This window comes from Hesperophylax consimilis, chromosome 3 (genome assembly GCF_061612785.1).
Source record: "Hesperophylax consimilis isolate HC1 chromosome 3, BYU_Hcon_1.0, whole genome shotgun sequence".
Lineage (NCBI taxonomy): Eukaryota > Metazoa > Arthropoda > Insecta > Trichoptera > Limnephilidae > Hesperophylax > Hesperophylax consimilis.
The window spans coordinates 27,061,177-27,127,097 of NC_142838.1; the positions used below are offsets into that span (position 1 = coordinate 27,061,177).

General features: G+C 36.1%; 3 protein-coding genes across 3 annotated transcripts; 1 reads left to right on the forward strand and 2 right to left on the reverse strand.

Annotated features, from left to right (window-relative positions):
* Positions 1–2,003: 2,003 nt before the first annotated feature.
* LOC149425193 (lipid scramblase CLPTM1L) lies at positions 2,004–23,098 on the reverse strand. The gene is made up of 8 exons (XM_089649956.1): positions 22,551–23,098; positions 21,299–21,488; positions 18,905–19,041; positions 16,667–16,952; positions 14,499–14,687; positions 13,918–14,126; positions 11,357–11,608; positions 2,004–7,802 (listed from the first exon to the last, which is right to left on the reverse strand). Exons 1-8 carry the CDS (start codon positions 22,802–22,804, stop codon positions 7,718–7,720), a joined length of 1,602 nt encoding a protein of 533 aa, XP_089506082.1. The 5' UTR covers positions 22,805–23,098; the 3' UTR covers positions 2,004–7,717.
* Positions 23,099–25,517: 2,419 nt separating this feature from the next.
* Positions 25,518–38,235, forward strand: LOC149425194 (uncharacterized). Its single transcript, XM_089649962.1, has 2 exons — positions 25,518–25,628; positions 25,809–38,235. Exon 2 carries the CDS (start codon positions 25,926–25,928, stop codon positions 36,441–36,443), a length of 10,518 nt encoding a protein of 3,505 aa, XP_089506088.1. The 5' UTR covers positions 25,518–25,628; positions 25,809–25,925; the 3' UTR covers positions 36,444–38,235.
* An 854-nt stretch (positions 38,236–39,089) lies between these two features.
* On the reverse strand, positions 39,090–58,952 carry Rcd5 (microspherule protein Rcd5). The gene is made up of 8 exons (XM_089649963.1): positions 58,736–58,952; positions 58,303–58,648; positions 57,325–57,543; positions 46,649–46,805; positions 46,369–46,474; positions 44,321–44,477; positions 40,046–40,261; positions 39,090–39,300 (listed from the first exon to the last, which is right to left on the reverse strand). Exons 1-8 carry the CDS (start codon positions 58,846–58,848, stop codon positions 39,208–39,210), a joined length of 1,407 nt encoding a protein of 468 aa, XP_089506089.1. The 5' UTR covers positions 58,849–58,952; the 3' UTR covers positions 39,090–39,207.
* Between the last annotated feature and the right edge of the window lie 6,969 nt (positions 58,953–65,921).

Genomic DNA, 65,921 nt, shown 5'->3' on the forward strand with positions numbered 1-65,921 from the left:
TGAATAGCCCGCTATTTCGGTAGATGTTACTTTTGAAGCTGTCATTTTTTGACATTTGACAAGTAGAAACTACGCCATTAATAAAAATGGAACGATACACGCTTCAACAACGCATTGAAATTATTAAAATTCACTTGAGTGAATCTAATGCAAATCATCTTGAGTGATGAGGCTAATTTCCACCTCGGTGGCTTGGTCAACAAGCAAAATTGTCGCATCTGGGGCTCGGAAAACCCAAGAGTTATTGTTGAAAAGCCTTTCTATCCTCAACGTGTGACTGTTTGGTGCGGTTTATGGTCCGGAGTTCGGCGGAGTCATTGGACCTTACTTTTTAGAAAATAAGGCTGTAGCAACAGTTACGGTGAATGAATTGCGCTATCGAGAGATGATTAATGATTTTTTACGGCCGGAATTGGATGGTATTGATTTGGACAATGTTTACTTTCAACAAGACGGCGCTACGTACCACACAAGCAACGAAACCATTGATCTTTTACGATTGAATATCAAAATAACATCTCTTATTGGAAAATCCTCTATAATCAGCGCCTTGGTCATTCGGCGCCCAGAGTGGACTGCTCCCAGCCGGCCCTGCCAGGCCCGCACCTGGTTATATAATACGCAAGATAGGCACCTAGTGAAACAATTTATAGATAAGGCACGTAGTTAATTAGGTAGGTACTTTCTCATAATCTCAAGATATGAGAAATATTATACCTGTAAGTGGTAAATGATAATTTTTTTGTGCCTATTTCATTTATTTGTTATCTAGAATATTTATTATACTTATCTACTCTCTCGACCCATTGCCTTGAACTGCAGTGGGAGGATTGGGTTCATACGCCCGTTACTCCTGGATACATCAACCCCAAAGATTCATAATCACTCATTTTTAAATAAATATATTTGAATTTCACTTTTGGTTTCGCTAATTAATGAATGCAAATCTTGGAGCGGAAATTAACCCACTTCCCGACATCCGAACGAACTGAAACTCAGTAAATAGACTCGTTGTCGATGACAATGCGTTATATCAACTTTTGGTGATACTGTACACACGCGGAAATATGAGCATTTATCTGAAATCGGATTACATTACAGCAGTCAATATACGAAATAAATGTAAAAAATGGTGTTACCCGATTGCATTTGGCGAGGTTAGTAGAGTTGTCGGCTCCAGTTCCTGGAGAGGAAAGTTCGATCTTAAACATTAAAATAGATGTATTATAGGAAAGAAACTTTGTTTTTTAAAGGTCTCCTATGTTGAGTTCATGTAAAAAATTGCAAGCCATTGAAATAGCGGTAGAACAGACTCAGCATAGTCTGCGTCTGTACATTGGAGATGGCAAACGGTCCGTTAACAACAGATTGCCGATCAGAGGGACCGCCGTCAGTTGCACAGAATCGAGTAGGTTTTTCAGGTATTTAGGAGCCCAGAGGCGAATCCAAAATTCAAATATTGGAAGTGTTTGTACTTATTAACTTACCGATGGTATTTTTAAAGAAATTGATCGTGACAATTTACGATTGCAATGAATTGGGGTGCAATAAGTAGGTGCATTATCATATTTACCAAAAATTTCACAAAAAAAAAAAAAAACTTTCTATCCAATTTACTCAAAAATGAAAGCACAAATTAAAAAAATTTGAACAACATAATCAACTCCAAATTTTATGTAGACTTTTCAGCTTTTCGTTTGTGCTGTGAGTTTTCAGACACCGTGTATACATAATACATAAAATAAAATGTAAATCAAAAAAAATATCCATATTTTTGAACCAGGAACTTCTACATATGGAGCCAAGGATTTTAACTGCTCAATCAAGTAGGTCATAATGGGATAAATAATTTGCCTTAATTCAAGTCCATCCTTTTTGCTATAAGAATACATATATACATAGTAAAGTACTATATTAATATATATCAAAAATGCTATAAGATTTACGTAGCATTTTTGATAATAGTGTGCTGTGTTTAAAAGTATACTAAAATAAGACAAGAATACGAAAATAGTCATTTTATTTTTTCATTAAGGTACAGAACATTATAACATGAATAACAATAGTCTTGCCATAATATATTATAAACCAGGAATGTGTTCAACAAAAATTAGACTCAACCAATTTGTTAAAATATTTAAAACATCGCCATTTAACCCTCAGCTTGCGAGAAGCATCTGAAGTATAAATTTATTACAACAAGCTTTGGATAAGTCATTTCTAGGTTCGAGTCCTTGCTGTATTGCGTACAAGCGCGTTACAGAACCGAAAATCATTGTAAAAATTCTCCATTCATATCTCTAGCGACATCTGTAAAAATATATTTAATAAATTTATTTGTTTATCTTGGAAAAGGATTTAAAGTTACCGAGACAGGCTATCTATATATAGTATATATTTTTTAAATATGTCTGTTCAAAGGAAAACAAAGACAGCTCGGCCCGTGTTGGCATTCAGTAATATTTTATTTTGTTTACATAAACATGGCTTCAAAACAACTATTTATGAATAGTTAAGATATGGATGCGTTATTTTAGCAAGGTTTACTAAATGTTGTAATGTTATTGGTAGTGCAGACGAGATGAAAAAGTTTGGTGCGTGGCGGTGAAGAAAACCACACATAGGAACGCAGCCCAAAGGTTAATTGATAAAGATGTTTAGAGGATTTAAAAAACATGTTGAATAACAGTTATATTAAAAAGTCTCTTTTCTAAAACAAAGAAACAAGGCAACATGCAGTTATATATAATTATTCTATACTACATTTATGCAGTTATATATAATTATTTTATACAACATTTATGCAGTTATATACAGGGTGTCCGGAAACTCGTAGTACAAGCGGGAAACTGGTGAATCTACATCACATTTGGAGTCGATTTTGTAGTATATTTTTTTTTAATTTGAGCTTTCGTTATCGAGTAAATCGACTTTGAAGTTGATTTTTTTTTTTTTTTTTTTAATCAAATTCTTATAAATTATTACTGAAGATCAAAGTACCCAACTAATTAAAACTATTTGAAAGTAAAACAAATGAAGAAACTCGGATTTGAAGCATTATTTTGAAATCACCCTTCATTTAACCCAGTGTAATCATAAAATATTTCTGCTCTGCAGGGTTAAAACATCTGTTATTCAACCCTAAACACCAGAAAAAACTTTAACTCTAAAATAGCCGAAAAATATATTTTTTTTGGTTTTTTTTTTTTTTTTTTGAAAATGCTCAAATCAAAAAACTTTATGTTTTTTTGGGTTCCCCATGTGGTGTAGATTCTCCAGTTTCCCGCTTGTACTACGAGTTTCCGGACACCGTGTATAATCACATTATAAAATAACTAAAGTGAATAAATTAAAGGTTTTAGTATTTGCTTTTATATTATAAAACATCATTTAGTTTCAGTCCTTCGAAGAAGTATAAAATCATAATGTAAAATGACAAAATAGGCCTACTTAAGTAATGGATAACAACTATGTATTGGGTTTGAGTGTGGTACATGTGGAACAAGAGTATGCTGTTCGACCAATCGTCACATTTGAAAATTGATATACGTATTGGCCCTGCTGTTGAAAAGATTGAGCATCACTGCTATATAGTAATATTATCAGTCGTATTAGTTTTCTCCATTCGATTGTTAACCTATTGAAACCACAAGGAAATTCATGCCATACTTAATAGCAGTGGAATCACGTGAACTTATTACAATGTTTATTGTTGGAAATCATTCATCTAATTGGCATTAATCCTTCAGTAACCATATGGGGTAACTGGGAACCCCGCCATGTAATAAATTTTCCTAACAGCTAAAATATGAATAGCTAAAGATTCCGTATCATTTTGGAATAATGTAATATTAGCCATCTAGGCTTGTTGAAGGTTAAAATGGAATGCAAACTTAAGTAAGTTAGTGGTTGCTCGCATGAAAATTTCTTACTAATAAAACTATTTAAATTTCTTTTAACTAATAAAACTATTAAACTATATACATAACGTACTGACATTATGCTATTTTAAGGTACCAGTCCTATGCGACAACTGAAATGACTATGGAAGAGCTGATGTATACGCTGCGTGAATGGGTCTTCTCTTTAGGTAAGGTAGGGCTTGAAATGGATGATTCTAAACTGAACGAGTTAGAAAAACAAACTTCCTATTACATTTGCTTTGTATTTTAGAAAATATCAATAATTCTTATTATTACGATTAAATTACTTACTTAAGCGTTAGTCACAGTTTTTCAGCGGGGCTTGTAGGCTGTTTCGCTTTATCATAAGACTACCTTATTAGATTTGTTTCAATGAGTAATTTTAAACATAATTAAGCTGGTCAATATTCAAACAGAAATATTTTTCTAAACACCGATTCATTATACAAGCCCTGTGCAAGAATATTTTGATATCCCTCTCTGTCCCTCGCCAAGTACATCGGATGACGAGGTTCATTCGCTTTAACCCGTAATATTATCCTAAGGCAAAATGAACGTACGAGGTTGACATTGTAATTGCAATGCTTTGTATCATGCGTGGGCGTGATTCTTCACCACTGAAATTGCAGGGCTTAACTGCTTAAGCCCCCGCATACCTAATTTCTACCGATTTATATCAAGTTTCTCTAAGTTTTAAAGTCCAAAAATAATTTACGTTATTTTTGAAGATAGAAACGTTAATCACATGAAATTCACTCAATAGAAAAAAATCGCAAAGTTAGCTCCGAAAATTATTAAAAACACATTTTATTCAGTTAATTATTATGTTATAGGCATGAAAAAATTCACAGTGTATCTTTAAATGCAACTAAAGCATTTTCCGAGAGATTTATACCTTATTTCAAACGATTCGTGTTTTATTATATTTTCACCATTTTCACTTAATTATTATCGTTTTTTTAATATTAGCGAGCTTCCTCTAACATTCGTATTTACATATCTCCATTTCAAACCATCTTTGAACGCTTACTACGGAGCCTTAAGCACATTTAATAACTCTTCTTCTTTCTCTTTCTCAAGAAGTTACAATACGAACAGCGATGTATCCTCCATGGCGTTCAGTAGCGACTGAAAATTATAGGAAGTTGTCTTAAGTTAACTTGTCCGTCTCGGATCATGTGGCTCTGACCAGGCTGGTACAGCAGCACGGCTATAGTAATTTCAGTTGTCACTTAGGAATGGTACCTTTACTGAATGTTTACTGAAACAACAAATTTTTATCTGATTTGTGGTATGAAATCAATTTCGAATGGGCTACTAAAAACTATTTTCATATAAAACTATTCAACAAATTAATAATATACATAAAATTTTGAGCTGCTGTTCAAGTATTTAAATTCATTTAACCCTTTCATAACATACATACATATTAGAATTTTTTATTATATAATTTTTAAGTAATTAAAAAAAATAATATCATGTAACATTTTTTGTTTACACTACATATATAATTTGTCATTTTGAGTAAAACACATCCTCTAAGGTCTAATCTTCTTTCTCAACCAGTGAGACCGATGTACTCGAATAATGTGAAAAAATAATAATAATGCACCAAAATTGAGATTCTGGTATACATTTCAACATTATGTAATTGTTCAGTAAACTTATTCTGACATAAATGAATGATATAGATATTTGAAATATGTAACAATCATTTCAATAGAAAACTTTACATATAATACTACGTATTTATTTATAACAGTTTGACCTCTAGAATTAATTTAATACAATACTAAAAATAGTTTTTAGAAGTTAAAAAAAAACATAAAATATCAATTTTAAAATAAATAATAAACTTTGCATACCAAAATTAACAGAATCTCAATTAAAAAGCCAAAGATAGCTACCCACACAAACCTATAGTATTTTGTATTAACATTATAAAGATTTAAATATTAATATTGTGGACGTTTTCTCTTTTCACCTTCACACTAAATAAGAAATAATCACAACGCTGTTACAGAAAGAATGTCAGAAGACTACATATGCAGCGGCGTAGCTACCTAGGGGCTACGCGGGGCAGTGCCCCGGGGCCCTCAAGCTCAGGGGGCCCTCGAATCCTTACCAGAAATCTTGATCGAACTGAACTTTTGGAAATTTCTCCCATTTTCAAAATAAATACGACAGGTTGCAACTTACAACCCCACTTTAATCATGACAACTCAGTTGAGAGAAATTCAAAAGTTATGCCTAGGGAATTCCCCTAAATTCAGGAAACAGCATCAAACGTTGGTATCTACTGTCAAAATTCACTGGCGAATCGGACACCACTCTAAAACAACTAAATCCGACTAGATGGTCCAGTAGGGTCAATACGATATCTGCAATAAAACTTCGTTATTTTGATATTATCAAAGCGTTATCAGAAATAGTTCTAAAGAGTCCTAATAAAGATGAGCGTAGTGAAGCAGAGAGTATTAAAACAAAAATGCTAAATTGCGAGTTCGTGTTGCTTTGCGAATTCATGCACAGTGTATTGAACGACATCAATTATGCATCCAAAACTTTACAAATATGCATTCAATCAATTTGGGCGAGGCGAGTAAAGTTTTAGCAGAGACCAAAGCAAAGTTGCAAATTTAGAGAAATGATTTCGAATTATTCAAGTGCAAAGCCAGTAAGAAAATATGGTATTGATACCCATTTTCAAGAAAAAAAGGCAAGGAAAAGTTTAAAAATTTTTGATGAATTAGCTGCTGATCACCGATTTCCAAACCGTGAAAAAATATTTAAAATTGAGATTTTCAATAATGTACTAGACACAGTAATGTCTCAATTAAATGCACGTTTTATTGGTATGAGTGCAGTCTGTCATATATTCGATTTTCTAACACCAACATTTTTATTATGAAGCAACTTTATTACAAAAGTGTGACGAATTCCAAAGAAAATATTCAGATATAATAGGCCCTAGTTTTTCACTTCAATTTATTCATATTTACCATCTAGTTTTACCTCAACTAACTCAAGCATGGACTGTTCACCAATTATGTAAGGAAATAATGAGCAAATATGGAGTGCTAGAATGCGACCTAACGGAAGTATTTACAGCAATGTTATTATTCTTTACAATTCCTGTCACTTCTGCAGCAGCTGAAAGGTCATTTAGCAAATTAAAAATAATAAAAAATAATTTAAGAAATAAGATGGGCCAAACACATTTATCGCTAATAGCAATCGAAAACAAACCCGCATCAAGCCTGGATTTAAACGAAGTCATTGATACTTTTGCGAAAACTAAAGCTCGGAAAAAATTGTAAATATAATTGTTATTTAGTCAGTTGGTAGGCCCGACCTTTATATAATAAACCCTTGAATCTTCTCTATTTCGTTTTATTAGCCAAACCTACACCAAGTTTTAATTGTAATTTATGTTGTTACTGTTTAATATTTTTATTACCTGCCCTGCAGTCTGCAGTGCCCAAAAAATAGCTTAAGTAGCTCAGCATTTTTAAAGTGTTTGTATATTTCATATTTTTAACCTAATCAGTTCACATAGCAGTGGGGCCCCATTTTTTAATTTGCCCCAGGGCCCTTGGTTACCTAGCTACGCCACTGTACATATGTGGTTGACCCAGAAGCGGACCGAGCAAGAAGTGGACCTGAGACGGTCCCGAGGACTGGAGGACTGACGAGGTAATGTAGCCAGAGGAGAGCATTTGTGTAGGACACTAAATCCCACCCTGGGAAGTAGAGCTACGATGATGATAAAGATGCCGTAGTAATAATAATTATTATTCCTGTTTGCCATGTGTTTCAGTAATCGTTTCTTCAATGCTAACGGTATCGTCAATTCTGGATTTGTCCACAGGATATAACCTAAAAAAAAGATTAATAAATTAGCATTATAAGAATATTGCATCCGTCGAAGCTCAGCCAAAAAAGTTTAGGCCTCCCAATACTCCTTCATGCTGCAGGCTATATTTAGAAAAGTCTCTTTGGTGGTTGTCTATTTTTTCACAAAATCACACTATTCTAATTTCCTGAGCCCAGAGGGGCGATTCCGATTCTGCTGAAGGAAAAGGAATTGGTTTTAAACTTTAAATTAATGACTTTTTTTTAACTTTCGGCAATTCCGTTTCTACTTAAAGATAATGAATTGATCTAAACCTTAAAATTAACAATTTCTTTGTTAAATGCGCTTCCAGTTCTCTCGGATGACAGCGAAAAAGTCGTTAATTTTAAAGTTAACCCTTTAAGCTAATTTGTTCGCTTTTGGACATTCATAAATAATCCATTTATTTATAATTTTATATATATAATTTATTTATTTATTTATATATAATTTGTACATTTATTTATAACAATTACAGGTAATAAAGCCTAAGACGTTATAATTGTACCATTTATGCAGTGTATATGCAATGCCAAAAATCTCGCAAATGCGCTATAGGACACAAAAAAAAAATCTAATTTTTTATCTACCGCATTCAAAAAGTACGTAGCTCTCCCTACAGGTGAGTTCATTAATAAATTAGTGCGGCTTGCTCTACTATATAGAAGATTGTGATGACGTCCTCGAGAGTGAGACTCTGGTACAAAAAAATTTAATTGGGCCAGTATCTCATTATTAGATAAGTGACCGTTTATTAGTTGGAAAAAATATTTAAGCAAAGCAATACCTCTACGTGTCTCTAGGGAGTGGTAATTGGTCATGCCTAATATATAAATCGATGGGTAAAGCCAAGGGTAACGTCCATAGAGCCGCGAGAATAAAAACCTTAAAAATTTTTTATGGACTCTTTCAATGCGTAAAGTGTATGTTAATTCATGTGGAGCCCAGATGATCGAGTTTGATTCAAGTACACTTAGGACTAGTGTGTTATATAATAACGTCAGTGTTTTTGTGTTACGAAACGGATATGAGTTTCTAATTACGAAGCCGAGAAGCCTGTATGCTCTGCTTATTAAATCATCGATGTGTTGGTGAAAAGTTAGTTTGCTGTCGTAAATAACTCCTAGGTCTTTGATTTGGTTTAGGTGTTGGAGAATAATTTCATTGATTGTATATTCAAATACATGCGGTTTCTTTGATCTTGTATACGAGACGATATTGCACTTGGGTGTACTGAAGTTCAAGCCATTTATTTTGGCCCAGTTTGAGACGCAGTCAATATCACATTGAAGGAGAATACAGTCAAGATGATTTTTTATTGAGCGATATAGTTTCAAGTCATCTGCAAATAGTAAATACAGCGAATGTGTGATGACTGAACCAATATCGTTAATAAAAATCAGAAACAGAAGTGGTCCAAGGATGGACCCCTGAGGAACTCCAGAAAAAACTATGAATTCCAAAGAACTGGAACCATTATAATAAACAAACTGTCTACGATTTCGAAAATATGAAGCAAAAAAACAGAGTAGTCTTTTGGAAAAACCAAATGAAGCTAGCTTATTTAGAAGAATGTCGATGTCAACCTTGTCGAATGCTTTTTCCAGGTCAAAATAAGCAACATCCACCTGTCCCCGATTGTCGAGAGTTTGTGATAAGAAATCTGAGATGCATAAGAGGTTTGATGTTACTGACATCTGGGGTCTAAAACCATATTGACGGTCATCAAGAATTGGATTAACGTGATTAAGTATATATTTATGTAGAATTTTCTCGAATATTTTCATGATGGAACATAGAACGGCAACTGGTCGATAATTCCGGATATCGCGTTTGTCTCCCTTCTTGTAGATAGGGGTTATTTTAGTTAATCTCCAGATGTCTGGGAGAATCCCGTTTTTTAGGCATACATTGAAGAGATGACATAATGGTGGTATTAAAAGGTCGGAACAACCCTTTAGTATAAATGTTGGAATATTGTCAGGACCGATGGAGTGAGGTTTCTTTAAATTTGAGAGTGCCTCCTTAACATCTTTTTCTGAAATACTGACCAGGTCGAATGAGGGCCCAATCTGTACAGTGTGAAGGGTAGAGTCAATATTGAGAGTTGGTTGGACATTTTTGTAAACAGATGAAAAAAAGGTTGCAAAACTATTAGCGATTTTATCATCAGTAGTCAATTCCTCTCCGTCAAGAATCATAGACTTAAATGAGTTGTTGGATTTTTTTAGATCCTTAATGTACTTCCAAAACTGTTTGGGATCGATAGATAATTTTTCTTCCATTGAAGTTAAATGATTTTTAAAAGCTTCACTGATTTCATGTTTTACGATGGAGCGATAGGCTGAAAAATTAGCATAGTCCAAGTTGTGACGTGTTTTTTTCCATTGCTTATGAAAAATATGTTTAATTTTAATATTTGAAATGATACTATTTGTGTACCACTTAGGATATACTCTGTGTGTCGTAGTGCGAGGTGTGGAAATGGGTATACACTTGTCGAATATATTGTAAATTGAATTGTAAAAATTTGTACATAATGCATTTATGTCTGTTGAACTTTGGCAGACCGGTTGCCATGAGCATTTAGAAAGCAATTCATATAATAAGTGGAAATTTCCTTTGTTGAATCTCCATGCGTTTATGGTTCTAGCTCCGTGATAGGAGGGAACTTCTATTGGACTTGGGTTTAGACATGAACTTGAAACACCTGAGTGAGCCTCACTAATACTTATAGACAAAGCAGGGTGGTGCTTATCCTCGTTTGTAATAGGGTCATGACATTTCTCAACACACTTTACAAGATCCTTGGCATTACATAAAACTATATCCAGAGTGTTATTATAATCATTACATATCAAGTTATATTCTTGCAAACCGTAGAAACATTTAAAATAATTAAACATGTTCACAATATTGGAGTTACAGGAAGGGAGGTTCAAATCACCTAATATTAAGATATTTTTGTCACTGAGAAGATTATAATTACTTTCTATTTTTTCAAACATGTTGTAGTATAACGAAGTTGAAGAACGAGGTGGCACATATATCACACATACGAAAACAGTTGAAGATTTCAAGGATAGCTTCACCCACAGGGATTCAGTGTCGGGGAGGTCCATTGAAGAAATCCTCTCAGCATGGGTTACAGAATCAGCACGAACAGCCAGGACGACACCCCCCGCTCGTGTGAGGCGGTCACGACGAAAGACAACATAATTCTCTGGAAATAGCTCTGAATTATGCACACTTGGTTTCAGCCACGATTCAGTGATTGCTATTAAATCTAAGCTATCTCGAGCAAATAGGTTGTTTTTAAATACTGTTAAATTTAATAAATTTGGATTTTATTACAAAGCGAAAATACTTCGACCTTCTTTCAAAATATAGCAGAGGCCCGAGGAGTCAAGGATAACTCCTTATCTTTAAGTAGAACCCGGTTGTTTCATTCTAATTCTGTGAACTAATATTTGAAACGATCTGGCTTTAGTAATATGTACATATTACATAAGAATAAATAAAAAAAATTAGTACAAACCATCTCTGATACAAGTATATAAGGAAGACTATATCATCTCTGAAGCAGGCAACCCTATGTGCCGCCGGCATGACGATGATGAAGGCAAACACATCGTCGATGAAGGTGTTGAAGGCCTTGTACATGAAGGCCCTCCAGGGCAGGGCCGCCACCGACTTCAACTTGTAGTTAATGAACAGCTGTGGCAGCATGAAGAGAAAGCCAAAGGCGTACACGCCATTCACCATGCTGTTGAGCGTCCAGGAATACCAACTGAAGAAAAATAAAAGTTAACTTTCGAAATGTCAAGATGCAAAACAAAATTTGTGTTACGAAAGGGGTCACTAGATAATCCACTATGCTAACATTACATAATATAAGGCTTTGCTTATAGGTTTTGTAGGAATGCAAAAAAATACTAATTAAAAAATATGATTTAAGATTTTCACGGCCAAAAGTATTTTTGTTATTTGTTTTTGGGGTGTTATGCCGTGTTGCGCTAACTCCTTCTTTAGCCAACGTTTCGGACAGCATTGCAGTGTCCATCATCAACTTAATTAAAAAACTTCACTATTTAAGCTTATACATCGGGATACTAAGAGATGTATGAAATGTATGTATGAAACATATTTCAGAGATGGTTGGCGATGGGATAGTTAACCCATTTCATCCAAACAGCACCAATACACCTCCGTTACCTTACATTGCCTTGCGTCCGAGCGGCATCAATTTATCGCCTCTCGACAGCGTATTGAAAAAAATTATTTTTATTTTATTTGTAATTTACTGTATTTTATAATAATAAAAGAAATCCATAAAAATATATCTATTATAAGCTCTACTTATAATGAATCAACAAAATGTGCAAAATTTGTATTAAATGCAATAAAAAGTTACGGAATTTTTACTTTTTTTTTTATTTTTATAGTGAATACCTCACAACAGTCCCAACTGCTCCCGTCTGGAGCCAGTGAGACTATGGCATCCCCAATTGGGGGATGTTGTGAGGCTGAAGGTAAGTGGGGAAGGGAAAGAGGAAGGTGGGGAAGTACCTGGCTATTCAGATCTAGTCACTAAACACGGCTAAAGCCATTTGGAGCAACGTTTCAATTCTGAATGGTGGTCTTACACCAGGGCGATACTGGTAGTATCTTCCACTCTGGAACGTGCCGCAAATATACTATATATTATTTTAATTAATTAATTGTGAAATAACACAAATTAATCAAATAAAATTTATTTGCGCACGCCGGGTTCGAACCCGCGACCTTCGGAATGGCAGTCCAATGCGTTACCACTGGACTATGCCGGCCGTTACTACATCAATAAATTCAGAACAAGTTTGCGCAAAAATTAATTCAGTTGCTGTGGTTAGTTTCAGTCAAAATAACTTTGGATGGGATGGGTTATCCACTCAAACGATGGCATATTTATAACTTTGGATGGGATGGGTTATCCACTCAAACGATGGCATATTTATAACTTTGGATGGGATGGGTTATCCACTCAAACGATGGCATATTTATAACTTTGGATGGGATGGGTTATCTACTCAAACGATGGCATATTTATAACTTTGGATGGGATGGGTTATCCACTCAAACGATGGCATATTTATAACTTTGGATGGGATGGGTTATCCACTCAAACGATGGCATATTTATAAAAAAAAAATGCCTTGAGCAATGGGAGGTATTCGGGGGTTCGATTTTGTCTTCATCCGCGCTCATACAAAAAATCATACCTCCGAATATTAATTCGGAAACATATAAACTGCTTACTTTCATTTAAAGAAAATGAATCCACCTGTAGTTTATCCCATGTTTGTAGGTTTTAAAAATTTAAAAATGAAAAAAACACATTAAATTCATAAAATGTGAAATTTGAAAGTTTGTTTGCAATAATCGTCCAAAATTGTATTTATCCCAGGATATGTAAGAATAAAATTCGTATACCATTTTTTTCACATCGACATTTCATTTTTAAATCGGAAATATCTAACTAAAAATTTACATCTCTTTCTGTGTTATGAATCACCCTAACTGAATTAATAGAACTGCACAGATTAGGATATTATACCTAAGATTGTTAAAATAAAACACACAGAACCAAAAGTGCATGGAAAACAAATTCATTAGAAAGTGGTAGACAAAAATACATGTTGGCAATCTATTTTCAATTCCAGGATTAAAATAAGTTTAATTAAACAAGGAATTTAATAATGAACACATTGTTATGTAAAATTTCACAGAAATTGTGTAAAATGAAAACCTACAGCACTTTTCAACAAAATAATAAATGACTTTTGTTCTAAAAAATATTTCTTGAATATTCCATGAAATGACTGCTAGTGACATCTTTAGGAACTAGATAGAAGCTTAATCAAACTAGCAATTTTACGTGTTAGCTTATAGTTGGATTGATTGTGCATAATTAACACACTAAATCTGTAATAATTGGAATAAAATAACTTCATTTTTAAAACATATAGGTTTTATACATTACAAATATATAAAATAAAGTGGTATTAAAAACAAAGTTATTTTATTCTAATTATGTTAAATTATATTTAAAGATCCAACCTTTTGTGAGGCTGGTACATCAGAGAGTAGCCGGCCCCAACTATGCACAGTGGATAAAGCAGGTAGGTGAGATATCTCATTGCCTCTGCGTCCACCGCTCTTGTTCTCATCTCCGCCTTGTTAACTTGGTCGGACGCAAACACGAGACGGGGCAACCTGCCGGACCTCCAGTCAAATGTGACGTGGAGCATCTTCTTCACTTTCCACACCTGAAATCAGAGTACCAAATGGAATAAAATATCAATTGACAAGGTTCGTGGCAGAGCGGAGGTTCATAGTGAGTAAGGTACTCCCACAGTCCACAGGTTTGCAAACTGGAATGTTCTCTATTGACCCCTCTCTATAAAAAGAAGAAAAAACATCTGAGAAAAAGAAAAAGATCCTGAGTGAAATTTTGACCCAATTCTGTTTATAAACCACCAATCATACGTGGAAGATTACTTGACATGGTTTAGAGCAGTCATTCCCAAGGTGGTCTAAATAAAACCCCAGGGGTCGATTTCGACCTGCTGAGGGTCCATGTCAATAAAAAAAAAATTGGGGGTGCGTTAGTCTAACGCTGTATTTAATAAGATACTTACCTCAATCAGTGTTGCGATCGAAGTAGGAATAAGAATGATCATAGATGTGTCTTCATCAAAGAGGTACAGCAGAACTATGGACTGCGAGAAGGCTCTCCACAGGACCGTGCGGACGGACAAGCCCACCATCAGTTTCTTGGCGCGCCAGAATGATATGTCATTCTTGAATGCCAGGAAGTCAAATAGTAACTGAAAAAATATATAGATATTGTAATTCGAATGTATCAATAATAATTTTAAAGCGTGCAGTCTGACAAAGTAATGGAGCATTGCAATTGTTTAAATTGCTTTAACCTTTTGTTTGTCAGCATATCCTTAAAAGATATTATTAAAAAATCATTTCTTTAAATATAAATAGCTATTCTGGGAAAACTACTTAAGGTATATTTAAGGCTATTTTTATAAATATATGAACACATTATCTGGTAAGACGGAACAATTTACAAAAACACCATTTTGCAAAAACACAAGTACGTTATTACTAAAATAGAATCAGCCGGCGAATGGTGAAAATTTAGCATCAGCGATCAAGAAGTTAAATAACAGGATCAAGATGTTTTAACGATAAAAGTGTGTAACCTTTTTTATTATGTTTCTCAAAGAAGCTGTCAGAAAATCGGAGAATGTGTGCGTATTACCGCTTTGCAATAAAAAATCAAATAAAAGTAAATATTCTGAAAGTATCTGAGAATTAAAACCAGTTTTTGAAAGGTTTATGGAACATGCCTTCAAATTTTATTATAATTTTTGAAATATTAACATTTTTAAAAATGGCACACTATGTATATGTTTTTTCATCTAAACGCTAAACTAAAATTACTATTAATGAGAAAAAAACACATATTTTACTAGACAAATGTAATAAAAACATTACTGCCACCTCACTTTTTTGTTGTTTCATTTAAAAAATATTTAATAAAAACTTCACAAAATTTCACAATTTTTTCTCAAATTAGATATTTTAATTCTTGTGTGGTTAACTTCTGGATATAATTGTTTGGCACTACTATCATGGTGAGAAATGCCTAAAAATCTTTACGGGAAATACAACGATTTCTGTGAGACCACATAAGCTGTTCCCAAAAGCTGTTGACTCTACGGGTAATAGCTGTTTGTTCGCAATACCGAAAAAATTAGCCCAAGTAGTTAAAAAAGTTTGAATTATGGCCTTATTCCTGTCAAATTTGAGAGACAAGTATAACCTCACATCTGTATGAACTATGTATAATTTGTTCCAATATCGGTATTGCCATAGGAATGAAAATTTTTAATTAATTTATTTCAATTCCACTATACTAATTTTCAAGGTTTTATAATGAAAAATAGAATACTGAATGGATAATTAATACAGCGTAGCAATCTTGACAAATAGATTGTTCAACTTATAGAAATTTTACAATTAAGAGTACAAAATATACAGGGTGTATCGGCACGTACCTGACAAACTTTAAGCAGCTATTCCTTGGCATATTTGGAGTAAAAATTCTTATGTGCACTTTGCTGTCCGGTAACGTTTTTTTTTAATAAAAAATTTATTATTCATATTTTCACCACATGTCACCACTGTTTTATCCTTTGTCAAAGTTTGAAAACCCATCTGGAAAAATATTTTATTCGAATTCCGTTGAATAATGCACATGTGTACCTATATTGGCGGACTTTTACAATCACAACGAAATGGCACGGCACCATTCGTCTCATTTTTAACTATTATTATTTAGTGTGTGCGAAAGAGCGAAGACGCTTTTTGACATACTTGCTTATAACAGCTGTTGAACACGAAACGCAATGCCAATGACAGTGATGTAGTGTGGAAATTTTAAATTTTTTTGTTTTTAATTGAAAAAAAATGTTACCGGACAGCAAAGTGCCCATAACATTTTTTACTCCAAATGTGCTAAGGAATAGCTGATTAAATTTTGTCGGGTTAGTGCCGATACACCCTGTATACATATTATAATATAATATTATAAGTTATGAAAACTTGATGAGACTTATATAGAAGGTAGAAATGACAATGGTTGCACACAATAAATAAAGATTGGTGAAAAGACTACCTTCCATGTAAGTCTCAAAGTGTTATGAACACTTGATGAGACTTACATGAAAGGTAGAAATGACAATGGTTGCACACAAGATATAATTTATGAACACTTGATGAGACTTACATGGAAGGTAGAAATGACAATAGTTGCACACAAGAAATAAAGATTGGTGTCTGCGAAAATTCCCTTCACATCGTCAATGTTTTTCTCATTAAAACCCATTACGTTGAGCGAATGGAACGCCATAGAAATCTGAACCAGTAGTTTCATTTTGCCAACGGATGCAGGGGCGTATTCTAGAGACACATTCACAGCAGAAGTGCTTTTCTTTATTTCTACCATATTCTCCATTCTACTCTTTAAAAAGTTATATTGCACTATGGGTAAGTATTCATTGGTATGCGACAATCTGCAAAAAAATATAATTATGTATTTGTGAGTTGGCAAGCAGGAAAATTATAAGCTCATGAAGTTATGCATATAATACAAACTCTACAACGTAAATAGTATTAAAACATGGAGCTTCCAATTCAAATAGCATCCACTGCCCCTGTGTAAAACATTAACATATCATGCATTCTGCTATAAATAAGCTTTAAAAATCTAAGTACAAAGTGAATGTAAAAAAACAAATTTAATATGGTTCAGGAAAATGCAATGAATGCATTCTTTTTAAACCTTATTGAGCTCTTCTCTAATGCAGTTAGTACATTTTAAAACGCGATGATTATGTACAAACATAATACTAAAGCTAAATTTACAGAGACATGTATTATGTACAAATAAATAAAAATAAAAAAATTTAAAAGAAATACAAACATTCCCGGGTTAAGAAATATTTGAAAATCTTCTACTACCACCACAGTAAGCTGAAAACGTTGCTTGTGTTGTGATGGGGGACTTATTCAGCCGAGGAATTGAACTCACCACGCCAGGGTGGGACTTAAACGCGATGCCAACTCAGCCACTGACCGGTCATGAAATGCAAAAACTATAAAAATATTGCAGATTGGACATTAACCCCTAAGGGGCGGAACCCTGCATTTGCAGTATTGAATAATTGTGCCCACGCATGGTATAAAGCACTGCATTTGCAGTATAGAATAATTGTGCCCACGCATGGTATAAAGCACTGCATTTGCAGTATAGAATACTTGTGCCCACGCATGGTATAAAGCACTGCATTTGCAGTATTGAATAATTGTGCCCACGCATGGTATAAAGCACTGCATTTGCAGTATTGAATAATTGTGCCCACGCATGGTATAAAGCACTGCATTTGCAGTATTGAATAATTGTGCCCACGCATGGTATAAAGCACTGCATTTGCAGTATTGAATAATTGTGCCCACGCATGGTATAAAGCACTGCATTTGCAGTATTGAATAATTGTGCCCACGCATGGTATAAAGCACTGCATTTGCAGTATTGAATAATTGTGCCCACGCATGGTATAAAGCACTGCATTTGCAGTATTGAATAATTGTGCCCACGCATGGTATAAAGCACTGCATTTGCAGTATTGAATAATTGTGCCCACGCATGGTATAAAGCACTGCATTTGCAGTATTGAATAATTGTGCCCACGCATGGTATAAAGCACTGCATTTGCAGTATAGAATAATTGTGCCCACGCATGGTATAAAGCACTGCATTTGCAACGTTGACCTTATGTGTTAATTTTGCCTTTGGATATTACCTATAATGGTTGGATAAAAATATCACTTTTTCAATTAATGTATTGTCTACGTGTTGGCTTTAAAAAAAATATTTAATTATTTATTGAAGTTTCTCGTCGGCAAGTTAACCACTCATTTAAAAAAAATTAAAACTGAATTAAATATATTGAACAGAAGATTGTCTATTAAATAGACAGTAAACAAATTAAATTTATTATAAAACATTTAGAAAAGCATGGTTTGGCAGACCAGACGCATGCAGATCTTGTGAAGACCAGGTTCGGCAGACCAGGCACATGCAGATCTTGTGAGAAAGTCTGCCGACCCCGGCCCTACACCTAGACCAGGTTCGGCAGACCAGGCACATGCAGATCTTCTGAGAACGTCTGCCGATCCCGGCCCTACACCTAGACCAGGTTCAGCAGACCAGACGCATGCAGATCTTGTGAGAAAGTCTGCCGATCCCGGCCCTACACCTAGACCAGGTTCAGCAGACCAGACGCATGCAGATCTTGTGAGAAAGTCTGCCGATCCCGGCCCTACACCTAGACCAGGTTCGGCAGACCAGACGCATGCACATCTTGTGAAGTCTGCCGACCCCGGATCTACACCTAGAAGTAATAAATTTAACGGTGTTTATACATCTTTTACAATGAAAGCAATAGGTAAAGAGTTTTCATACTTAAGCAGACTCATGAGTTCTCCGGGAATTGCTTTAGCAGGAAATTCAATGGGATCGGCCAGGATGGAAAAAGCAACGAGGTTTTGAAGGTGTCCAACTGGCTTCACATCCTTCACATTCAAAGGAATCTCTTCAGTCTGCAAATAGAAAATAAATAAAAAATCATAAACGAACATTCTGGAAAAAAAATAACCAACTCTATGGATTTCTCTTCTCAATTTGTTTTACAAATAAAAATTTGACAAATAATTTGCAGGTAGGATAATACAGTTGTTAACTTGACTACTATAGTGTTAGAGTGCGGCGGCAACAGACGGAATAAACGCTTTATATACAGTAGTACAAATTTCACTCATTCTCTTTCTGCACTCAGATCTTGACCAGCTGAGACGTTAGTTCACTGTATTTAATTAATCAAATAATGTTACTATTATCGTGTGTTCAATAAACTTGTTATTATCTGAAGATTCGAATCCTGTACTCTAAAAGTATCTAAATAATAATAGCCTTTCTGTGTCTATTAGATACTCGCAGTATCACCAAGTTAAAGACCACCATTGATAATCGAAATCGGTTTAGCTATTTAAGAGTTATGCGTATGTTTCAGACGGTTCCATAATATTTCATCAAAATGAAAATTTAACACACCTGTGGCTACAAGAGAACAATCCAAAATTGTCTCATTAATAACAAACAACACAACCTACCTTTCTACGAGTACCTACTTGCGAGTTACTACTGACAGCTAAAATCGTAAACAAAGCAACCTACCTGTTTACAAGCACCTACTTGCCTACCTACGACAATACGTCGCAGTCGGTCTGGCGCATTACGCCAACTCGCTAGAAGGTTCGAGCCTATCGCCTATGCGTAATTGCAGCGCCGACCGAAAGTTCCCGAAAGGCCCAGACTGAGCGAGTGTCTCCGGTTTATCTGCAATTCATCTACCTACTGTCGCTGCCGGCTGTACTGTATAAATAAGCCCGACGCAGCGAGCAGTCAGTCAGTCATCAATCTGCCGTCAGTTGACAAACCTCGCGAGAGACAACCGGCGCGCCCCGCGCCCCCGCGAAGGACAATACTCCCGGCTTCGCCCGTACACATCATGGACTCCATCGGGACATCATCTTAGCGCCTTGGCCACCGTCCCTGGCCAGCGCTACAACGGATTACAGCGCCCTGGTTCCAGCGCCTCTGACCAGCGCTTCATCCACGCACCATGACCACCACGAGGATACGCAACATCCTCACTGGTCTACGCAGCTCCCGCTCAACCGCCTACAAGGTCCACCGCACCTTCGGCCTTCCCGTCAGCACTGGAGTACATGAACGTTCTTCGCCAGTGCCTGACAGTCAACGAGTCCGGTCACCAGCGCCCGGCGTCGACTCACTGACCCGCGCTTGACCAGCCATCACAGCCATCATCCGGAGAATACTACATCTGTCCTACGCCCACTCACATCACGGCAAACTGACTCAATAAACACTGTGACCTTCACGAAACGTCTTTTAAATGATATATAGAGTCATTAAAAGTGATGAAACAAAAACTAGGTTTAATACAGTAATTAATTTAATTAACTGTAGTTACCTTTGTAACCTATTTAAACTAGTTTTGTTTCATCACTTTTCATGACTTTATCACTTTTTGTAGGTGTGTTGAATTGTCATTTTGATGACATACCCGGTCACCGTTTCAGATAGGGTGTTTGAAAAGCTCTGTTAGGGAAACGAGCGGTTTGACATGAGCGTACACACAACTGCAGGAAACGCTTGTTTTTAGAGCTGTGGCTGCGTCCTCGAGTTTACTTTAAAAATGGAGGTTTATGAGGCAACATGTCTGTGGCTTCTCTTCCAAGGAATAACACAAAGATAAAGGCAATATTAGGGCATCCTTTATTAAGAGACAGACCTACGCATGGGCATTTTGTTGCCCTTTATGCTAAACTGAGACAACATGAACCGAAATTATTCAACTATTTTCGCATGTCCATAAAATCTTTTGACAATTTGATTCTACTGATGTCTTTGCTTTCCTTTGGCTTACTTTTCATCTGAGATTAAATGATTTCAAATCAGTATCAAAGCGGTCCATGGAGCTCTGTTGACATCCAAACTGCTCGGGAAACGCGCGGGGACTGAATATACCCATAGCTCTCCATACACCTCGAGTCGCTTGGAAAATGCAAGTAAAACGAGTGAACCGAGATTCTCGATGGTTTGGTGTCAATACCAGTATGGAAAGCTATACACCTCGAAAACCGAGGGTGTTAAACCGAGCGGGAAATGCGCAACTCAAACGCCCTATCTGATACAGCTCTAACAACCCAGAATAGACAGGTACCTCTCAAAAATTCGTAATAAGTGAATAAAATAAAAAGTCAGAGATCTCACCTTTGATTTCAATAAATTAAATGTAGCAGCTTGTGGAAGTGCAAACACAACTAGCGGAACTCTCTCTACGGAAGCTTCAGAGTTTAATCTGTCCCAAGACCACTCGCTCTTCCTGGAATCCGCTAGCGCCAAAAACAGGAACAGGGTTCCATTATTGCGGGTTTTCCGAGGTATTTGCAATTCAACAATCCTGTTGACAAATAATATTATAATCATAAATATATCTTAGCCATTATACTAGAAGGACTACTAACTATACAGGGTGTAGCGGCACGTACCCGACAAACTTTAACCAGCTATTCCTTAGCATATTTGGAGTAAAAAATCTTATGTGCACTTTGCTGTCCGGTAATGTTTTTTTTTAATAAAAAAATTATTATTCATATTTTCACCACATGTCACCACTGTTTTATCCTTTGACAAAGTTTGAAAACCCATCTGGCAATTATTTTATTCGAATTCCGTTGAATAATGCACGTGTGTACCTATATTGGCGCACGTTTACAGTCACAACGAAATAGCACGGCACCATTCGTCTCATTTTTAACTATTATTATTTAGTGTGTGCGAAAGAGCGAAGACGCTTTTTGACATACTTGCTTATAACAGCTGTTGAACACGAAACGCAACGCCAATGACAGTGATGTAGAGTGGAAATTTTAAATTTTTTTGTTTTTAATTGAAAAAAAAATGCTACCGGACAGCAAAGTGCCCATAACATTTTTTACTCCAAATGTGCTAAGGAATAGCTGGTTAAAGTTTGTCGGGTTAGTGCCGATACACCCTGTATAACCATTTTTGGGCAAATATATTTAGAAGGATTTCAAGTTTCTTGAAAAAAATGACTATTTCGTGTGCGTATAACGTATCAATTACACCCATTTAAAACTAGTGACTCTTTGGGTCCGTAGGAAAACTTAAGGTTTGTATTAGATTGTATGGCTACAACTAGTCACAAAAAACAGATAACATTACATTTTACTTGTAAAAGGCCAATTCAGGCCCAATGCGTATTTCAGGAAGAAACAATATTACTAAAACTTCTTTATGTGTAAAAGCTCAAAAGAAAAGTAGTGTAAGTAGGTATTCTACATTTTAGTCATCATAACTTCAATAACAGACATTTGATGCTACAACTGAATTTGCTGTATTAGATTACCTACTATATATTACTATTTGGTAGTCAAGGATAAAACCGTCAAGAGCATAAAGATAAAATAGTTTGTTCTGTATCGTTCCACCAAATACATACCTTTGAGAAGAAGTATAGTAGTCAAAATCTCGCAGGGTGAGAACCTTATTTATATCATTATTACTAGGATTCTGACGCGTTGATGTATAAAGATGCAAATCTTGTTTCGGGTGGCTGATCAGGTGGGAAGTAAAGCATCTTTCTCCGTCTTGACAGCTTGGAGGAATAAAAATCTCAGCAAAGTTTTTGACCACATGAATCATGTACGCCAAAAATATCACAGTAAGGATTATATTGACAGAAATGTACTTCATTGTTAAATGAAGCGGACTATCGATTAAATGAATATACTTTATTGAGACTGCATCTATACTGACGTGTAATTTAAAAACATAGGAAATACGCCGGCAATCAATCGTTCAGTTACTTTTCAGCGTTCCTCATTGGATGGTGTAAGCACTGGTAAGCACACATCAGTGGTCATTGGGAACAAAACCGCAGAAATAAATTTGAATCAACTTTTATCAATTTATTGCATCTGAAACATCACGCCAATCACATGCCAACACACACTTTTAAATTATTGTGATTATAATAGCCTGAATAGCCCTTTCCATATACTTGGGATTGCCAATGCATACGTTCTAAAATACCCTTAATAAATGTTCAAATTCCCCACAAAATCACCTCAAGTTGCTTTACCTCCAAAATGAACCAAATTTATTGATTGGCATTTTTTTTTTTTTTTGGTCATTTTCCGGTTTTTCCTTTCGTTCAGGGCTCAAAAATTATTTTTTTTGCGAAGAAAACGAAACTATAGAACATTCTTACAATTAATGTACACATTATTTTTTATATTGCTGGAAGAATTCAAGAATTGCCCAGAATCCTCGCGTTTTCCCCACAAAAAGGTTCTCCTTGCCAAATACCTACTTCTTGAAAAAATTGAAATTTCCCGCAATTTGGGGAATTTCTTACAAGCTGGCAACCTCACAAATACTAGCTTTCAGTACAGATAAACATTATTTGAAGAGAAAAGTGTGAATTTTGACTTTTGACAGAAGAGGTACTCCATAGATAATAAAATATCGTCAAGTTATTGTTTTTTAGCTGAATTTGTAGGACACAATTGTTTAAATTAAAAATAAATCAAATATACTACAAGTTAATATTTTATTCATTATGAAACCAGTTTCATGCAAAAGGAACGAAAGAACAAAACAACGGCATTTCGCGCAGTTTGCGGTTGTTATGTTCCATTCCCGTAATTCGTGGCTCGGCTCGCAGAAATTTTGTTCTGTTTATACGCACGTAATCAACATTTCCGAATTTTCTCTAGATTTTTGTGCTTTCTCCCTTTTTCCTAAAAAAGAGAAATTTCCCTAGACCTCATATCACTGGCAGGGACTACCGTAGCAATGGTTCAAGAATTAAAAAAAATTAAACATTTTGATAGTCGAAATTTTCGAACGGTGCGCGGTGTTTCGAAATGAAAGCATGGACATGGGATTGTGATTGGTTTATTCATGATGGTATTGTTCCTTTTGGATTGTTGAAGGGCAATGATAAAATATGGATCCAAAAAAATAAAGAAGTACAGATAATGTCGCTGTTTTCAAAGACATATTGGGCCGGTAATTAAGCATTTTTAGTAATGGCTTATCTTGTCAGGGTTCATATCGGAGAGCAACTAAACATGACGAACATAAATATTTCTCTAACCTGTGACAGACCACGTTATAAGCGCGCTTTATTACTGTGGCTTGGCCTATTTCAGCACATCGCTCGTCATACATTCCTATTTTTAGTTTATGTCGAGCGATATGCTGAAATAGGCCAAGCCATGGCCTATTTCAGCGAAAAAACTGGAGGGGGTGTCTTTGTCCGTAAAAAACCACATAAAACTTGTTGAATTCCGCTGCACGCTTAATACGCAAAAATATTTAATTAACACTTGGTGTCAACTTAATTTCCACAAGAAATAACTAATTTTGTGGTAGGAGATGGTAAAAGATGCAATAAAGTTTAATTTTTTCTTAATCAAAGTTACGTTTGAAGGTTAGGAAATACGTATAAATTATTCAAATAACCTAAACTAAACTCTAAAAACTTATTTCATGCATGCTTACTTAAACCCCCCACTTAAATAGTTGCCTCAATTAGATATTTAAGTTAAAATCTAATGTTTTTGCATGCGGAATTTGACAAGTTTATCCACAACAAATTTTCTAAAAAAGGTACATTCTTTCCACATTTACAATTTTTGTTAACGGGAGCTACCATCAACACAACCGTAGAAATTTGAAAAAAAAAAGTATTTTCAAGGATATATTGTTAGAATCAGGTTTATTGTATAAGCTACCATCCAGAGTGTCCACTCCATGACACCATCCAAATGTATTATCTACACAAATGATGGTAGAATATGGCTTTGAACCTCTTGGCATCGAAATAACATTTTTATTTATTTTATGTTATAGAAACAAGTAGTTCATTGGCTACAGTGAGGATAATTGGAGATATTATATACAGATTATCACTGGAAAAGTATTATTATAATGTATCACTAGATCCCTAAACAATTATTATTGTCGATATAGGTAAACAGTAAACAAAAAACTGTTCACCTCGTTTAATAAAACTCAATTTCATATTATCTAAGGAAACTAACCCAAGTATTGTTAAATAGTAAAAACTGTGAAAATACTATTACGCTTTTCAGGGTTTTCGCTTTTTAATCAGCCATTCAAATTTCAGATAATGTCATAAGAATATCCTTGAAGTATTTCTTAAATGTCATCTACGTTTTTCGATAAATTACATAAAACACGTTTTATAAAACTAGTTATTATAATATTACAAATCGTCGTTGATGATTCGAAGGTTACTTCATAAAACGAACAAAAGCAAAATAAAAATGCTCAAAAAAGATAGGATTTACATAGCTGAAGTAAAATAACCTTTATTCACTTAAAAATAAGGGTTATTTTTGCATACTTTGAATATTTTTACTCACTTATCTTCGTAGTCCCTCGAAGTAAACGCAACCACTGATAATTACTTAGCTAACGAACTCACTAACATTATGCTAACATTCCTTCCAAGTTGTCAAATCGAAGTGTTGTTTTGATTTTGACAGTGAGTTTAATGATTTAATAAGCCTACCTTTATATTTTTAAGAAAACGTTCTGCTTGATCTGCTATTTCATTTTGCTTATTGTCAATTTTTACGCATCCGAATATAGATACGCAGATCAAATATTTCGTGTTATCAGTTTGAGTATGTGTATTCATTTTGTTTTTCTTATTTTTTTTCAGAATATGCAATCACACGTTACTATTTTATAATCTTTACTGCGGCAATACTACGCCGAGAATGTTGCTCCGTATACAAGTTCATTGAAATGGAGATCGGTGGGATAAATAAAGTTTACAATGGAAACAAGTGCAACATCTAGGCACCACTCAGTGAATCAGATAGCGGGCGATGATAACAAGTACAGGGAACCCACCGGGCACACGCATGTGGCTACTCCTCTATATCCCGCGGAGAGTGGGGCCTTGAAGAAAGAGAACCATGTTTCCCGTCCGTGCGCCGTCATAGGGCCTGAAGTGATCCCCACTTTACACCGCTTCGACGGGTATGTGTCTCACGTATGGCCCGAATCCAACTATGGCATTCCTACCAGCTACCGCTACCCTCAAATGCAAATCTGTGCGGATCATGTGTACCCGGCTCGCAATATATCACCTCGACACACGTTCCAGGAAAATATGAGCAGAATTATAGTTCCATCTCCCACGGAAGCTAAACTGAGAAATGATCTTTTTGTCCCTTCTCAAGTCAGCACTAGGCACCTACCGGACACCTCAAAACCGGCTGTGCCCCTTGATGCCAGCAAATACACTGCTGGAACTGTCTTGGTGAATCCACATTCCATTGACATTCTACGCCCCCAGTACAACAGGAATAGCGATGAGCCACAAAGGCATGAAGTACAACCCAGGAACATTATATTACAGCAAAGGCACCCACTACCACACCGGCATGACTTCCCACCTAGACTTGAAGTTCAACAGAGGCATAACTTGCAGCCGAGGGTAGAGCTGCAGCAGAGGGTAGAACTGCAGCCGAGGGTAGAACTGCAGCAGAGGGTAGAACTGCAGCAGAGGGTAGAACTGCAGCCGAGGCACGAAGTACACCGAAGGCTGGAAGTTCAACAGAGGCTAAAGGTGCAGCAGAGATTGGAGGTGCAGCCGCGACAGGAGGTCCATCATGGTCTGGATGTGCAGCAGAGAGTTGAAGCTCAGCAGAGACTGGAAGTCCAACAGAGACACAGCGCGCACCAGAGACAAGAAGTTCAGCAAAAGGTGGAATTGCAACAGAAATATGTTGTGCAACCGAGACACGAAGCTCAGCCGAGACAGGAGCTACAACTAAGACATGATGAGTCTAGGCTAGAAGTGCCACAGAGGTCTGAAGTGCCGCAAAGGCAAGAAGTGCAACAGAGGAGAGAAGTGCCACAGAGACAGGATGTGCAACAGAGACAGGAATTGCAACAGAGGCAGGAAGTGCAACAGAGACAGGAAGTTCATCAAAGACAGGAAGTGCAGCAGAGGCAAGAAGTGCAACAAAGACATGAAGTGCAACAGAGACATGAAGTGCAACAGAGACATGAAGTGCATCTGAGACAAGACGTGCAACAGAGACAGGAAGTGCAACAGAGACAGGAAGTGCAACAGAGACAGGAAGTGCAACAGAGACAGGAAGTGCAACAAAGACATGAGGTACCAAAAAGAGATGAGATACAGCAGAGGTCTGAGTTGCAGGCGAGACACGAGGAGCTTCAGAGACACGAAGTACAGCAGAGGCTTGAAGTGCAGCCAAGGCACGAAGTGCATGCCAGACATGAAGTTCAATATGCTTTGCATGGATATCCGGCCAGCAAAATGAACTCAGCGGCCATTAACTCATACGCTAATGTTAACAGCTGCCCCTCTGAGCTACAGAGGTATCCTTCCGACTATCAAAACCCTGGAATTCAAATCTACCAAAAACTGCCAGAGCCATCGTATCTAGTGGCTAATGACTACGTAGCAAACACTTACTCTCGTGTGAACAACATTCGCTACGAACCATATCCGATGAAAGAGAAATACATTTACCCGAGACACGAGTACCCTTATCAGTATACTAACCAATACCCCTCAAGTTACAGCGCTGTACAGAAGGGTAATGACTTAAGGAAGAGGAATGTTATTCAGCCTGAAATGAAATACTACCAAGTTCCTCAAAAGTATATTGAAACTCACACTTTGGTGCCCAATAAAATTGCAACTGGAAGAACTCAAAGCAATGTGCCGTACCACTTGACCGATATTCCGGGTCACACTGTTGATCCATACACTGGCCAAGGAAAGATTTACGGATTTAATGTATGTGAAAAAAATAGTCAATTCGCCTTAAATTCTAGGCCCATCCCAGAAACTACTAAATTTAGGATAGACTACAACAACTATAGAACATTGCCATATCCCGACACGCAGCACTCGGCTCTCGATAATATGCAAAATACAATTTACAATAAATCAAATATTCCAGCTTATCCCATGAAGCCTCCGGATGTTAATAACTCATATTCTACATTAAATAATGTCAACTATCAAAAATCTATTGATGAACAACATGAAAGAATGAGTGATTACGAAGCCGCTAACAATGGCCAGAAATATTACTACAATCAAAGGTATGCCTCCTATAACCCTCTAGCTAAAATCCCCACAGAGTTTTCTCCGAACATAATTTCACCAACTGAGTCTAGCACTAGCTTCGACAGCACCAACACCATTTCCCACCAACTTTACCAAGAAGACGGAGGCTATGTTAGTCAATGTTCCACTACGAGTGGCAAAAGTGCAGATTTCCAACTGTTGAAGAATGGCCGACCCAACATATACCACGAATCGCCCGATCGCCACGTCAATACTATGGCAGGATATATTAGTTCCAACAACTCTGCAACAGGGTGCGACAGAGCACCGGCTAAATCAACAGATAATATTAAAGCTAGCAATTTGAGACAATTTTTGGAAATGTGGGACGAAGAGTACGAAGATCCCAAAGCTTTGAAAACCCCATTGGAAGCAAATCATAAACCAGAAAATCTTACAAACTGTGTGCAATTTGTACCCGAAAATCCAACGTTGCCCTTACCGGAACAGCTTTATGTTCTGGATAAGGTAAATATCGCTGATGGGGATTTGCACAAGTACGAACATATTCAGAAAATCACCAAGCTTCCTGATAATATCAAAGATTATGATGTTTCTGGGCATTTGAAGAAAAGTCTTTCAAAATTCAATCCTCCGGTTTCAATTGATGGCCAGACACAGAATTCAACTGCAAAGAAGGAAAAATTAAATCCACAGATAAAACTATCAAATAATACAATGATGGAACAAACAAATGAAGTGGTCGATGTTGAAGCAAAAATTAGCCAGTCTATAATCCATAAAGATGTTGGATGTAACTTTGAAATAAAACCCTGCAGTCCAGGAAAGGTTGTTGAAATGAAAGTTGAAATATCTCATGGTTATAACAATCATTCTGATGATAATAATACCAATCGAAAGCAAATTTTGGCAAACCTCAAACATACCAATATTACTCAACCTTTAGGATATAAACAAGAAATCAATGAGAATCGGATAAAAAGAGAAACTGTCAATATGAGTGAACCATCTCCAGAGTCAAGACAAGCAAATGTCTCCTTAACACAGAATTACCCTTCCGGGAAAAGTAATTGCCCAGATGGTGGTGCAGCCCAGTCGGCACCCTTTAATGATATCCCTAAACTCCCTGCTAGGCAACAACTTACTGAATTGGTGTCTGCTAATGAACACAGGGAAACAGTTTTACATAAAGTAAACCACAACATCAATCAGCTTCCTGAACTAAACAATGGTTTGAATGCGCGACAGGTCGTTGATGCAGAAACAAGTAAGAAAATAGTGATAACTGAAAGTGAACTTAAACAACAAGAAGAATCAGATTACAAATCTCATTTTCAAAGTAATAAAGAAAAAATTGATACTGGAACCTGTCTCAAAAGTCATCAGGAAATTCAAGCAGAATTGAAGAGCAAAAATAGAAAAGATTCTGCTATCGTAGAAGTCATACAATTTGGAAAAAGCGAAAGTTCTGCATCTAACACTACGAAAGAAAATTTACTAAAAGTTACTTCTCCCAAATTTCCATTCAAATGTCATAAGCGTGTGTTAAATCTATCTAGAGATGCCGATGAACCTAAAATTAACTCTCGATTATCAGAGGGAAAAAAGAAATTCAGTTTGAGTGATACTGTTTTGGCTAAAAACTGTAAAAAACAGATAAACAAATCTGAATTTCCGACATTCAATAATTGTCCAGAAACTATGGCGCTCGACCTTTCTCCCTCCGATGGAAATAGAAAACACAGATTTGAAGATTTTGTGTTTGGAAGTGTTAGGTCCCCTCTAAAAATAGAAACCTCTGAAAGTTTTTCAGAATTCCATGGCGCCATTAATAGTGCAACATCCATTGATAAAATGGTTTCTTTGGAAACTAATTACATGAAAATAAAATCAAGTTGTAATAATATACCAATAGATTTTTCAGTAGAACAAAAATCACAATCTCTTATAGACATTCCTTGTGAAGACATGCCGAATGTTATTGATACTGTAACCATGTATAAGGCAGAAGACGTAAGCTTTGTTAATGATCACACTTTTGTATGCACCCCAGATACACCAAAAACTGAAGAAAATCTATGTGTAAGCTATTGTACACCAGTCAGTAGTAAAGGAGAACATTTAGAAACTAAGGTGGATAGCGCACTGATACCAATGAGTCTACCAGGAAGTTGCCAAGTTCTTTTGGAAACTGAAATTGATAACTCATTACTGTCATTGGGTTTACTAAATGTGGACTGTTTGCCAGAAATTTGTCAAGATCATTCGGAAAACAATAAATATCCTTTAATAACAACGAACTTATCTAAAGTATGCAATTCAACGGAAAGCATTGCAGAACCTGTCTTGAAAGTTATGGACACAGCATTGGTAAAATCGAGCTTACCAAATGTGTGCGATTCACCGGGGAGTATTGAGGACCCTATATTGAACACTGTAGATACTTTACTAGTAAAGAGTTTGTCAAAAGTGTGCAATTCCCCGGGAAGTATTGCAGACCCTGTGTTGAACGCTGTGGATACAGCATTAGTAAAGAGTTTGTCAAATGTATGTGATTTACCGGGAAGTATTGCAGCTTCTGTGTTGAACGCTGTAGATACAGCATTAGTAACAAGTTTGTCAAATGTGTGTGAATCATCGGGGAGTGTTGCGGACCATATATTGAACACTGTGGATACAGCATTAGTAACAAGTTTGTCAAATGTGTGTGATTCTTCGGGGAGTGTTGCGGACCCTATATTGAACATTGTGGATTCTTTATTAGTAAAGAGTTTATCAAAAGTGTGTGATTCAGCAGGCAGTAATGCAAATGCTGTTTTGAACCCTGTGGATGCATCATTGGTAACAATGAGTTTGTCAGAAGTACGTGATTCACCAGGAAGTATTGCAGAACCTTTGTTGAAGGATGTGGATACATCATTAGTAGAAAATTTGTCAACTATCACTATCAATGATATATCAATGAGTTCACAGAATGTGTATAATTTATCTGCACAGGACAAAGCAGATCATTTGAAGGCCGAGGTTGACGGCTTTTTAATAACAACAGGCTCATCAAAATCATGTAATTCACTTACGTATATTGAAGATCCTATTGCTAAGGGTGAATCATTGATTTTATCAAGCACAACACTTACAGATTCATTTCCGAACAAATGCGAAGATGATCTAAAAAATAAGGTGGAAATGTCATCAAAAGTATACAACCCACCAGTACATATTGAAGCAACTAATCAAGAAGCAGTGGAGACACCATTGTTATCAATGAGCTTACCATGCATAGGAGATATTTCAAAAAATGGAATATATACTCTGACATCAGATTTATCACATGAAGACTATTTGCTAGATATTAATAAAGATCACAAGGAGAAAAAGGTGGATGTCCCATTTAAGCTCTTAGCAGATGCAGTTGATGTATCAATAGATGCAGAAAATAGTTTAGAAGGTGATGTAAATCCAACTGTTACACCAAAATTGAGTGATTTACCCGAAAAAAATACAAAGGATACTATAAGAATTGATATGGATACATCGATACAAGAAAGCTCAGTAAGTGAAGATAGTACTCAAGATCAAAAGAACTTAAAACTTGGAGCAGGCGTCTCTTTAACAGATCTAGTGGATTCAGGGGCAAATAGAGAATACTTTTCAAATAACCTCTCTTTAATAACGTCACTCCCAATGGATACATCGACACCAAAAAACTCCACGGAGCTGCCAAATAAAGGTGATAAGGAATGTGAAAATGATCACTTTGAAAATAAGGTGGATGCCTTATTAGACCCAATGAAAAAAGATTCCACCCACCATGAAAGAAACCTCCTGGGAGATATTGCAGTATTATCAAGAAGCTCAACCAAAGTTTCTATTTTGACAGAAAAATGTCATTTAGAAAATAATGTGAACTCCGTATTAGTATCAATCGTCTTACCAAGTAGGGGTATTCTGCTAAGAGATAGTGAAGACAAACCTTTGATAAGGGAAATGAATACATCAATTTCAAATACTTCATTAAAACATGATGGTAATTTCAACTCATCGATGCCTGTTGATAGTGAAGTTCTAGTGAATAATTCAACATCAAAGAACATGCTAAAAGTACGCACTTTGAGAAAAGATTGTGAAGGGAATGTCTTGGAAAGTAAACTGGATTCGTCAATATCACAGACCATACCAATTGTTGAGAATTTTGAAGGAGATTGTGAAAGGAATGATTTGGAAAGTGAACTGGATACATCAACATCACAGACCATACCTATTGTTGAGAATATGAAAGGAGAATGTGAACGGAATGATTTGGAAAGTGAACTGGATTGTTCAATATCACAGACCATACCAATTGTTGAGAATTTTGAAGGAGATTGTGAAAGGAATGATTTGGAAACTGAACTGGATACATCGACTTCACAGACCTTACCTATTGTTAAGAATTTGGAAGAAGGTTGTGAAGGGAATGATTTGGAAAGTGAACTGGATTTGTCAATATCACAGACCATACCAATTGTCGAGAATTTTGAAAGGGATTGTAAAGGGAATGATTTCGAAAGTGAACTGGATTCATCAATAACACAGACTACACCAATTGTGGAGAATTTGGAAGAAGATTGTGAAGGGAATGATTTGGAAAGTAAACTGGATGCATCAACTTCACAGACCCTACCTATTGTCAAGTCTTTGGAAGGAGATTGTGAAGGGAATAATTTGGAAAGTGAACTGAATGCATCAACACCACAGACCATACCTATTGTCAAGTCTTTGAGAGGAGATTGTGAAGGGAATGATTTGGAAAGTGAACTGGATGCATCAACACCACAGACCATGCCTATTGTCAAGTCTTTGAGAGGAGATTGTGAAGGGAATAATTTAGAAAGTAAACTGGATTCATCAATATCACGGACCAAAGCAATTGTTGAGAATTTGGGACGAGATAGCAAAGAGAATGATCTGAAAATTGAAGTTGGTACACCAAAGAGCCTTGGAGAGAAAGCTGGGATTTTGCCGGTAAGTAGTGAAAATCATTGTTTAGAAAATGAAGTTGATACACCATTATCAGAAAACTCACTTAATGTAGATGACATTGAAGACAAAAGTAATGATAGTTTGAAAAATGAAGTAGATATTCCAATTACATTAGTTGGTCTTGAAGTCAATGAGATTTTGACAGCTAACAGTGAAAATCATCTGGAAAATTTGAAAGAAATTTTAAAAATTGATTCACCAATCATAGCAAAGAGCCTGCCTAAAAGAGTAGGTGTTTTGCCAGAAAGTAATGAAGCTCACTTAGAAATTTTGGTGGATACATCAATATCAAAAAGCTTAGCGAGTGAAGAGAGTTTGGGGGGAAATGATGAAGAAAAGAATTTCGAAATTGATGCAGATACCTCAATCACTCCTAAAGATATTGATGCAAATCATGAAATTCCTCTAATAAATAAAATAACAATATCGCTATCAAATAATGTATCCATTGAAGATTCTACGGGAAGAAACACCATAGAGAATCATTTGAAAAAAGAAGTGGATACTACGATTACATCGGTAAGTAAGCGAGAAAAAGAAAATTTGCCTGTAAACAGTGAAGATGAAATGGATAACAAATGCAAGACTGTTCCACAAAATAACGACAATCGTCGAGAAAATGACAAGGAAACATCATTTCCAAAGAGCAAATCAGGAAACTTGCCAGTAAATCAAAACAATAATTTAGAGAATAAAGCGGAGCTAATAATGTTAAATGACCAACCAAATGAAGGTAATTTGGAAGGAAGTTGTGAAAACAATTTGGAAATCGAGGAAGATTGTGCATTATCATCACAAAGTTCTGTAAAAGAAACTATTGTCATAAGCGAGGCCCTGACTGAGAGAGAGAATACTAGAACCACAGATATGAATGACAAATTACCAACAACCATATCAACATGTACTGATGAATTTTTGCTTGTTAGTTCCATAAATGAATGCACTTTGAAGACACCATTAAATAAAACATTTGAACTAAATGTAGCTAACAATGAAAAAGTTTGTGAAAATTCTGATGATGAAATAACTCGTTTTGATAAAGAGGTATCCATATCCAGCAAAAAGAAAAGTGATTCATGTGACCATAAAGTTAAATCTGATGTTTTCGGTGTGAAAAGGAGAAAACTCCTTAGATCCTTTACTAGTGAGTCCATCTCAAAAATGGAAAATATTTCAAATACTCTTGAACCTGTTGTCATTGAGCTGAAATTGATTGGAATAAAAGAACCGGAAAAGAATGCCCTCGATAACTTGCTTGATGATTCTATCCACAAACCTAGACCTAGTGCTGAACACAATCATACATCGATTGAGCTTGATATTTTATCATCTCAGATTAGTAAGAATGAAACAGCTCAACCTTTAGAATGCCAAACTAATTCAGAAAATATAGGCGAGGGAGAAGAGGGTTTCAATCAGAAAACAGACGATTTTGAAATAATAGAAAATGAGAATTTGGAAAATTATAATTCTGAACATGAACTACAAACTCCATCATATTCCACAGATATAATTCCTGCTAATGTAGCAGAAGATTGTAAAAGGGAGAATTGCTCTGAAAACTTATGTACATTGCGTGAAACTAATTGCGATGAAAAACTGATCCCTGAAAACCACCTAGCTGTAGAGTTTGAGAATAAGGCTGATGCTACAATGGTGGAAATATCATTTTTAAATGCTGACAATGAAATTTGCACTTACGATATAAAAGATATTCTAATAAGCCCAGAACTGCATTCCGGGGAACTTTCTGTACAGCCAGAAGGAGAATTAGTTGAGTTTGATTCATCTCAGGATAATGTTGTGGTATATGAGATTCAATCCACTGGAAGTTTTTCTCCAACCATTGAGGCAATAGCGGAGAATGCTGAGGTTCACAGCCCGGCTCCGTGCAGCCATGTTGACATGGATTATAATACAAATGTTCTCAGTGAGACATTGGAGGATACTAAAATTGAGGAGGTGGAGTTGGGAGGTTGCTGGATAGAAGATATTGCGTGTGTGGAAACAGTCATATCAGAAGAAACCATCTTTCATTGTGAAGATGAAGTTGTAGTAGGAATGCCTGCTGATCTTTCTTGGGAACAAATTGCTTCCGATGGTGAAGACAATGTTAGCGTGCCCTTTTCTGTGATTAATATACAAGTTGTCAATGAAGATATTCTTAAAGATTCAAACAGTAATTTGATTTTGAAAGATTCATCGCTCGATGTCGAATGTAGTACTGATATAACGCACAATGACTCTGTAATTTCAACTATTCAACTATTTAATGTAAATTCCTGTGACGAAAATCAGAATGGGAAACTAAAAAGTTGTGATTCCAAAAATAAGATTTTTGGAGAATTATTAAATTGTGACCCGAAAAATAAGAAAAGAAAATTATCAAAATTCAAAGATGGTTTAACATCAATTAAGAAAAAAAGTATATCCGTTTTCGATTTTGAAGATGAAGAAAAAATTGAAAATTCTTCTAAGAAAATGAAATACGGGAAAAATATTCTTAATGAAAAATTGGTAAAAAAATGCACCGTCAATATTCAAAAAACATCTTGGAATACAGAGACCAATCTTTTTACCAAAGGAAAGTTGATAACAAAGGGTGCTCAAAAATATATTCCTTCCGACGATAAGCATAATTCTAATTTGAAATGTAAGTTACAGCTTCCTGAAAATATACTACTGTCATTGAAGCACGCCCCGAAAATTTGTGAAAATACTGAAGGCGGCAAAACTAGCACCCCTAATAAACAAAAACAAACCAAATTACCAAAAACTAAAAGTAAACCTAACTTTGAAGATGTGCTCAAGCAAATTGACGAAACCCATATTTTTCAGTCAAAGACGAAAGCGAAAAATTGTAAACCTATCATACCAAAAATGATAATTAAAAAAAATGAAATGGGCTCTCACTACACGAGCACCCCGCGGAGGAAAACTCCAGATTTGACTGGAAATAAGTGGCAACCCTGGGTTTGTTTGCAAAGAAATGCTTGTATTGAGAAAATGGTCAAGTCTAAAAGAATGAGAGCATCGCACTTAGACTACACGCAGCATCGTAAGGAACGTGCGATATACAGGAACCCAGATAGACGTAAAAATTGCCAATCAGGAAAGCAAAGTGTTAAGGAAAGCCACTCTAAATATCCCCATCTTAAATTACTTCCTAGTCAAGCATTAAACCAATATATTTTATAACAATATACATAGATACCACAATATTAAGATAGATTTAATATAATTAGAAAAACTTAAGGCGTGTGAATTATTGTTGCAATTATCATCCGGGAGGGTCAGGTCCTACTTACCACTTACCAAACATAGATGTAGTTCTTTCCCTCTAGCAAAGTCTGCCTAGCAATATTATATCATAGCTTTGCAAGCCATCACTGAAATGGATTGGTACAAATACATAGTAAATACATGGCTTAGGCAGTCCCACCTATTCCAATACATATTGCATTCCTTTGTTACTCTCCAGGAGGAATTAGTACTTTATTTGATTAAACTGAGAATATACAGGATATATATTGTACAAATTATATTTTATTCATATATGTATGTACATACATAAAGACACATCACATTTACAGAGATGCAGATTTGTACTAAAAATATTTTTAATAGTATAAAGAATATTGTATCTAGTCACTAAAGTTTGCCTTGGTGCATCGTATGTGCCTACATAATTAATATTTACTGTTATGTGTTCATGGTCCACTTTTATTAAAAATTTTGTTTTGTGTCCTCATATTTATATAAATGTATCTTTAGATTTACGTTGGACAATATATGTGTATTTTAATTTTGAATGTTGCCAGTTTTCTGATGGATATATATTCCCTGTTACCACTTTTACACTTTATCCATACATCAATAACAGAGAAGTGAGATATTTATCCTTTTTGGTGTTTGGGCAAGATGCCAAACTAACCACTTAATTTTATGTCTGTGTTTACGGATAGTTGTAGAAATTTTACGTTAGTCACCGTTAAGTGAACATGATTGCCAGTATACAATACTGTTATTTTTTTCACCGCATACATCTCATAAAAAATTAAAATAGTTATGACATGAATTTTGTTACCATTTAATTTTTGTTATTGTTTGATATTTTTAAAAACATGTGAATTATGCTTGTTACAAACCCAAAGCCAGTTTGCTAATTGGCATTACTAGCTTATGAAAATATATGTTGTTGTAAGGTTTTTCATAGTTTTTTAAAGAAGATAATTCAAAATGTTGCATTGCGCAACAATATTGAAGTGTTATTTTTTGTAAATATTGAATTGATTTGTTATTTATTTGAGGACATTACAATGTTATTTTATTTGATTTGTTAGAAATACATCCCATTTAAAATTATCTTAGAATAAATTACAAAAATGTTGTTATATTTTAGATTGCAATTTGTTTAATTGAAGTGAACAGACGTTACTAGACGTGATTAAAAATGTTCAAGTACCCGGTGTCTGACTTTATGTTATTTAATTTATATGCATTAATTTACATTGTATTATTTTGTACAAGTAAAACAGTTTTATCAAAATCAAAATGAGTAATTTCCCAGGGCAAGTGCGAACCGTAAATAATATTTAGGTGTAAACTTATATTTCTTCATAAATTTCCCATTGCTTTCATATCATGATTTTATGAACATAGATGAAAAAAAGTGATCTTCAAATGTGATTTAGATTTAAACAAAAAATAACGGATGTGATGTGAAGATCGAAAATAATTCATCGCACTTTCCTCCTGTTTCTTCTATAGAATGCACTGTGGAATTAGCCCTTAAATGCCTGAATTGTACTGAAAACATATTTTAAAATTGTGCCTGAGTAATAAATTAATCCTAAACTAATGGTTCCCACATTTTGTGATGTGCTTATAATATTTAAAGTTAAGTAACATTAAATAATGTAGCTTTCTTTAATTTTATTAGTTCAATATTGCCACCACTAATATTTGTTGGTGTATTTAAGGGTCTGAACTATTGATGGACGCAATTGAAATATTCGTTTTATTAATCAAATGGTGTTTCGAAATAATTGTAACAAAAAAAAACCATTGCAGCAATATTTTGCACTTAATTAAATTAGACAAAAATAACTTGTCAATTAGTTAGAAACATCACTCCAATTGATGATTCCTGTGCTAAGTAATTTATTTCATTTCAATGAATTTTTAATATTTCCAAATGTAATGATACATTAATTTGATTAATAATTCATTTGAATTGATTATTTTGAAATGGACCCTCGATTGTGCCCATCGCTAGACTGTAACCTGATATTTTGGTGTGACTAGAGTACAAATTTTGTCCTTTGCACAGTTTTGACGTGAGTGCCTTAACCTTTATTGTGCAAAGAGTTTCATCCCACTTCTTACATTCTAATTTTCCTTGGGATAAGTTATTAGTCTATGCAGACTTTTATGTTCTAGGGTCGCAAACCCTTGTGATGTTTTTTTACGTAATCTTTCACTGTTTGTCTTTTATGAAAATGTTGAACACTGGTTTATGCTGTTTTCTGTCCAATTAGATCTAAGCAAGGGTTAGGGTGGAGGCATTAGGTAAGGTTCCCAGGGGCCTACTAAGTTTTGTTTTAAATCAATATTTACAAAGGAGTGTGTGCGCTTCGCGTAATTAGGTATTTAAAACGTACATTATTTACAATAGTTACTATCCTAAATCTACCATATTTCCTAAGTTTTTATACATATATTTATGTATTTTAGTTACCTATTGATACTTTATGATTATGTAATATTAAAAGTGCAAGGTGTTATAGGTTAATGTTTATTCATTAACATTTTTAATAGAATGAAATTACATTATTTACCATATTGAACCTAAGACAGTAATGCAGAATAAAAAATGTTGGTTTGTAAATCATTTATTATATTTTAACGTTGACCAAATAAAGTGTTCTGATTGATATTACAACTGTATTGATTTATTCCGCTAAGGCGTGGCACTGTTCATTTTCACACATTCCTGTCGAATAGCGTTCACCAGGTCCTGGTTGATCAGGAACACAAACCGGAGTCCCGATATCTGCAATGTACACATGTTGTTTAAAGATACAGAAGTAATTCATTAAATTGGTTATCTCTGTCAATATTATTGTTGGTGGGTTTTTATGCTGGAGGATAACCTTATCATTGATAACCTCTCCAGGCGAAATGGGCTACAAGATACTACTATCGTCGCTAAGTGTGAACTCTCGTAATATCTACACATTTAATTGACCAACAGCTGCAAAAGTCAACTTGATACAAATAATTATTCCATTTTTGGATAGTCTCAATTTTTGTTTGAATTGTGCCCACGCACATCATGAAGCACTGCAATTGCAGTGTTGACCTTATATGTACATTTATTTTGCCTTTGGATGTTATTTCTACTGGGTTTGTTAAACACAAAAATCAAAAGGTCACTTTATCAAGTTTGGTATTGTCTACATGTTGGCCTTAACAAAAATGTATTTTTATTTATTGAATATTCTTGCAGGCTCCTACGGGCTAGTAATTGTTCTTTTTCAAGCTGACCTAAAACATTCCGAACTTACCGGCCACCGGCCAAAAGGGAAACTAAAGAACTGGCAGTTCAAATATCTGTCGTAGCAACACACTGATCTTTACTTTTTGATAACCGAATAAAACAAAACACAATAAAATAATAGGTTACATTTTTTTTTTTTGCTTAATTTTTATTCAATATTCTGTTTCGTCATGGAACCATACTTTCTGTCTGATGTGGTTAGCAGTGAATAGGTTAAATACGCAATATGAAAAATCACCTCTATAACGCTATTGTGGTTGAGTTTCATTTTGTTGCCATGCAGTATGGGTCTGCCATCCACATAGATGGGTCGCTTTCCCTCCGAGGCGAGGAAGAAGTCACCGCTGTTTCGCAGTCGAATGGCCGCCTGCCTTCGGGAGATCTTCCCGGCGGGCCCCTCCAGACTTAGGTCAATGTCCACAACGTGGTCCTTCGTACTGCGGCCGATGGTTATCTGGGAAACATACAACACATTAGATTTGTCCAGCCTCCGAGTTATCGCATTAGCCGTTCCCAACTAGCAAGTAAGTTAATAAATACATAATGTACTTGTAAATTGATGGGAAGGCCCCAATAAATTATTATAGCCTTTTTGAGAATGGTTCAAATGTAATGCATGGACTATATGGACGAAGCTATCTAAGCTCGTAAATAGGTAAGTCACCGACGGCTATCAGTATCATTTCAAATCTTAATCTAACGATAGGCAAGTTAAGTAAACAATGACATCTAAAGGGAAGGATCACACATTTGGCTTAAATAAACATTTTTCCCCCTTAGCTAAATGCTTCCATGTTCATAACCGTCTCCTTGGGTTGGCTGATGTTAATCTTGGTAAATAGGTTACCACAAGGTGTATTTTTGGGAGTAAGTTTATCAAGGCCGCATTTAAAACAAGTGAGGTTATGTGTATAGATGTGGTTTTAGTCCAAATTAGAGCTAAACAGTCGTTAAGGCACAGGTGTTTAAACTCCTGTCACATTTAATGCCTTTACAAATTGATGACAGCGCCATTTAGATTATTTTAACAGTTACCACCTCAAATCTGATCATTGAATTGAGGCCCCTAAAAACAAAGACGGAAGTGTCCACTTTGTTTAATTGTTGGCAATCTAAAAAAAACGTTTAATCAGTCCGTTATTCATCAATATGCAAGGAAATTTTAATAATATGATAGTAAACCGGTTTAAGAATACTATTTTAAATCATCTATGTATCTAAATGCCCCAGTTTCTTTAAAAAATGATTTTTTTTGATGGACACTTCCGTTTTTGTTTCAATCATTTTGACCATCTTGCTTGGACTCTTGCTGTTTTGTTTCAATCATTTTGACCATCTTGCTTGGACACTTGCTGTTTTGTTTCAATCATTTTGACCATCTTGCTTGGACACTTGCTGTTTTGTTTCAATCATTTTGACCATCTTGCTTGGACACTTGCTGTTTTGTTTCAATCATTTTGACCATCTTGCTTGGACACTTGCTGTTTTGTTTCAATCATTTTGACCATCTTGCTTGGACACTTGCTGTTTTGTTTCAATCATTTTGACCATCTTGCTTGGACACTTGCTGTTTTGTTTCAATCATTTTGACCATCTTGCTTGGACACTTGCTGTTTTGTTTCAATCATTTTGACCATCTTGCTTGGACACTTGCTGTTTTGTTTCAATCATTTTGACCATCTTGCTTGGACACTTGCTGTTTTGTTTCAATCATTTTGACCATCTTGCTTGGACACTTGCTGTTTTGTTTCAATCATTTTGACCATCTTGCTTGGACACTTGCTGTTTTGTTTCAATCATTTTGACCATCTTGCTTGGACACTTGCTGTTTTGTTTCACAAACAGTTGGAAACTGCCGGTTTTGGTGTAAATGACAATTTCAAAGATGTTGCAGTCAATGTTAGAAAACAATATTTTTAGGAAGATTTTTTTTATTGAAAAAGTTGCAGTTGAGTTCCTCTTGAAGATATTATTGAAAGTTGATAGGTCACTTCTATCTTAGAAATTTTCATAAATTCTGGATAAAAGAAAATAGATTTAAAAAAAGGTAAAATAGATTTAATAAAAGGTAAAAATAGATTTAAAGAAAAGTTAACTAAATTATAAAATAATACAAAAATTAACTAAATCATTAATAAGTCTGATACGATTTCTGCCGATTCCTCATTACATTCTATGTGAACATAGTCATCTTCTTCTTCTTGAGGTACAAGCGAAGTAGTTGGACATAATTTCGAGTAGAAATTCAATTCGGGAATATTTCTCCAGTCACCGCCAAAGTGGATATTTAGCAGTTTTGCAACATCTCGTAATTTTAAAGGATTAACCGAAATTTGATTAGCCTCAATTAAACTGGGATTTATCATATTTGCAGTTGAATTCCTCTTGCAGATATTATGGAAAGTTGATAGGTCACATCTATAATTTGTTTCTCCTTTTAAAAGAATAGTAGTTTTATTCTTGTTTCTTTTCAAAATGAACCTTTTCGTCTCCGAAAATCGAGATGCCCATGATGATGTAGGCTAAGTGCGCCGCGGGTTGAAAAAGATTGGGAACCCCTGGCCTAGCCGATTCGATCCAGTTCCTTGCAAAAAAAATTGTGAACAAATTCAGATAAATCTAAAAATGTCATATTTTGACATTTGCCTACAACATGATGGCGGTTTACCTTTTTTTCTTGGCGATGTTTGCCTTCCATTTATGCGGTTGTTTGACACGTTTTCTCACTGATTCCGGTGGCAATATATCGGGGAAAGTTTCCATTCTTGGAATATTTGACGTCCACTAACAATAAATGGTTATTTCCACAAAAAATAACAACTTTTCACTACACGATTCACTGACGCTTCCGCGCGAGTTTGTATGAATTCAAGTACGGCCGCCATTATGAATAAAGGATCCTGATTGGCTATTTGAAAAACTGCCGCTTTTGTTTCGGAAGGAGGTGGACACTGCCGTATTTGTTACAACAACAAAACTTTAAAGCCAAAATACTATGGTTTAATAAGGAAGTTGAGTGAAAAATTTTTTGATTTATAAAAAATATCTTCATGTAGATCAAAAAATATCGATTCTAAATATATAAATATATTTCTATATTATTATTCTTAGAATTAGTTAAACGTTCTTGAAAAAGCATTCAATAGCAATAGACTGTATACGGTCCACGATTGGTCGAAAGAATTCTGACGTCACATGTGTCGTGACTTGTACGTACAACGGATCACCTATGGTGCATCTCTTTCTATTACATGAGAGATGGTCGGTTTAGATGAGAGAGGTGTATAGGCCAAAGGTTTATTTGGGTTTGTCAAATATATGTACGTATTTGTTGTTATTATTATATGAAATGGATTTCTAAAGATACATATTCGTATAGTGCTTTATAATAATATGTTGTTTATTGCATAACTTAGAAGTTTTTATTATTATACATGTCACATAGCATGTGATACACTTCAGGCCGCCGGCCGCCAGAAAAGTCTCACAGTGAACTGGGCTGTAAACCGTTATTTTACTTTTGGTCTTTACTTTTCTGCGCGGTGGTCCTGAATTCGCGCGGGGAACGTCAACAAGTAGCGACGGCAATACCGTACAAGTACCGTACCGGGCGGGAAAAGCAAATATTCTAACTTAAAATATTAATTTAACTATGAAATCTTAATCAATTTTCTTTTTTTTTTAATAACATCAATTCTAATAGACGGTTAACATTGGTAAAAAAATTACTGGAATTCCTTGTTGAAGAATTAAAATTTTTTCCATACAAAATGCTTAAGCGACGTGGTTTTCACAGTTCGAATGACGTCACACCACACCCCGCCTCTTACCGCTCGGATTCCGCTTGTTTTGGCGGGCTTAATAAAATTTAAACTTTGAGAATTAATTTAATTATGAAAACAAACTTAAAAAAAAAAAAAAAATACCAGTATTTAAGTTTGAATGCGAACATTGATAAAAAAAAAATTAAAAAATGGACTCAACTTCCTTATTATATTAAAAACAGATAAATTTTCAAGATATAATGAACCTTTCTCCATAAAACTGCATATTCAACTCATTTTTGACGTTTGGTGGACACTTCCGTCTTTGTTTCTAGGGGCCTCAATTGTAACAATCTCAAATGTGACAGAGGTTTAAAAAAATAGGCCTAAATTTGATTGGAACTTCAGAAGTTAGTATGATTTAACAAAAACAAGGAAAAAAGCCCAGGTCTGTGTGAACCAACTTGTGAAAAGTTCTCATTTCGAAACAACAGTAACTGATGTTTGTTTTTTAATCATTATTTCATTTGCTTCCACACCACAAACCGCATTTATCATTTGACCAATAAATCCTGCAAGTTCAACTTTGAAGGTGAAAATTCGATATCATCTGTTATCACACTGTAAAGAGCTAATCAAAATTAGTTGGAAATTGACAACAATTTAAAGATAAATTGATTAAGTTATCTAGTGATAACAAAAATAAATAGGTTATGTAAACTAGTGATAATAAAGACATTGATGATTACATCTTTGGATCTCATCAGATATCGCACGAGGCGACCGCGGAGAACAGCCAAAGTTTGCTTGTCGAAGTCCGGGCCGCCGCTGCCCACCACGGAATCCACCAGCACTTGCCATCTTCCCAATGAGTTTTCCAACAAACGTATTTCCTTTTTTGACCACCTGAAAATATAAATAAATTGATCATCAACATCTACAGCCCATTTTGGACGTTGGTCTGGTTGCGTAAGTTGCAATAGCAAAGGGTCCCGAATTACCGAAAACGGGAGAAGTAAAACCAGGAGAAGTAAAACCAGGAGCAACAGAGAAAGCGGAAAAACAACAAAATAAGTTGAAGAAATACTGTTTAACTCATACCTATCCAAATTGATAAGACTTGCTATGAAATCTGGGTATCATTTCGGCAACTTGGAGGCAAACCATGTGACCATATTTTTGGCAACAGGAGGGTTTGAGAATGCTTTGATTAAACTAAGACATCAGTCATACATTTGCCGCCGAAGAGCGCACATTGAAATAACCAGGCCCTGCGTAGAGTAAAGTAATCAAAGGTTTGCAGCGCAGTCTATTGTGGGAATTTTCTTTGCAGGATCTGAATGTTCCTTTTTAAACCAACCCCCTGGCGTAGAGGCGCTAAAAATGAGTGAGGTGGGTAAATTATAACACATTTGTAAAAGTGTCAAACTAAATAGTGTAACAAAATATTCAATTTTGGAAACAAGCCCAAACTTTTGCGACCCGATTTGGGATTTGTAGTGAAGTTTTGTAAAAACGACTAGTAATTCATAAGCAGATTTTATTTTCGAGGACTGAATAGCGATATTACTGAATAGTGAATCTGTATACTGTCAGATTTATTTATTGACAAATCACAGAAGTCTCCCTTTCTCCGCCTCCCGCGAAACTTGGTTTGTTCCCCTTTCCCTGATTGGCTGGTCTATCAATTTGTATTTCTTTGGTTTGACTCCAAAAATAGGTCCACAAGACTGAAGAAACGTACAATACGTAACTGTCCCCTGTCTTAAGACAAGGGGCACTCAACACGTCCAGAGATCCCGGCCGCCTGCACTGTTAATATACCCCTGCTCTCATTTGGTACGTCAATGCTTTTTGTCAATGCCATTCAACATTAACAAAAAAACTGATTTTAACATCATACTGCTGGTTAAAGTTTATTAGCTTTATCGCAAAATTAATATTATGGTCTCACGCCAAATTAGGAATAAGGTCACATAACACTATCAAACTTGATAAAGCTCTAAAAGGCGTAGATTTTGCAAATGTTCAACATAATCAATTATGGATGGTTTAATTATTGACCGAATAAAGAAAAAAATATCACAAGGTTTGTTCTTTAACTGTGCGTTAGGCAAGTCAGGAAATCAAAAGATAGTATGTAAGCAGTTAATCTTTACTGATATCATGTTTGTGTAAATAAAGGGCGGACGATGTACATAATAATAATTTGTATGGCATTATTTTCACGAAATATCGAATGAAGGTCACTTTGCTGAAAGTTGTTGAAAATAACCTAAAGTAGCTCTATATTTTGTATAGAGTGTTGCCAGGTGTCTAAATATGTAACAGATGTTCTAAAAGGTGATGTTTTCTGTCTTATTTGTTAAGTAATTTTTTTTCTAAATACATGAGTAAACAAGAGTGCCACTGTCTGGAGCCAGTGAGTACAAGAGAATCCCCGAATTGGGAGTTTTTTAAGGTTGGGAAAGTATCGGACTATGATTAAAGCTAAAGCTTTTCAATTCTCGATTACGGTGTCCCAGGTATTTGAGATTATCATACACTCCGGAACGAAGTACAAATAAGCCATATTTAAATAGAATCATTTTTAAACTGCAATCGCCGGGTCCAGAATCATAGATGCTTGACGTCACATAAAGCTACCTTGATGAAATAATAATGAATTGAAAATTTACTTAAATACGCAATTTATTCCACAACTGAAATCAGAATGAAAGATGTAGGATTCGCTACAGGTTATACTCGATGCAGAAGAAGAAGACTATTATTATATATTTTTATAACTTTCGGGTACCTGTCTGCGATGGCCAGTTCTGTTTCAGTTGCTTCATCTTTGGGCTCCTGAAGTTCTGAATCATTGACCATATCTTCGGCATCTGAGAAACTCAGAGCATTGTCACCTAAGAAGATAAACAAAGGTTTAAAGAACTGATAATTAAGAACACAGGCATACATGAGAAGCAAAAATAAGATTTTCGCAAAAAAAATGTTATATAAATAGGTTAGGAAACGATTTTCAGGTTTGTTCACACGATAAGTTATATATTTCAGAGTAGGTATGAATGTAAACTTACCCCTAGGAAGGGCTTGGACGGACTGATCAGGAAGCAAACTGTATTGCTTTAATAATTGCCAGTGGATCATCAGAGCTTTAGGAGTCCTCGTAGGATAAAATGCGGAGGGATGTTGCTCCAGCAACTCTTGGAATTTTTCAATTGTCGGTTGGGAGTTCTGAAACAAGAGGTAATTACATAAAAACAATGCTTAGTGAACAATTGGCAAGTGTGTTTTACAGGAAGATTCTGTTTGTATTTTATTGTCTGTATGCTTCAAAGACTTTTGAAGACAGGAATTTTTTTTTCAATGTCAATAATATGTGATTTAAACACACATGATTATTTGTGATGTTCGTATTTATAAAACAATATATACTTCCAAATTAAATAGCAATGAAATTTTTTTGCATACAGTAATTTCTTACCGAAACTTTCAGCTTTGAATAGGTTAGATAATATTGAATTAAATCATTGATTTCTCGAGCAAAAGACGTGGCAGAGCTTAGACATGAACCAGGAAAATTTTATAAAAAACAATGGGTATGTTTATATAACAATAATGAACTCCAGTGAAAAATATTAACAGATCAACAAACGCTGATTCTGACCATTTTTGAAACGCATTTATCTAGATTTCTTTGTAAATAGATGTTTCGTAAGAAATTTACTTTACTTATTTCATCTAGAATGCATTAATTTTGTTATTGAAGACAATATTAGTGATCCTTAAACGAAAATTTGAAACAGAAAAATCTAGGACCTTAGATGTGGCATGTATCTTTTCTGATTTTGCTGTTTCAAATTTTCGTTTAATAATCGCTAATATTGTCTTCAATAATTAAATATTAAAATTTGAGGTTTTATATATATAATGCAAAATCATGTGTTTTTGGTTTGAAAATTTGGTCGCCAAGAAATGTTTCAGATGCTTTAATTAAATATTGCGAGTAGAATACATCTTGGCCTTTGAAATAATCAAGTATTTTTTAGATAATAGCGGATTTAGCGGAATTAGCGGATTGTAGAGTATTTTTTAGATAAGTCTTTTTATAAGCCCAGAAAAAATAATGTAAAGGCCTATGAAAACTGCTTTAAAGTTCAAAATCTCCTACTTACGAACCCATTTTCGGTTATGATTTTATTGCATAATGTGGCAAATTAAGTTATTTATAAAATGATCGAAAAAAAATTAAATATTTATGCCTGAACATCCACAAAATAAAATAAAAGGCACCTTTTGGCCACGTTTTTTTTCTTGCATAAATCAAAACAGGCGGATGGTGTTAAGCGGGAATTTAAACCTTATCGCCATCTACGTAAGGGTTGTTATTGATAGCGGCTCAATTTAAAATATTACACGACGTAGTGCATCGCCTTAAGGTATTCCATAAATAAAATATTTATTCTGTTGCTTTACATCTTATAATTAACTTGTAGTATTGTTATAAATTGAATTTTCAAATTGGACTTAACACGTGTATGCGCTAGGATATCATTAAATAAGTTTTATTATATATGTAGAATTTATAAATCGCCAATAACACCATCGCATTAAAACACACCGTTGGGTTACTACGACTGAATCTGCTGATTTATCACAACCATGGTCTACAATATTCACATCAAGAATTCCCCAAATTGCGGAAAATTTCTAAGATTTTTCAAGAATTGGGTTTTTGTGGGGAAAATGCGGGGATCGGGGCATTTCTCGTTTGTACAACCATTTTGAAAAATAATATTTACAATAATTATGAGAATGTACTATTTTTCATATTATTTATTTTGCAACCAATTTTCAAAAAAAAAGTCTATTTATAAAGCCTAAACAAAAGAGAAAATCCGAAAATGAATTAATAAAAAATGTTAATATCGACAGAATTTTGTTTCATTTTGGAGCTAAAGGAACTTGTGGGGATTTTGTGGGAAATTTGAACATCTCTTCATCTCTCATGGTTCTTTTAAAACATATACATTGGCAACCCTGATCCTTATCCACATTAGAACTGATGAAAATATTGTAATGCAGGTTTTTAAATAAGGGTAAATTGTTTATCGGGGAGATGTATTTTTGTGCTTTGCTTCAATACTATAACATTTGCGACGAGATGCTGACATTTTACCTAGTCTTCTTCAATGTTAAAAGCAGATAACCTTAAGAATAAAAAAACATCTCAACTCCTACACAAAATACAGCACCGGTTTAAAAAAAAAGGAACCTTTTTGAGACTGGTGACTGCTGAAGTCACAGGTCACGTCCATAGATTTGGTGTGTTTTTATAAATTATTTTAACTATTGAAACTAACTATAACAATAAAAAATATAAAGGTATTTAAGTTAGAAGGTCATTATCATCAACAAAATATGATTTGACCCAGCCTATCAATATAGAAAATGACCCCCAAACCAATGTAGATTTGGTTCACGTGGACATTTATGAAAAGCGCGAGCATTGTATCGCAGCATATAGATGGCACTGTGCATTGCGGTTTGCCTTTTGTTGGTCTACAGTAGAGCTAATGTCTCTCAGCCAAGCTAAGCAAGTTCATTTTTTTCAGTTACAAAAATAACCCATTTTTAAATATTTTAGAGGGTATCTTTGACACTGTCTATCACTGACTTTATTTTTGAAAATTTTATCTGAATACAAAAATATATACATACCTTACAGATAGCCAGAACGGTGTATTAACAAATGTGAAAAATTCAACGATATACATTTTGTAACGGACGTACTGCTCCGGGATCGGACGCGGTCGCCCCATATTTCAATCTATTTTTAAAATGAATAAACTGCCTGTAAATGAATATGTAAAATGAAGAAATTTGTAAAATTGCTATGTAAAATGTAAAATTGTTATGTAAAATGTAAAATTGTTACAATAAACGAAACGTCGGAGCATGGCTAGAGGTATACGGGCAGAGAAGTATTGTGAGAGCTGGTAAAATCATAATCATATTTTAATTCGGGCACGATTGTTAGAACCGTGCCAAAACGTAGTGGGAAGCCGTGCCGTGCGCCGTCATAGCGTCACAAATGACCGGTGGTACGCCGTCATTACGTCCTACGGGCACGGTTCTGAGGATCGTGCCCAAACAAAGGAAGGCCGTGGTCACGTTCGACCACGGCCCGAAACTACCGGCCGAGCGGCGGTAGACGGCCCGGCGGGGCGCCGCGATAGCGTCGCAAAAACGGCTCACGGATTCCAGGAATCAAAGAGAAAGTGGGCCCGTGTGCGCGTCGCGCGCCCGCTGGCGGCTATAAAACGGGCAACAGGCCCTCAAAACGTCAGATCTCCAGCAACCACCACCAGCTCTACACCTCTCTCTCTGCTCTGCCCTCTACCTCGCTCCGACTTCTGACTCTGCTCGCCTTCTTTCACTCTGACCCCCGCCTCACCCTGGACCACGGACTTGCCTACCCCTTCGGACCAGACTCGGAATCAGCTCAAGAACAAGCGACAAGCGATCGGACCAGCTCTACAGCGGCTACAGAGACGGCCCCGTTCTACCCCTCCACGCCACTGAAGGACGACGCCTTCCGCCTCCACAGATTGGGATCACCGGCCCCTTTACAGTCTTGTGTGTCACACGATTACGTCTGATACACATTTATTTCAAGCAAACTTTCTGACATATTGAATGACCCACCCATTGGTATTAGTGAACCCACTAATACCAATCATGAAGAAATGACAGTGTGTGATGATTTTTTTTTATGTGACACCTCACAAGAGTGTCCCTGCCTGTGCAGTGTACAGACAGGGGAACTATGTCACCACCCGGTTGGGCGGCGTTGTGAGGCGGAATAAGGTAGGGGCTGTAGGAAGGGATTTGTTAATGCGGGCCTTGAAGAGGCTCGGATTATAGGAGGGAGGAAAAACAGATGCCGGTAGCTCGTTCCACATACGAGCCGACATACACAAAAACGACTCGTAAAAACGGCCCGTTCTCATGAAGCCAACGTCAACCGTGAACGGGTGTTCAGTTCGTGTCCGTCGAGTTTCGCGCACGTGCACCGGTGCATCAGGAATCAATGCTGCTAGCTCCTTGGAGCAGGCTCCATTGAAATACCTGTAGAACAGACACAGCATGCCTACATTGCGTCTATGCATTAGAGAAGGCAATCGGTCTGTTAACAACGGATTGTCAATCAGACGGATCGCTCTCCTTTGCACAGATTCAAGCAGGTTTATCAAGTATTTTGGGGCACCAGCCCAAAGGTGGCTCCCAAATTCAATAGTTGAGCGGACTTGAGACTTGTACAGGGTCAGCAGCTGGTCACTGTTGAAGAATCTCCTAGCCCTGTACAAGACGCCCAACTTTTTGGAGGCCTGATTTACTCGGGCTTCTATGGATCCCCGATACTTGAGCTGGTCTGATATAGTAACTCCAAGCATTTCAATGGAGTCTTTATTGGGGAGAGTGCTCCCATCAAATTCCACCAGACAGTCATTGATCTCCCTCTTTGCCGAAATCAGACACGCTTGGGTTTTTGAGACGTTGAAACTGACCAAGTTGGCCTTACCCCAGGCACGAACCATCTCGAGGTGGTGGTCAATTTTTTGCTTCACAACTTCCCGAGCTGTTCGGACATCATAGGTGTATGATATACCGTAAACTAATACATATATATCGAGATCTAACCCAATACATGCATTAATTACTCATATCGGTTTCATGTGTTTTGTGTTCGCACATGGTAAGGAGATGAATATCAGGCGACTGGCACTTGATAATTATTAATGTGTTAGTTTTTAATCCTGGCGTTGACACGCGTTGTTACGCGCGACAAACTCTGCAAGTGTGCGTGATTTATTTAGACTGTGAATTTCGCTAATCAGGCTTGTATTACGTCGTCTGTGCTTCGCAGGTAATATCTGGTTCACCTTTTCGATTATTTGCGGAATAAATCATTCAGTAATTTATTTTATGTGTAGGTATATTACTTTTTACTACATTTTCACAAAAAATATACTTTACAAAATTGATAGAGATATATCGTCGCTGTGAAATCAAACCGGCATATCTGAAAAATGCTTGTTTTTCACCAGAGCGCTTTAAAGATTTCGCATATGATATTTTCCTTTTAACGTCCGTTTGGTTCACCTCAAAGCCACCTTATGAATGAATAAAATTTAGACGAATACTGCTTATTGAAGTAGTAGTTGCAAATAAATCGATTATTGCTTAAATTAAGATTAAAATGCAGATATGCCAGTATGGCTTTAAAATCAGTGTAATATTTGCTTTTGTGTCATAGTGGCTTCTTTTTTTGGAACCTGTTTTAGTTATAAAAAAAAGATAATGTTGTCAATGAAAAAATAATTTATTGCTTCACAATTTTTTTACAAACAATTAACATAAAACTGCCCTTCCCTTTGCTGGTAACTTCAAAGTTTCCCAATCGTTTATGGAAATCTGAATAAATTGACGGTATTATCCCGGCGGTAACTAACTTTGGGATACCATTTTTCTTCTTCTCATAAATGGTCTCTAGGAATAAGCTTGCATCAGAACAGGATTCACGCTCCCATTGCCCCGTTTATTCTTTTTCTTCGCCTCCTCCCAGGCATGTGATCCGTAGGATGTTTTGAAGTAAAAGTTGCCGTCGTCTTTAATTACTTTAAATATTCGAATGTCCAAAATGGGTAAAATTACCTGGGGGTCCTTCAGAGCTTTTATATCACAAAGTCCTCATGACTCAACTCATGAACCAGGTAAGGCTTGCCACTTTTCTTTGCCGTTTTCATGGCCATGGCGTATTGGGAAGGTAAGTATATCGGTCCGCTTCGGAGTGCTCTTTTAACTTATTTTTCAATGGTTGAATGAGCCTAATCCACCTCGTTTTGGGTGTGGCCCTTTACTAACAATTTGTGAGTGATGGATTTTATGTTTTTTATTGTTGTAACATCATATTTGTACATTGCCATCATAAAGTTATTTTTTTGCTGTCCACAACAATTATCCCTGTAAAAGAAAACGTCTATTGGACAGTCAGCTTTGTCATTTAAATGTTGCAGTCATTTCAGCACACAGCTCCCAATCTCAATAACGCTTCTTTTTCCCTGTGTCTCATCCTAAGTGTAACAATTGACTGTTTTGTCGCTTTTCAGTTCAGCAATTGTTAAATTGTAAACGGCTAGTTTTGAAATGTAGTAGTAGGAAGATGCCTCCCCATGCGGATATGACAGGACTGATTGTAGATCCTATACTGCTACGATGGTTGAATCTGTGCTTTTATTGTCATTCTCCTTTTCCAGTCTAGACAAGTCCTTTTCTAGAATATGATTCTCATATTCTGTCGTATTTGGTTTCGTATTTTGGTAAATGAGACATACATCACACTGACCTTTCTTCGGTGTGAAAGTTTGTATGACTTGAAAAAACTTGTGTACTGGTAGTAGCTGATTCCTGCAAGGTTTGACTCCTTTCTTTCTTTTAGATAATCTCTGTGATCGGCGATAGATTTTCCACCATCGATATACTCCCGAGAACTTTGAGATCTGTAGTAATGACTAGGAACACTTGCGTTTACAGTTGTGGCAAGGAGGCTTCATGCTTCGTTGGTTCACTCTTCCACAGGTTTTAGACTCATATTCCTCACCGCAGTTTCGCATCTTTCAGTTTGCTAAAGTTTTTTTTATTAAATTTGCCTATTTTAATTTATTTTTTTAACCGGAAGAAATTTTACCCGGGTCAGACATTTTGGCATATATGCCGGTTTGTTTTAGTTGAGGCTGCTATAATCGCTTATGTTAAGTGCAAACCGGATTATCTGCCAATAAGTCATAGAATAAGTCATATCTGGGTAATAATAAAAATGTACTATTGCGAGATAATTCAGTTTTACTTACATGATGGACGCATTCCCCCTTGAAAGTTTTGAAGCAACTGGCGTATTGCGGAATAGGTCTGTCTTCTGCTAAAAAAAGTGGCGATTCCCGCGTAAATTCATACCGGCCCAACGCCATCTGACAGATTTTTATTCAACTATACGACATGCCGGTTCGACATAAGAATAGAAGGGAAAAAAATAAATTTTTTGACACCAATAACTCAAAAGCTCCATTTTTGCATATATGCCGGTTTGATTTAACAGCGACGATATATACATACCTATTTTATTCTATACTGAGCAAATTTTCAAATGTTACTTAACAGATATTACACGACGATTAACGACAAGCGAAACTGGTGGGATACAATACAAGCATTACAATAAAATTTGTGGTGTAATAGAAATGTATTGTTTTTTGTCATATTTATATAATTACTTGCTTTTACCCGCGGCTTTGCTCGCGCGGTATTAGGAAGAAATCACTCTACAAAAAATTTTCTCACAGAAACCAAATATTTTTCGAGGATGAAAAGTAGCAAATGTCACTTCCCAATCCTCCAACTATCCCTATGCCAAAAATCGCGTCGATCGGTCGCTTCGTTGCGACGTGAAAGAAGGACAAACAAATAAACACACTGTCACGAAGTAGATCTCCCTAACGCATTAAAAAGACCCGCGAACCTAAAATTAGACGCAGACAGTTGGCAACACTAGTGGCTGCGCACTTCGCATAGCGCAAGGCACGCTAACTCCAACGGCCTCGGACATTGGCGGCCATCACTGCGAGTCTGGCCTTGGTCCCGACACCATGTGTGGGCAGTTTTGATACGAAAACGCTCACGAACGCTAGTTTCGTTCTTGACGACATGTGTGGTTGTTTTACTATTAATCCTGTCTTGAACGAGAAGTGCCGGCTACATCATTGAAGTCCGATACGCGCGCGATGGTGCGTATGAAAGAGCACCATCATGGTTAATACTCCACCATGACTGTGAGTAACGCCACCAGGGTCTCTCAACTCTTGCATCACCCGGAACTGCTCATGTAGGCATGTTACTTAACCATTTCCCCATTATGTGCCTTTCTTGTAATGTCTGATAAACAAGCTTGCCAGCCAGAACAAAATACGAGAGAGATTGTTCAATTCTAACAGTCAGGAAATAATTTAGGATGTTAACTGTGTCCTCGTTTATGTCATACAATGTACCTGTTGCCTGTGAATACAACCATTTATCATCCCAATTAGAGTTTCATTTGACGAGAGAAGTGTAGTCTGGATTGTTGAATTAGTTCCCCGTATAAAGGCATTTTGCCGACCCTTCCTGAATAAATTAGATTCTCATATCTCTACGCTGAGCTGCCTTTCCTAACAATGCCGCCACATGGAGCTATAGCGTGGGGGAGCTCCATCCTTAACACTGGCGCCCTACGTACCCCCCGTTCCTTAACAACACTTACGCATTTATAATGATAGTTAGGATTACTATAGCTATAGAAGGAGCTGGTGGAGGATATGTTACATAAAAAGGTACATTCATGTAGGCTGAAAATATTTTTCATATAGTAATTTAGGTATAGGGATAAATATTTTCTATATGCATTCTTAAAATGTCTTATTTTCACATAGGTTTCCCCATAAACTGGAAGAAATGGATAGAAGCAATCCGGATTTAATTATGTCACAATAATAAGCTGGAAACCGCGTGTGCTCAAATATTTCCATCCCAAACAAATATACTTAACTACAAGCGGCCTCCGACATTTAGACTGCAAAGCTTAGCCTGTTTTTTCAGTAATTATTTTGTTTGAGTTTTTGTGTGAAAACTTAATCATGTTTATCATGGGTTGATCAGGTTTTCATTGATAATGTTGTTGTTTACAGGCTGATGTCGGACGGTCGCTGTCCTCCACGACCACAGGTAGTGCAAAGAGAGATACCGTCATTGTTTTTTCTCGAACAGGACTGGTTGTAGATCCTACTGGAACTTCCAGTGTAATCGACAAGCCGGCTCCTCTACCAGAATTGCAACAACCGATGTGCGTAAATGATTCTATTGCTACATTTTACTGTGTATCGTCATTCAAGCTCCTAGATCATATTGAAAACGAGCATTAGGGGAATCTGATATTCTAAATGAATCAACTATTTATATACCACCAAAAGAAAACAACTGGAAAACAAAACAGTTGGAGGAAAATGTGTTTCATTTCTTTAATGAAATGTAAAATAAAATTATTGATGCGTCAAAACATTACAAAAGATTTAAAAATGTCATATAAAATTATTTCCTTGGAAAAACATACTCTTTCTGAAGAAATGATATCGCAAATATCACCAAATACCGAAACAGCAGAAATATTTCAGAGCTTGCACCTAAAAAATATTAAAAATAAAACATAACCATGGCTGAGGCACGAATTATGGGAAAGGAACGAAGCAATCTCTTGTGGCGTTTCGCGCCATTTGCAGTTGCTTCGTTCCTTTCCCAGAAGTCGTGGTTTGCTCGGCTATTCGGCTCGCGTGGTAATACGCAACATTATATGATTTATCACTCTTTTTATGTTAATCTTAAATAATATTTATCCTGATGCTATCCCGAAGAAGGTTGAGTATAACTGAAACTAGTTGTCACAATGTATTAATTCTAATAAAGTGGTTAAAAACAAAATAACTTTTCATTTGTTGATAAGGTCAAGTCACAAAGTGATTGCTTTCTTTAATAATTATATACCATTTTTTAGAAATATTTGGTAAATAAACAAATAAAATCTATGCCCAATAATAAAAATTCATCTGTTTTCCGTTTTTGGTTCCTGTTCATAATTCAAATACTAAAAATAAAAGGAAAAAAATAATTCTTTTGATTTATTAAGGACGGGTTGTGCCGGAGAATTTGTACAAATCTACAAAATTCAAAGTTAATTTTAAAGTTCTGTGAAAGATTTCCTGTTCATAATTCAAAAACTAAAAATAAAAGTTTTTTTTTTTTTTGATTTATTAAGGACGGGTTGTGCCGGAGAATTTGAACAATTCTTCAAAATTCAAAGTTTTCAAGTTCTGTTATTATTTCAGTTCTGTCAAGCAACTAGCCTATAATGATATAATAACAGAACATGAATAGGAATTTCACAGAACCCGAAAATGAACGTTGAAATTCTCCAAAACAACCCGTCCTTATTCTTTTCCTGATTCAGCCCTTATTCAGCAAATACAAGTGGCCGTAAGTATTGGTTTGTGGAGGGTTTTGTATTCATATGACAACAACGCCTCTGTCACAAAATCTCTGTGGTTTCGCTTTGAACGCTTGAATGATTTTGAACGCTTGTACAACAAGTTTACACCAAGTGGGATTGTTAAGTTCATCTCCATATTCTGTGACGCATGCTGTTCAGGCTTTATTTTGGCCGATAAATGAGCAAACTACATTATGGGATTTGAGGAATAACTTTGTGAGCTGTTTTATATTGTAGGGTAGTTTTATAATAGAGAGGGCAAATCTAGTATGATACATTATACATAAATGGTTATTATAGATAAAATACATAAATAAATTAAACTGGGGTTCCTTATTCATCATATAAAATATGGCTATGAAAAGTAAATTTACTAGTGGGTACAAAAATATGTTTTTCTCCAAATTAAATATGAATATACATCGTTATAAATGTTAGGCGGAGTGTCTTCAATTACATGTGTAGACAAAAGATTTTATAATAGATAGAATCATTTGCGGCCATGTACATAAAACTTCACTATCCAATTTGAAAATGAAAATTAGAGATATAAAGTGAATGATTTCATCCTACGGCATGTACACAGTGAAAAGATTGCGAAAAACTTAAATTCAAACATACACTGGCCAGGGTGGACAGTAGCTCCTCTTCTCCGTTTGAGAACAGCGCTTTACTTCGGATGGAAGCGATCAGATCGGGGTGAAGGTTCCTCATGGCGGCCACGGCCACTCGGCTGATCTCCGCGTTGTAGAGGAGGGCGTACCAACGGGACTGGATCTCACTGACGGTGAATCTGCAGGAGAATTTTATCCCACGGTGTACTGTGCGCAAGTCATTTGTCTGGAAAACGTGCATTGTAGTAGTCAGATTTACAGATTATTTATGCATATAAGAATTAGCAACAGCTTTCAAGAGCGACTTATTAAAGTTTTTATATAACAAAGTATACTTGAACCCTTGCCCGGAATAATGTTGAATCCAAAAATTTATAATTAAAATACAACAAATATCCAATTCAAGGGTTTTAAATGAAGGGTGGCGAAGGCCATTATTTTAGAATTCCACCAATAACTCAACATTGAGGTAGGTGACACATTACGCTATACGCATCATGACTGTCTATTTCAACATATCTCTCGCCATACACTACCAATGCGAATGTAAGGGTGAGTGATGCGCTGAAATAGGCCAAGCCACGAAAATATAGCACACTTATAGCGTGATCTGTCACAGGCTTGATAGTTTTGTTGGATACAGCATTATTCCAGGCAAGGGCTGACTCATAAAATAAACAAATAAAAGTTATCTTTGAAATTGTCATTAACTCCTTTGATTTTATTGTGTCAACATTACAATGACCGTAAGAGAAATAGAAAGGTGCGTAAAACATTGGTACAGCAGGGAAAGATCAGCTTTAAAGTTTGGCACGTACTATACACCTAGTGACATTAGTTGTAGATGGCTACAACTGGTACATCCTTACGACACAATTTAGACATTTTGTACACATAACATTAAAGAATTGGATCTCTTTTACGATCCTGACTGAATACGTTAAAGTATAATAATTGAAATGAAGTAATATATGTTAGTTATTACCTGCTGTACTCCAATGATGAGAGCCAGATCATCTGTTGGTTTCCACCTGCCTAAGTCTTTAGTACTTAATTGATTCATCTGTGCCTTCTTCTTGGACCTCTTGCTTGACCCCCCAGCAGTTGGGGGCTTCGCAGCCGGCCTGCGCTTGGAGTCTACGGGCACTACGGGGGCCGGGGGCACGATGGCCGCCTGTAGGTTACCTGCCGCCAGCATCTCGGAATAGGGACTGGTGTAGGATTGGGTACGGACACGGCGATCCATCTTGGCCACTGATGCACCTGGTATTCCCAAGCTATACTCCACCAGCTCATCGTCGAATCGGCGACGCTTTATGGAACGTGAAGAACTATCGAAATAAAAGATTTGTTAATCACACATGAAAATTGCCAGAAACATGACAATTTACAGGTCTCCAAGAGATAATTTACGCTACCTTCTACGTTTTGTTCCATCTTGAGATGTGTCAATATTGGAAGCGATATTTCCATAGTCTTGGTTATCACTCAATGCCGTTGAAGGCAACGAAGAAGACGATGAAAAATCCATTTAATTGACTAGCTCGTATTTATCGGAATACTAAATAATATTATAAACTAAAAGCAATTCTTTACACAAACGTCAATATCGTCAATATTTTTATAACCATAGACAATGCGTGATATAAACAAAGAAAAATGCGCATCAAATTATTTAAGTTAGTGATGGGCAGGATAAAAACATTTACATGATCGAAATATTTTAATCGAAACATCAAAAGAATTGAATGATTAATCGATTTAATCGTTCGGAGTTTAGCGAAAGATGAGAGGGGGGGGGGGAAGGTTCAAACCCCACCATCTGATTATTGCGAAGGAAAAAAGAGAATAGTACTTGTATACTTAATAGTACATTCCAGGAAAATACAACAATATTATTTGCACCATCTCCTTTAACAATTTGATGAAAATAATAAGTTGTGGTAAGTAGGGGTTCCAAAAACACTTTCTATTAAATTTTCCGACCCCCCTATTTGCTCATCCCAGGATCAAACCCCCCTAGTGGCCGTTATAAACCTTTTTTCATAGAGTTTGTCTAATCGGGATAAAAAAGGGACGCGTTCTATTTTGATAGTTGGTACCATGATGGCCTGTTTCCACTTCCGTTTTAAAAAACGGAGGCGGGTCCCGTTTTAAAAACGGATGCCCTAGCGGCTGTAGTGGATGTATGGAGCTCTTCACACTTGTCCAACACGATTTTAAAACGGATCCGACATTTTTTGTCGGATGGATCGCCAGCTCAGCACGTCCGTTTTAAAATCGTGTCGGAACTCACTCGCTCATAGATTTGTATGGAGCTGTTCACACTTGTCGCCTAGTCGTTCCGGCAGAGTCCCCGCCATACCCCGACCCCTACCACCCGCTACCAGTCGCAAGGAAGCAAGCACGCTGCGCGGTTGTATTTGGTTATTTTGTTTTTTTTTCTAATGTGTTTATTCAGTTTTTTTTATTTGTACAATATTTTCTCTTACTTAAATCCTACAAAACTGATCAATCAGTTTAATTGTAAATAGTGTTGAGTAAATAAATTAAAACTGTAATAATGGATAAGGAAATAAATCCCGAAAATGTAATCCCAATGGTCGAAGAAAGAGTTGTGCTGAGGGATAAAACGACAGAAGGGTAAAAAAATAATTCATTAAAATTATTGGCTTGGCGAGAAGTTTGCTGTTTATTCATGCCGGATTTTGAGAAATTAGAAAAAAAACATAGAAAAGATTTTGGTAAATTATCAACTTGTTTCAAAATATATTTTTTATTTTTTAAAGTTTAAATGAGATGCACGATGCGCGGAACAGCGTTTTAGTTTAATAAACACACAATAAAAAATATTTTAGTTGTTATTGTTTTCTTACCTTAAAAATATCGATAGCCTTTCTTCAGGATAAATGCACTCTCTCAATTTTGAATTTTGTTATGTTAAGCTCTCTGAAACTCGTTCCAGTAGATCAGTGATTCCCAAAGTGGTCTATATCGACCCCCAGGGGTCTATGACAACCTGCAAGGGGTCTACGTCAGCGAAAAAAAAAATTGGGGGTCCATAAAATGAAAATGGGGGTCCACGATAGTGGATCTCAACATACACTGATACTACCTATTTACTTACACTTAACCGACACTAAAGGTGAATCAATATTTCATGTTTTGAAGGATTACTTCATTGAAAAAGCAATCCCTTTATCAAATATAATATCAGTAGCTACAGATGGAGCACCTGCCATGGTTGGACGTTATCGTGGATTTATAAGCTATTTAAAACAAAATGTGCCAGGGGTGTTAGCAATACATTGTGTCATCCGTCGACAACATTTAGTTGCTAAAAATTTGAGTGTTAGATTACATGAATCTCTTCAATTAGTCATTGATGCAGTAAACCGAATCCGAAGCAACGCGTTGAATACGCGGTTATTTGCGCAGTTGTGTGAAGAACATGATGAACACTTTCATCAATTACTCCTTCACACTGAAGTACGCTGGCTGTCGAAAGGCTTATGTTTGACAAGATTTTTTGCACTTTTTGAGACTATTTTAGAATTTCTGGATACTAAAGATAAAATTTTAAAAGACAATTTAATGAAGTGGAAAACAGACATCGCCTATTTAACAGATTTGTTTACAAAATTTAATATGGTTAATTTGCAGTTACAAGGCGACAGTCTAAATTTGATAACAAAGTCCATCTTATCAGCGTTTCTTGCCAGAGCTAAACTAATGAAGCAAAATATTGGACGGGGCGAATTTTCCCAGTTCCCCAATTTGTCACAGACAAACTGCCAGGAAGACGACGTTTCAACCTACTTTCAACATTTAAATGCTCTCTATTCAGATTTTGAAACTAGGTTTGAGGATGTTTTGACTATGGTAATACCACCGTGGATAATTAAAACATATGGTGACATAGAAGAAACGAATGTCATAAAACAAGAGGAACTGACTGAAATAAGTACAAACGAAGAACTTAAGGTTCAGTTTAAGCACGGATATCAGCACTTCTGGCTGCAAAAAAACATACCCGTTACTTATCCCGTATTATGAAATATAGCGAGGAAATTTTTAATTTCCTTTCCATCGTCATACCTAGTGGAAAGGGGGTTCAGCGCTGTTACCAATCTCCTAACGAAAAGAAGAAACAGACTGGACATCATTAGCCGAGGAGACTTAAGATTAAACCTTACAAAATTGACGCCAAATGTTGATAATTTATTATTAAAGCATCAGGTTCATCCTTCCCACTAAAAACATTTACTTATTGCTTAGTTTATTTTATGTTACGTTTATTTTATATAACAGAAACAAAATTTTATTTTGAGTAGTTTTAATTTAAATTCAATTAATAAATGTATAAAACTGAACATGTGTCTTTACTTTAAGTTTTTAACACTAAACTTCACTACAGTTAGAAATTTACAAAACATCAATATCAGGTAAGTAGGGGGTCTACCAAAAACAGAAAAACATGGCAAGGGGTGTACGACACAAAAAAGTTTGGGAACCTCTGCAGTAGATGGTTAAAGGAAGTGATAGATATTCTAAAATAATTCAAGAACTTTAGTTCATCACTTCTCAACTCACCAATTAACACTTGGAATGTTCCTACAGAAAATCTTTCAGCTATGATTGTTGAACCCAAAATTTTCTTTTCACTTTTTTCCTCCTTTTTATAAAGTACCACATGACAACAAGAGCTTCATCGTCGTCCATTACGCACGATCGTCTACTGAAGAGTGAGCAAATAAAATGTTTTGGTTGAATCGACAATTTTTTTTTCGTATAACGCTATAACTTTTTCAAATGGTGCCAAATGTCAATTCGATTTTGACATTTGTAAAGTAAACAAACGCAGAATACAAATCGATAAGACATAAATCGGTTTACTCCGTGTTGTGTTCGTACAAACAGGTCTCCCTCCAACTCGTCCTGGAAGGAGTTTATAAATAATTGGTTCTTTTAGATTAATCAGGGATTTATTAATACCTACTCCGCGTATTATAAAGGTGACTCGATAGTCGACTTAACTAGAAGCTGGCTAATTGGAATCTGAAACAGTAAGTTTCTCTGGGAGCCTTCCCACTGGCCCTGGCGACTACTGGCCACTGGCTCCATCTTGTGGACTTCCACGCAAGCTCTATGCACTGCCATCTGTGCGGGCATCTATGAAGCTCTTACTTCCCAACATTCCGCAAGAACGCGGAATAATTGTTTCAATTTTTTTGCGCAACAAGCAAAGCAGCATGAATTTGGTCGCAGATTTCCTGGCCGTCCGACACCATCTGGACAAACACTGCGGCGTTTGGCCACTCACCTTGAAGAGACTGGGACAACACGAGATGTTCCCAAGGCTGGCCGCCCCCGGAGCAGCCATTCTGCTGAGAATATCGCTGCTGTTGCCCAAGATGTCGAAGATGAGCCCAGAACATCGACCAAGGTCAAGCCATCCTGAATCTTAACGAAGAGGTGGACGATTTTTCATCGAATAATATCATTTAGAAGCGCATTTCCATCTTAGCGGTTACGTAAATAAACAAAATAATCGTTTCTGGGGCTAACAAATTTCACAAGCAGTACCAAAGTTTATCATTAAAAAAAATTACAGCAAAAGAACATCGGGTGATTACTTTTGCCCCACCTTGTATTTCTAAAATTATTAATTATAAAGTATTCATTTTATATTTAAAATGTTAATAGAAAGATTAGTATTAACTACAATTTAAAGTATTAATAAAATGTTTAGTATTAACTACAATTTAAAATATCAATAAAAAGTTTAGTATTAACTACAGTATGTATTTGTAGCAGAAGTCGGGGACGCCCGAGGAAGACATGGCACGAATAAGTGAATCAGATACTTGAGTCGGGCCATATCAAGAGATGTCAGAATAATAGAAGAGTATGTATGAATGTGAATGAGGCAAGGAGTGTGTGCCAAGACCGAGTTGTTGTACGGTCCGTCCTCTCTACCTACCCCTGCGGGAAACGGCGTGATGGTTAGTTAGTTAGTTAGTTAGTGAATGTTCTCATTTTGTTTTGAGGAAATAATACACCTGAACTCTTTATACCTACAGTTAACTCATAAAATAAAGAATATCTATTTGTGTTAAGTTGATTTTGTAATATACTATTTAAATTAATTAATATTACCAGGGAGATTGGTTTATTTATGGAGGAAGAGTTGTAAGAGCTGTTGGTTTGGAATCTGCGCTGCTGTGTTTTGGTAGTTCCACCTCATATATTATACGAATATCGTACTGATCAAGATACGATGATCAGGTAGGCAATTTTGCCAAGGCGTAGGTACAAATACAAATTATTATGACAAAGGTTCAAAGACGAACGGGTAGACAAAAACATCGATTGGGTAATGACCATGAGTGGGTAACATAACGCAGGACAACGAAGACCCAGTAGAAGTAAGAAAGCGCATCACAGCCGCTAACAACACTTACTTCGCGTTGCTGTCAGTGTTCAAATCCCGAAACGTCCATAGGAAAACCAAAATAACCCTGTATAAAACAATTATTAGAACGGTCTTGGCCTATGGATGTGAGGCGAGAACACTGACAGCAAAGTCTGCGGAACGGCTGGACACCTTCGAAAGAAAGGTACCTACTTAGGAGCGGTGCGAGAGGGAGAGGCATGGAGAATCCGCCACAATAAGGAGCTATATGACATCTAACAAGCTCCCAGACTCTCTACTCATTTACGGCTCCAAAGACTAAGATGGGCCGGACATGTGCACCGAATGCCAAGCACACGTGTACCAAAGAAGGTTCTAACAGGACACCCGGGAGGCAAACGAAAGGCGGGCAGACCTAGGCTGAGATGGGAGGACGATGTCAGGAAAGATGCCAGAGGACTGCTCCATGTTGCAGATTGGAAGACGACGGCCGAGGACAGAAGGCGGTGGAGGCTCATGTTAAAGGAGGCCAAGGCTCGAAATGGGCTGTAGCGCCATTGAAGAAGAAGAAGAAGGGTAATGATTGGGTGAATGGTTTATTCACGGTAATGACAAAGCACCTGACCAAGCTCGCTAATGACAGTGACAGATGATTTCATGATTGTGAAGTATGAAATTAATGATCGTGTAAAGCGATTTTTTTTTCATGTGGTTCCTGATATGGGGATCGGCGTGAAAAAGTATGGTGTAAAGCAGTCTTTAGGGTCGAACCAAGCCTCTGTAAATGCAATGCGTTCAGCCAACATTTGTATGGAGAGAAGCACCTGGCAGATGACTTTGAAGGTAACCTCTAGAGGCAGTAAAATATCTCATCGTCTACTCGAATGAAAACGGTGCCAAAATGTAGGTATAAGTTCCTAATATAGAGGAGAACACCGTGCAGACGCGATTATTAGAGCGAAAAATGCATTTTTTCTCGATGACGCTGTTAACCTACCCGTTAAATTCACCGGTTTAGATACCGCAAATATTAGGTCGGCAGAACGATATATTTGAGAACCAATCTAAGCAAAATCATTTTTCCTTACAGGCCCGAGCGTATTTTTCATAAGAGAAGTCACAAAACCACGCCAACCCTACAAAGAGTAGCACACGTATCAGCCATTTTGTTGATTATTATAGGTATGTATAGTGTTTATGACCAATGTGTGTGTTATTTTTTAGTAAATAATAAAAAAATATATAAATAATCAATATTTACGTTTCAAAAATATATTTTCGTGTAATTTATACAGATCACAAATACATTTTCGTGTATATATTCTTTTATATTTTATTTAACCCCTTGAGCAATTTTGTGAGATATTCTCACAGACAAAAAACAGCCGTGGAGTGTTTTTGGGTGAAATTGCATGACATCATAGCAATTACCGTACTTAATAAATAAGTTTACAAATATAAAATTTTCTGCGTGTTTTGGAGAATAAATAAATAGTATAACTTTTATACACACTTTTTAGAATCACGGGCACAAGATAATTTTCTTTTCGATGACCCTCACATTATATTGTAAGAACCTCGCTGCCGTGCGTAACCGCATGCAACCCAAAAAGGGGCAATAGGTAAATCGCATTTGAAGATTGCAATAAACACGTATTTTAAATTTTACACAACTGTTAAAAAAACATTTACCCTACATTAATGGCTGTTAAACACGTTTATTAGTAAAGGGATATGTAGGTAGCTAACGATACTAACCACGAACTGACCACAAAGATAAATGTTCATACCTACATGCATTGTACAAATATTGTGCATTGTACACTTTGAAAGCTTTTGTCGACGCAGAATCTGACCTATAAAAGACATCAAAATGTTTTTTTTTACTTGTTGATCAAAAACCGTATCTCAAAGGCCATCTAACTGATAATATGTAGTGTTTATTATCTTGTAGATACATTCCTGCGAATAAATATGCTTAATCATTATTTTTAATTTGTATGGAATCCGAGATAGGAGATGATATTCCACGTGGAGGTTTTTCAGGATCTTTCCAGGGATGTGCTGTTTTTTTTTGTGTTGTAAAAATGATATTTATTTAGTTATAATTTAAAAATGTAAAAAGCAATGGCGTGGAGACAATCGGGTACCTCTTCTAGTAAAATAATAATTCCCCACTTTTTGCGGTT

Excerpts from the sequence above, each read along its gene's own strand:
- LOC149425193 (XM_089649956.1), bottom strand. The coding sequence starts at position 22,804 with ATGAAGTACATTTCTGTCAATATAATCCTTACTGTGATATTTTTGGCG. Across the intron at positions 21,489-22,550 it reads TACTATACTTCTTCTCAAAG|GATTGTTGAATTGCAAATAC; the intron begins GTATGTATTTGG and ends ATTTGTCAACAG. Across the intron at positions 14,688-16,666 it reads TTGTCATTTCTACCTTCCAT|TTACTATTTGACTTCCTGGC; the intron begins GTAAGTCTCATC and ends ATATTTTTTCAG.
- Rcd5 (XM_089649963.1), bottom strand. The coding sequence starts at position 58,848 with ATGGATTTTTCATCGTCTTCTTCGTTGCCTTCAACGGCATTGAGTGAT. Across the intron at positions 57,544-58,302 it reads TCATCATTGGAGTACAGCAG|ACAAATGACTTGCGCACAGT; the intron begins GTAATAACTAAC and ends CACGTTTTCCAG. Across the intron at positions 46,475-46,648 it reads CGTCCAAGCCCTTCCTAGGG|GTGACAATGCTCTGAGTTTC; the intron begins GTAAGTTTACAT and ends TTATCTTCTTAG.
- LOC149425194 (XM_089649962.1), top strand. The coding sequence starts at position 25,926 with ATGGAAACAAGTGCAACATCTAGGCACCACTCAGTGAATCAGATAGCG.